The sequence below is a fragment of the Hyaena hyaena genome, unplaced genomic scaffold (genome assembly GCF_003009895.1).
Source record: "Hyaena hyaena isolate Hyena2069 unplaced genomic scaffold, ASM300989v1 scaffold_48, whole genome shotgun sequence".
Taxonomy (NCBI): Eukaryota; Metazoa; Chordata; class Mammalia; order Carnivora; family Hyaenidae; genus Hyaena; species Hyaena hyaena.
In genome coordinates, this window is record NW_024080680.1 from 2,936,118 (window position 1) to 3,007,603 (window position 71,486).

At 44.7% G+C, this 71,486-nt stretch overlaps 1 protein-coding gene across 2 annotated transcripts; it reads left to right on the forward strand.

Annotated features, from left to right (window-relative positions):
* The first annotated feature begins 14,059 nt into the window (after window positions 1-14,059).
* Window positions 14,060-53,418, forward strand: EIF4E3 (eukaryotic translation initiation factor 4E family member 3). Of its 2 annotated transcripts, none has more exons than XM_039230553.1 (7): window positions 14,060-14,202; window positions 30,646-30,718; window positions 40,769-40,863; window positions 42,530-42,590; window positions 45,126-45,192; window positions 48,606-48,761; window positions 53,150-53,418. In XM_039230553.1, exons 3-7 carry the CDS (start codon window positions 40,838-40,840, stop codon window positions 53,194-53,196), a joined length of 357 nt encoding a protein of 118 aa, XP_039086484.1. In that variant the 5' UTR covers window positions 14,060-14,202; window positions 30,646-30,718; window positions 40,769-40,837; the 3' UTR covers window positions 53,197-53,418. The 2 variants fall into 2 exon arrangements, with proteins under 2 accessions (XP_039086484.1, XP_039086483.1); XM_039230552.1 differs by lacking the exon at window positions 14,060-14,202 and adding an exon at window positions 17,325-17,488.
* Window positions 53,419-71,486: the final 18,068 nt, after the last annotated feature.

The following is a 71,486-nucleotide window of genomic DNA, read 5'->3' on the forward strand; positions in this document are numbered from 1 at the left end:
TAATTGTGTTAAGGTTTGACACATCTAAAAATGCCTTTCTTATACCTTCATCCTTCCATACTTTGGCTGGGAATAGAAGTGTACCAGCTTGGAAATAATGACCAATGACTTTGAGCAACTTCCCTGTACTGATCTGTCATCCACATATCTTCTTTTCTGATAAGTCCTTTCAAATTTTTACCCATATATTTTTTTTTATCGAGTCACGGATCATTACTGACTTTTGAGAGTTCTTTATGTATTCTGGTAGCAAGTTCTTTTTCAGGTATATGATTCCCAAATGTTTTTTCTTGGTCCATGGCTTGTCTTTTATTCTTTCAATAGTGTCTTTTGATAAGCTGAAGATCTTACTTTTCACCAAGCTCTGTGTATCAGTTTGGATTATTTTACAAATGTGCTTTCGGTGGCTTTATCTAAGCAGTTGTCACTTACAACGCAGTCCCAAAGATTTTCTCCTGTGGATTCTTCGAGAAGTTTTATTTTTTGAAGTTTTACATTTAGTTTTATGTTCCATATTAAGCTAATTCTTGTAAATGGTATGAGATATAGCTTGTAGTTTTTGTTTTATTTTTTGCACGTGGATTTCCACTTCTTCCAGCTCTCTTTGTTGGGATACTTACTATTCACACAGTTGCTTTTGCATCTTTGTCAAGGAGATCAGTTGTTCACATATGTGTATGTCTGTTTCTGGACCCCCCATTCTGTGCAGTTTACCTATATCTCTTGATGCCAGTGCCACACTTTATTGATGGCTTTTTAATAAGTTTTAAAATCAGGGAGTGTTATTTCTCCAGATTTGTTCTCCTTCTTCAAATTGTTCTCTCTGTTCTAAGTTGTTAGCCTTCACACATGGATCTTAGAATCGAGTTGTCAAATTCTACAAGAAGGCCTGTTGGAATTGTATATAGATCAATCTGGGGAGAATTGACATTTTAACAATGCTCCATCTTCCTGTACATGAGAAAGGCATATCTCTCCATTTATTTGTGTCTTTTTTAATTTCTCTCACTAATCTTCTGTCATTAGCATACAGTTATTTACATCTTTTGTCAGTTTTCCATAAGCATTTCATGTTTATGATACTGTTATCAATGGCATTTTAAACAATTTCAGTTTCTAATTGTTTATCACTAGTATGTAAATACATAATTTATTTTTGCATGTTTATCTCAGGTCCTGAAATTTTGCTAGTGCACTTATTCCAGTAGCTTTCTGGGGTAAATTCCATGAGGATTTTTTACAGTGATGATTGTGTTATTTATGAATAAAGACATTTTAGCCTTTTCTTTTCCAGTCTGGATGTTTTTCATTTCTTCTTGTCTTGCTGCTCTGGTTGGAGCCTCCAGTACAATGTTAAATAGAAGCGATGAGAGCAGACCTTACTGGTGTCTTTCCCCATATCAAAGGGAAGGCATTCAGTTCTCACCAGTAAGTCTGATATTAGCTGTAGGCTTTTAGAGATGCCTGTAGATGAAGTTCCCTTCTCTCCCTACTTTACTGAGATTGTTTTTTTAATAGAAAATGATTGTTTTTTGACAGATGACTTTTCTGCATTCTTTGAGATGATCATGTGGATTTCCTAGGATAGTCTGTTAAATGATGAATTGTAATTGATTGGCTTTTGAATGTTCAACCAACCTGTATTCCTGAGCGAAATCCCATTTGGTCCAGATGTATTATCCTTTTCATATATTCTTATTCTTATATTCTACTTGGTAAAATTTTGTTTAGAATTTTTCTATCTATGTTCACAAAAGTTATTGATACTTTTATAAGGTTTTTTTCGAAGAGTTTTTGTGCTTCGTATTATTTTTACTTAAGTGTTTGGTAGTGAAACAATTTGAGCAAGTTTTCTTTGTGGGAAGGTTTTTAACAACGTACTCAATTTCTTGTGTTGATATATGGCTATTTGAGTTATCTGTTTCTTGAGTACACTTCAGTAGTTAGTGTCTTTCAAGTTATTTGTCCAGCTCATCAGTGTTACCAGTTCATTGTCATAAAGTTGTTAATAACCTTCCCTCATCATTCTTAGAATTCCCTTGTTATCTATAGACTTTGTATTGCTATCCCCTCTCTCTTTCCTGATTTTGCCAATTTATTTCTTATCATTCCCCCCCCCGAACAGTCTGGCTAAAGATCTATCATTTTTGTTTTTCTAAATCTCAACCAACTATATTTTTGTTTCACTGATTTTTCTCTGCTTTCTATTTCATTGGGTTCTACTCTGATCTTTATTATTTCCTTTCTTGGGTCCATTTTGCTCTTCGTTTCTAGTTTCTTAACATGATTCAGTGATCATGTTCTTTGATTTGAGACGATTATTCAAACATTTGTAATACAAAATATTCCCTAGGGATGCCTGAGTGGCTCAGTTGGTTAAGCATCCAACTTCACCACAGGTCAGGATCTCATGGGTTCATGAGTTCGAGCCTGCATGGGGCTCTATACTGACAGCTTGGAGTCTGGAGCCTGCTTCCGATTCTATGTCTCCCTCTTCTCTTTACACCTTCCCAGCTCTCTCTTTTTCTCTCTCTCTCTTTCTCTCTCTCTCGTTCTGTCTCCCTAAAAAATAAATTAACATTAAAAAATTAATAATGTTTCCCAAAATTTGTATTATAAATTTTATTATAAATTTACTGCTTTAGCAGCATCCCACAAATATGATGTATGTGTTTTTAATATTTACTCATTTCAAAATACTTCTAATTTTTTTAAATTTCTTTGTTAAACAATGGCTTATAGAAGTGTTTTATTTAGTTTATAAAATTGGGGGGATTCCCAGAGATACTGCTGTTAATAATCTTTAGTTTAATTCCATTGTATTAGAGAACATCCTTGTATAACTTGAATTCTTTTAAATTTATTGAGAGTTGTTTTATGGCCCAGAGTATGGCCCAGAGTAATGCGAAACATTCCACATGCCTCTGAGAAGACTGTACATTGTGTGGTTGTTGGGTAGAATGTTCTGTGAATGACAGATCAGTTTGAATATTTGTACATCCAAATAAATTTAAAATAGTTTATATTCTTACTGATTTTCTATCTACCTGTTCTATCAGTTATTGAGAGAGAAGTGTTAAAATCTTGGATGAGAAGTGTGGATTCGTGTATTTCTCCTTGAGTTATAACAGTTTTTTCTTCTTGGATTTTAGAGCTGTGTTGTCAGGAGCAAAAATGTTTAGAATTGTTATGTCTTCTTGGTGAATTGACTCTTTTCTATTATTACTGGACCTTCTTTATTCCCCATAATATTCTTTGCTCTTAAAATTCACTTACCGTGATACTAATAGAGCTTTTCTCCAGCTTTCCTTTGATTAGAGATAGCACAGTTTATCTTTCCGCTCCTATTTGGTTATTTTAAAAATTATTTTATGGTAGGTTATGTTCATAAAATCCAGCTAAGGATCAAGCTAATTTACAATCGTGCCTAGAGTCAAAGGCTGGGATTTAGGGCTGTACACGTGTGTTTGAGCGTGTCTTCAGGTATATGGTTTTGAATGAATTACAATTCTTTTGTTTTTGTAATGGTTTTTCTCATCTATTCTTCGTTCATAGTACTCAGTAAATATTTGTTCAATTGGAAGTTTTCGTATACTACCTCAGGAAGGAAAACATTCTAATTCTTTTACTTTTCACCTGTCTCCATCTATATATTTAAAGTGTATTTCTCGCATAGAGCATTATTCTAGGTCTTGCCATTTTGTCCAATCTGACAATCCCTAACTTTTAACTAGGGTATTTAGACTGTTTATATTTAGTGTGAATATTAATGTGGTAAGATTTAAATGTATCATCTTGTTATTTGTTTTTTACTTGTCTCACTTGCTCTTTGTTCCCTTTTCCTTGTTTTTATACCTACTTTTGAATTAATTAAATGATTTTTATGATTTCTTTTTTATATCTTTTGTTGGATTATTTGCTTTAATTTTTTCCTTTGCCATTTCAGTGCTTTACTTAGGATTTATGGTGTAATCTTTGACTTGCCACAGTCTACAGGTGATACTGTGCTTCTTTACCTACAGTATACAAACTTACAAATACTGTACTTTCATTTTCTCAAACTATGCTATTGTCACATGCTTTTTCTTTCATGTTTTAAACTTCATGCTACCTTGTTACTAGTTTTGTTTAAACAGTCTACTGTCTTTTTTTTTTTAAAGATTTTATTTTTAAGTAATGTCTGTACCCACCATGAGGCTAGAACTCACCACCCTGAGATCAAAAGTTGAATGCTCCACCAACTGAACTAGCCAGGCACCACCCCATTGTCTTTTAAAAAGATTTTAAATATAAGAAACATTTTCATATATTTACCCATGTGATTGCCATTTCCGGTACTCTTGATTACCTTCTGTAGATATAAATTCCTTTCTGGTAGTATTTTCTTCTTCTTTTTCTTTTTTTAAAATTTTTCTTAACATTTATTTTTGGCAGACAGAGAGAGACAGAGCATGCGTGGGGGAGGGGCAGAGAGAGAGGGAAACACAGAATCTGAAGAAGGCCCCAGGCTCTGAGCTGTCAGCACAGGGCCTGACGCGGGGCTCAAAGCCACGAACCATGAGATCATGACATGAGCCGAAGTCAGATGCTTAACCAGCTGAGCCACCCAGACACCCTGACTTTTTTTTTTTAATGGTTTCTTTTTTTTTTTTTTTTTGAGGTGGGGGATGAGCAGGGGAGGGGCAGAGAGCAAGGGCGACAGAGGATTTGAAGTGGGCTCTGTACTGACAGCACAGAGCCTGATGCAGGGCTCAAATTCACTAACCGTGAGATCATGACACGAGACAAAGTCCAACACTTAACCCACTAAGCCACCCAGATGCCTACATTTCTCTTCTTCTTGAAGGGTTTTATGTGATTTTCTTTGTAGCATATGTCTGCTGGTGATCTATTTTTCAGCTTTTAGATGTCTGAAAACATCTTTATTTCTTCTTTTATTTTTCATTTTCATTATTTTCCCCCTGCTTTCAATTTCATTGATTTCTGCTCTTATTTTTAATGTTTCCCCCTCCTTCTTATTTCCTCTCCTCTTTATTTTCCTCTCCTCTTTCTAGTTTATTAATGTAGAAATTTATGTTATTGATTCCAGACTTTTCTAAAGTAAGTACTTCACACTGTAAAATTCCCTCTCAACAGTGTTTTAGCTGGCTCTGACATATTTTCATATGTTGTATTTTCATTTTTATTCAGTTCTATTATATTCAAATATTCTTTGAGACTTCCCTTTAGCTGATGGATTATTTATATGTGCACTGTTTAATTTTCATGTGTTTGGAAATTTTGCTCTTGTCTATTAGTGGTTTCTTTTAAATTTCTTAAGTGCCAGGGCACCTGGGTGGCTCAGTTTATTGGGTGTCCTACTTCAGCTCAGGTCATGATTGTAGTTGGTGAGTTTGGGCCCTGCGTCAGCTTTGGGCTGACCGCTCAGAGCCTGGAGCCTGCTTCAGATTCTATGTCTCTCTCTCTCTCTCTCTCAATGTGTCCCTCTCTCACTTACACTCTGTCTCTCTCTCAAAGATAAATAAACCTTAAAAATTTTTTTTTTCATTTCTTAAGTTTTGCTTTATGATCAGTATGTAATCTCTACTGGTGAATGTTCAGGAGCATTAAAAAAAAAAGCGTGTTCTGCTAAAGTGCAACATATGTCAGTTATATACTGTTGGCTAAATTTTGTTGTTCATTTCTTCTGGAACCTTATGCAACCTTTCTTGCTGATTTTCTATCCAGTATTTCTGTCCGTTGCTGAGAGTGGGGTATTCAAGTCCTGAACTGTAACCGCCTGTCTCCTTTCCACCCGCTCAGGGCCTGGTTTGTTGTATTTTGAGGTTTCCCTGTTTGGTGCACATGTATTTGGGCCATTATGTCTTCCTGAGTTGATTTGTTCATCATTAGGTCATACCTCTCTTCATCTCTAGTCAACTTTGCTTTGAAGTCTACTTTATCAGAAACCAATATAGGGGCGCCTGGGTGGCTTAGTCGGTTAAGCGTCCGACTTTCGCTTAGGTCATGATCTCGCGGTTCGTGGGTTCGAGCCCCGCGTCGGGCTCTGTGCTGACTGCCAGCTCAGAGCCTGGAGCCTGTTTCAGTCTGTGACTCCCTCTCTCTCTGACCCTCCCCTGCTCACACTGTCTCTCTCTCTCTCTCTCCTAGAAATATTTAAAAAAAAAAACATTAAAAAAATTAAAAAAAAAAAAGAAAAGAAACCAATATAGCCACGCTTAATTCTTTTCGATTAATGTTTACATTAATATCTTTTCCCATCTTTGTCCTTTCATCTCACCCTCACTGTGGGTTTGAAGTGAGTTTTTTGTAGATAGCGTATTATTGGGTCATGAGGGGTTTTTTTGTTTTTGTCATTGTCTCTTTGTTTCATCTGCTCTCCCTGGTGAAGGTAGGCTCCTCTCTGGGCCTTGATGGCTTGGGTAGGCGGTGAGATCATAGTTGTCCTGCTGTGTTTGGCTGGTGTACAGCAGCTGTGGTCTAACAGACCTCCTCCTTGGCAGGCTGCTCCTCTCCTTGCCCTTTGGCTGGAGAGAAAGCACACTTCTCTTGGGCTTCTTTCTGCCTCTGCTCATTGGCATTTCCATGATGCCAGCTTATCCGGCTGGCACCTTTGTTGACCAAAGTTACTGTAACAAACCTGGCTTGATTAAAAATAAAATTATAACATTTTTTTGGCAGAGATAAAATTGGCATATAAATTATATAAGTTTCAGGCATACGACATTGTAATCCGACATCCGTGTCAAGTACAAAGGGAGCACCACCCCAAGTCTAGCTACCACCTGTCACTGCTCCATTGACCCCCCTGCCCCTATTTTGTCCCCCAAAACTCCTTCCACATTGGACCAGTGCTTTTTAGGTGACATCACCAGAGTTTTCTTCCGATATCCTTCTTTTTTTTTTAAGTTTATGTATACTTTGTGAGAGAGCGCCCATGCGCAGGTGAGCAGGGGAGGGGCAGAGGAAGAAAGAGAGAGAATCCCAAGCAGGCTCTGTGCTGTCAGCAAAGAGCCCCATGCAGGGCCTGATCCCACGAACTGTGAGATCATGACCTGAGCCAAAATCAAGAGTTGGCCACTCACCCAACTGAGCCACCCAGGCATCTCATATACCATGTGTTTCTTAATAAGTGCCTGATTAAGTAGTAGGAACTGCCTCCTTGGCACAACATTGCCTTTCTTCTCTGTCTTCCATAGACATGTGTAGATTAACGAGGGCCTCGGCTCTAATCAGCAGTGGTGACAGTACACCCAGTAACACATCACCCCAACTTCCAGGGAACGGGTCTGGCCTAGCCATTCTATAAAAAATAGTCACTAATGCTGCTGAAGAAAAACATGTCCCATTGCAGGTGAAGGATGTATTCTATTATCTGATTTCCATTCTCCCACCCCTTCACTATGCGTCAGTAGATTTATATCCTGGGATTCATTTTCATTTTATGTCTTTTTATTTACGCACCAGCTCTTTTGCAAGTAATTTTAATGCTCCCTTTTATGAGAGTGAGGCTTTGTGTCTGTGTATTCCTATATAAAATAAAGGAAATGATTGTTTTTAATGCAGATTTGAAAGAAATATAATGGATATCAGCTACAACAATTTCTCCCCATTTAGAGGAGATGAACACCTAGTAAGATGAAGAACGTCATTTTTCTCGTATAATTTGAATACATCCTGTTTCCATGACAACTTGTACTTACTTACCAGCTTGCCTGGTAAAAGAGGTGTTTGAATTCTTTCTTTGATAAAAGATTTGACCAAACCCTGGGGTTCCAGGTTTGTTTGTTTGTTTGTTTTTAATTCCAATAATTTATTTCCAGTTTGGGGGTATTTCTCTTTCTAACATGAGATGCTTTTGAGGGAAAGAAACCCAAAACCCACTTAGGGGGTAACTCTATGTTCAAAACAAAAGGAGACGATTCACAGGCCAAATGCCACTGAGCAGAGGAAATGCTATTTTTGCAGGTCGTCCTCATTTTCTGATATCTTCCAGTTCAATCGAATCAACGCAGATGATGCCACAACTTATTAAGATGCTATTTGATTTGATAAAGCATGATTCGCTTATTCATTTCCATCTGGACACGCTCATCATCAGGCTGGTTTCCTCACTGCTGACTTACATCTTGCCTTTATGGGTGGTCTGTGCCCTCTCAGTGCTGAATTTTGATTCTTGCAAGGAGCATAGTTTTATTAATGATTTTGCCTCAGAATGAAAGATAGGGAATTATTTGCATCATTAACTATGCTTGTGCAAAACATGAGAAAGATGGCACCGTATTTTGTGGACAAGATGATGTGTTATGTAATATGAGGTATTTTAATCCATAAGGCAAGAAAACATGACCCTTGCACATTTTAGGAATGATAACTCCAAGTTAGGATCATTCAGAGTTTAGTGCTGAGGGATCTGGGAGGTTTTAGAAGGACAAAAGTGATGCTTAGCTATCTCCAAGATCATGCTCAATGATAATGAATATTTGTGACACAAAACGCATGTGCACAGTGGTTTGTGGGGTCCAAGGTTTATCATAACACCCATTAGAAACCACATTTTTTTTTAACAGATCCAGTATGAGCGATATGTGCATATTTCTTACTTCCTCAAAAAAGACCCCATCTTATCAGTAAGGCACTTTTATTTATTTTTATATTTATTTAAGTAATCTCTATACCCAATGTGGGGCTCGAGCCCATAACCTCAAGATCAAGGGTCACATGCTCTTTGGACTGAGCAGCCAGGTGCCACCAAAATGAAGGAACTTTTAAAGATATACCATAACATACCACTTGACCTTATGTGCATCATATTTAACAATTGCAAGTCAACGGGAAAGGAGAAGGAGAAAAATGACAGTATCATTCTCTATTGAGAGTATGAAGTTCGAGCATTTGGTAAAAGGAAAGAGATTGAGTAACCGCAGATATTTCTGTGGCCTAAAATTCTATTTGCAAGCATTTTCTTGATTCCTCATCCTTTACTCCGTAGTTGCAGTTCTGAAAGTTTTATGCAATTACAATTTTTTTTTGAAAACAAATAATGTGGCTTTATTCCAGACTTGCTTTATTTTCCTTTTCTAATTGCCCATCAATTGATAAGAGCTTCTCCGATTTTAGAGGATTCTGCTTTTAAGAAGTAAATGACATATAAAATATCTTAGTATATACTTTAGTGAATGTTCTAACCATTGGGGGATTCACTGTCCAGATATTTATTAATCATTCACTACATGAGCAGTCTTTAAAATATTCCAGGAGGAACACACAGAGGAGCTCTGTGGACGTGCTTCTGGCAGGGTCCACTGTCCCCCAGTGCCCAGGACTGAGGAGGGCTTTCCTAGGCCTTCTGCCCAAAGCCAGTCTCACACAAGCTGCATGGTGGGCTCTATACCCTCTTCTCTAAATCCCTAAATTGGGAAAGCATAGAGGATGTCAGGTTATGTCTGCCAGAAATTGTGACAAGGAAACAAGAACCAGTAATCGCCTGGCACTCTGTGGCTTATGCAAGGCCTCACCTCCAGCCCGCACCGTGAGCCACCGTGAGTAGTATGCTCACTTTTCAGTGAGAAACAAAGAGGCTCAAAGAAGTTGATTGTTTTGTCCCAAATCACACAGCTGTTAAGTGTGGGCTCAAACACACGTTTGGGGAATTGCCTCTGATCACATTGCCCTCTGCTGACCATCTCTTCCTCTCTTTAACAAATTTCCAAAGACCACTTTGAGGCCTGCTGGCCGTCCTTTTCGGGTCCATTTTCTGACCGGAGCCCCCTCACATCTTTGGTTGATTGATGAGCCAGGGGAGCATAAATAACTTCTCTTTGATGGGGAGCCAGTGATGTGCAGAATATAGTTATTGCAGGGTTGCACGTAATGGGGACGAGCCTTGGTGACAATCTGAATGCCAGAGCAGGAGTGAGTTACGTTAACCTTAAAAATAAAACCGCCAGTTACTTTACCAGCAAAAATAGGTTTATTCAGAGTAGCAGAGAATTGCAACGCAGCACAAGCAAGCTATGGCAAAACCTTGGGCACTTCCAGAGAACAAAGGTGAGGAATGCCCTTTTATAGAGGAGCGGGGAAGTTGGAAGGCTGTTAAAGACAAAAAACCCATTGGAGAAACTGGGAGTTCAGGGTCTAGAGACTTTCCATTGGCTGAGTCCTAACCGCATCTCATTGGCTGGGCTGTTGCGGTGGCAGGAGGCAAGACTTCCTGGTGCTGGGGTAGCAGTAAAGTAGTATTGATCTCTTCCGGTTAGATGTGAAGTTAACCGTAGTGGGAGTGCTGAGAGCTTCCCCTCTAGTCTCCAGGCTCCGTTTTAAATGAGGTTTCCCTTATTAATTCTCACAGTTATATGAGTCATTGATTGATCTTCCAACCAGTGAGATACTGGGTGTCCACAGCAAAGGTCCCTGAATGTGAATTCTTAGACGGGCCGCAGAACCAATGCTTATGAAGTCATTGGGACTGTTTTCTTAACCAAGGAAAGGCACGGTTACTTTCCAGTGTTCCTTTTACCAGGGTAAGCCGGCTGGGCACGTGCCCAGCCCTGGCTCCCGAGCCCTGATCTTGCCCCTCGTTGCAGTGTGTTTGGTGACTGATCGCCTGCTACAGAGCTGACATTGGCCCTTGAAGGACAGCTAGAAGATTTGGGTGGGCCGAGAAGAGAAGAAAAGGCTCAGGAAAAAGTGGGGGGTTGTGAGTACACACAGTAGGCTTACTGAGGGGGGAGCAGACAGATCTTAGAATCAGTAAAGTTGAATCTCCTCTATGCCAGACGCTGTCCTGGGAACCGGGGAGGCAGTGGTGGACCAGGGACTTGCAAGCTTGCCTTTGGGACCTCATGTTGTGATAAAGCTGAGTGTGCACCAAAAGAAAGAGGGTACATCCATATATATATGTATATATATACATATATACATATCTATCTATCTATCTACATCTTTCAAAATACATTTACTTGATATTTATATATTTCTAAGTATATGCAAATTTAGATATATATATATGGTCAAATATATTTGGAAATATACTTGCAGATGCATTTGGAGAAGTGGGTTGAGTGGGGAGGAATCCAAATGCTAGACTGGCGATCTCAGACCTCAGCCCACAGGAGACCGGCAGCCACGTAGGTTGAGCAAAGAAGTAGCAGAAAAAAAAAGGTGCTTTGGGGGAAGAGTAATACACCATCCTCAGAAAGGATGAACTGGCAGAGGAGAAAGACTAGAAATTAGGAAATGAATTCACGGCCTGTCCCTTTCAGTCAACAGCTCCTGTATACCCAGTTCTTTTCCTGCACAAATCTTGGTGGCCAGTCCTAGGTTGGGTACCAGGGGTACAGAGGGTCCTGGTTTTCTTGGCTCCGATGTTCTGGGGTGAGAGATGGGCAGTCGACCCGTGCAGCTGTGACCCGTGCATGAGGGAAATAATCGGTGGGGGAGAGGATCTGCTTCGGAGCTGGATGGTGGGGAATTTTGCCCAGGAAGGCTGAGTGGGAGAAGAACCCAGTCGTGCAGAGCAGAGACTGGTGGTTCGGTGGAGGAAACAGCATGTGCACGTGCCTGGGGGCTACCGAGACATTTTAAGGATGGGGCACGAGTGCAGCCATGCAGTTGGAAAGGCAGGAGCCGTGCAGAAGAGACTGAGCCCTGCTTGCAACCCGAAAGAGATCCTGAGAGCAATAGGAAGCTGGTGAAACACGTCAGGCATGATTGAGCCGGAGACAATTGCTGAGGCTACTGTCTGGCCCTGGGTTGGAGGGGCAAGTGCCGGAAGCAGGGAGGCTGTTCAGAAGGTTGTGTGATTGGCTGGCACTCAGGGGGTGAGGACTGGGGGGTGGGTGTTATTGGTGGGAATAAAGAAGGAAGACCAATGCAAAGGCTGCAGGAAGAACAAACCAGGGACTCGGGTTGATAGCTGGATGTAGAAGTGGAGGGTGGGTCAGGTGAACCCTGATGTCACATTTTCCAGGCTCAGTGGCTGGAAGGACTTCAGTCTCCTCCTTGCAGAAGGCTCAACAAGTGCTATTTCGTTTACCCCTTTCCCTTCCACCTGTAACTCTGAATCAGACCGTCAAGGGTCTTTTAGATTCTAAATAAGTAACATTGGTTGAGCTTTTCTCCGTGTGTGCAGCTTGCAAGGGGCTAAACCAGGCTTTCTCATTCATGCCTCCAAGCAGCCTTTGGAGGGAGCTCTCCTTATTATCTCCAGGTTCCGAATGAGGAATCTGACGTTCAGCAAGGTTAATGACTTACCAAGGTCACACAGCTTGCCTGCGGCAGGATCTTGGTTAAAGCAGAATTCAGGCTCCCTCAGGCAGTAACTCTTAAACCCCAACACCCTCAGTGTCCCAGAGGTGCTTCAAGTCTTTCCCCCTCGTCTAGGCGCCGCCTAGGACTGACCAACTGCAACACTTGCCTTTGCTGAAAAAGCTTGTGCAGGACCTGGGGCTCGCTGTCCCCTGAATCTAGAGAGACTGAGGTCTGCCATCTAGTGGCCACTGCCTTCCTTTTTTATTCTGAGCTGTTAAAAGAAAGGAAACGGGGAGTTCCCACATACAAGACAGGCCTGCATATTTATAGCATCACACCCTGTAAACAGGAAACTTCTCAGTCTTAGAGAAGGAGCCTGGTAACATAAACATAGCATATTGGCAATGAGTTCCTCCGCCCCTTCAACAAACATTTAAATATATATGTAATGCATATATATGTATTACATATATATTTAAGTGTTTGTGTTTATATATAGTCATTCATACACACACGTTCATTCCGCTGGAAAGTAGGTTCACTGAGACAGGGATTTCTTTTGTCTGTATTGCTCACTAATGAATTTCAGGAGCCTAGAACAGTGCCATTTGCATAGCAGACATGCAGTAAATATTTATCGAATGTAGAATAAATGAACACCTAGCATCGACTGCATCTTTACTAGACACCAGGCATTTGGCATGCTGTTGTCTCATTTACTCTTAACTCACAAGAGAGGGAATGTCAGGACGCCCATTTCTCGGATGTGGAGACTGATTCCTAGAGGGACAGGAAGCTTACCAGGTTTGGGGAGAGCTGGCCATTGTCTCAGTTTTCTGACTTCAGAGACAGCGCGTTTAACTACCGTGCACGATGCCTCTTGTCTGCTGTGTGCCGGGCCTTGTGTGCAACATTGTCACCATTGAGACTGGTGGTAGAAGTCCCTCCAGGGGACCACTAGCCATTCCCCTCCGTGTTTTGACATTATTGAGTGAAGTTTTCCATCCTACAGTACTATGCCAGAGGCATCCAGTGGAAGGAATTCAAGAAAAGCTGGCTGGCCACCAATGAGTCCGTGTCACTAGCTAGCTGTGTGGCTGCGTGACTTCGCACAGTGCCCCTGAACCTCGGTTTCCTCATTAGTCAAGGGAGGAGACTGAGTTAGGATCCCTCTTTCCCTTCCACCTCCAATATTCTACTATTCCTGTGACTCCCGGGGAGCTGGATGTGAGTGAAGGAAGAGGACCACTTGTTCCTAGGCAACCAGCACCCGCCTCACCCATGTTGCCATGGTGATGATGAAAGTTGGGCTGATGGGATTACCAGCTCCTGCTAATTGCACATGGGAGCTCAAGGTCTCAGTCTCTTTCTTGCTCGCTGGCTTGCTCTTACTTTCTCATTCCTCTAGCAACTGTGGAAGGGTCTCCTCTCCTCCGTCTTCAGTGCCCCCAGGGCAGCCATAGTGCAATGGAAAGCAACTGGAAACAGAGCCTAGCTGTGCCTTTGAGTAGCTGTGTGACCTTGGGCAGGTTACTCGGCTTCTCTGAGCCTCTCTTTCCCCATTTGGAAAATGAAGGTGTTGGAATAGGGACCCCTGTCTAAGGCTCTTCCCAGCTCTCAAATCCTCTGATGCCTAGGGAGCATGTCAAGGGAGCAGACCACATTGTTACTAGGCAACCAGCAGGCACCCTGCCCAAGTTGCCTTGGTGACTGGATACTGGAGGGGAGGGGAGTAGCTGCTGCAGCTAATTGCTTAATTATTTATGAGTGCCTCAAGTCCTTTTTGTTGTTTTCGTTGCTAGGGGCTGTGGGGTCACCTTTTCTTCCTCCCTCCTGCTACCCCAAGTCGTCTGAGGTGTGTGTTATGCAGTGGGAGAGCACGTTGGCTTGGATCTCGAGCTACTCACGTTCTGGCCCTGCCTCTGTCATTTCCTAGAGCTGTGGCTTCGGGTAAGTCACCTCACCTCTCCGGGCCTCAGTTTCCTCATTTGTAAAATGATGGGTTTGCTTAGATAATCTCCACGTTTCCCTTCTACCTTGAATTTCTAATTCCTGCTGTCCAGCTGCAAAATGGGGAAGGGGAGGGGGATTGTCCTAATTTTTTTTTATCTTCTAAGGATGAGTCGGAAGAGCAGGAACAAGAGTTAAGTCTCTTACACATTTCAAATAGGAAGGGAATGAAAATTATGCCCATTGTTCTCTGCTTGCCTCTCGCCTTAGCCATGTTGCGGTCTGTTTTTTTAATCTTAAGGTCCTTTAACTTTTTTGTTGTTGTTGTTGGTATATCACCTACTTCCAAAATAGATTTGAGGGGTTCACAGTACAAGATGCGTATGTGCAATTAGGTGATTAAAAGTAACAATAGGAGTAAATTAGTATAAAAATAGTGATGCTTCTTCATTGCTGATAATCAATGTTATGGTTAAAACACGAAATGTAATTCTGAGTATCCTGGAAGCCAAAGCGAAAAGAGAGGGAGGTATATAATTGTTACTCACTGAAGAAAAATTGCCAGAATGTTCTTAGTTCTAAATCCTAGAAGTAACTTATCATGTGGTGCTTACTCTCTTTTGGAAACCGCCGATGAAACTTTTAAATTAACCCTTTGTTGTTGACAGTACGTTGACCTTTTGCTGCTGGACAGAAGGAAGAAACTGGACCAGACAGTCTGATGAGCTCTAATCTAATTAGTAGCCAAAAAGCCCCCTTTCTAGCTTAGAACTTTATAAAGACAAGTATCACTTAACAAACATGACTTTAGAGGAAACCGTTATTTATAAATCAGCAAATTCGTGTAACTGCTTTGGACAGGAATTTAGCAATATGTGTCACATTTTTAAATGCAGGCCCAAATTCTACTTTGCAGAGCTTACTCTGAAACAAACTTATGCAGCTGAAGAAAGACACTGAATATAAAAATGCTTATGGTAGCATTATTCATAAAAGAAAGTGGCTATAAACCACATCAGTCTTGAGGGCTAGTGAATTAAATCATATTACTTCTTTACAGTGGTTTACTTTGCAGCCCTTGAAGTGGATGTATATATTTGATATGGGGAAAAAAATCTTCAAATATATCATGTTAAGTAGATAAGGAGGTACAGTAATGGTAGAAAACGCCTCTGTTTCTCTTATCAAAGGTATAGATAGGTATACAGTTTCAATGTCTAGATACACGCTTTTATGTGCCTACTTGCAGTTTTCCGGAAGGAAGCTGTTAGCAGTGGTTTTCTCTGGGCGGGAAGATTGATGGCCTTCAGAGGGAGTGAGACTTGACTATTCACTGCCTTATTTCTACTATGTGGACCTGTTCATTTTCCCGTCAGAGAGGCAATAGCGCCTGACAGTTCAAAGCCTAGATTCTGAAATCTGAACACCTGGGTTCAAATCCCAGCTCTATCACTTACTAGCTGTGTGCCCTTGGGATTAATTTAACTTTTTCATTTCTCACCTATAAAATGGATGAATCCATAAAACAGTACCTTCCTCATTGGATTGTTATGAGGATTAAATGAATTAATAAGTATAAAATGCTCAGAACAGCCGAAACAATATCACATACGTCTTTTCTTGGGGAAAAAAAAAAAAAAAGGAAAAATTAAACAAAAACCCCTTCATCCAACCAAAGGGAACCCTAGGATCTCAGAACTGGACAGATTTTATAAATATGTCACTGCTTTCAGCATCATATGTTGTATACAAATTATGTTTGAAGCAGGGGTCACAAAGCATTGGTCTTGTTTAGCTTGTCTTTTTATCTGAACTTAAATACCTTTCGGGGAAAGCACCTATCTTGGGGTGCATAGCAGGCATTTACAATGCCTGTGAAGTCCCTGAACCCATCTGGTTTTACAGTGCCTCCATCCCACTGAATGCTCAGGCTAAGTAAGAGAAGAACATATGCTGGACCAGGTAGAAAATCTGAGAAGATGGGCCTCTACATCCACAGCTGTTAAAGGCCAGAGAGGGACTAACCAACATTCAAGCTTCGAGAGGCCCTCCGTGCCCTTACCAGCTATGCGTGTGAGTTCACAGGCCCCTCTGCCTCCTCTTTTGAGGGAGAGTGACAGAAACCCGGCAAGGAGCTGTGCTGGGAGGATTGCTCTTATTGGGACCCAGGAACCTCATGGCCGCAAAGACATCCTATGTCTTCGAAGTTCAGAAAGCAGAGGGTGTGTTCAAGAAGTGCCTGTTTTCCTTCTTCGTTGGTGCTTTGGGCCAAATCTGGAGGATTCAGACCGACTCTGAGAACCTTCCTTCGAAGCTGGCCACACCTGGGGCCAGACTTGGTGCCTGGCCAGAGACATATGGTGGCCCCGGAGAAGGTGAACTGCGAGGTCTGTTCCTTAAAATCAGCGGAGCTGGGTAACGTGCTCGGCAGGAGGAACACAAAACGGACCGATTACACCCTCACGCCGCGGTGCGTGGCTCCTGACGTGGGTCTGCGGGGCCCTCCCTTCCTGCACTGTTGGGCATCCCAGTTTCTTCGTCCGCGTGGCCGGCGGTTCCCCTTGCCGTCTCTCTGTCACGTCCAACTGCGCTTCCATCTGCCCTCCCGTCGCTCCATCCTCCAGCCATCTGCTGGCTTTCCCACCCATCCCGCAGACTGCTGGTATTTCTGGGCGCCCCTCCTCGCCTCCCAGCGTGTGCGTCGGGAACCCTCCGCGGGGCCTTGCGTGCGTCCAGCCCTCCGTCTCTCCGGAGCCCAGCCACGCGTCTCTCCGGCCCCCTGCCGGGCTGCAGGGGGAGCCCCCTCTCGGACCGGCCCCCTGTTCCCCGACCCCCAGAGCCGGCTGATCCGCACCCGGCCTCAGCTCTGCCCTCCCGCAGGCGGGCCCTGCCGTCGGGCTCCCCCCGGCCCGCGCGCCCCCGCCGCCGGGTGCACGCGGCTGCCACAGGGGCTCCCAGGCCCCGGCGGGCGGCGGGCGGCGGCGGGCCCGGGGCGGGGCGGGGCGCGCGCGCGCGGGGCGGGGCCGGGCGGCCGCGGCGGGGCGGGCGGGGGCCGGGGTGACTCAGCCGCCGCTCGCCCCGCGGTCCGCGCGTCCGCCGGCCTCGCAGGCGGGGCGGAGAAAATGGCGATGCCCCCGGCCGCCGTGCCCCCCGCCCGGGCCCGGGAGCCGCCGGGGCCCCGCGCCGCCGCCGCCGCGCCGCCGCTCGGCCTGCAGCAGCTGTCGGCGCTGCGGCCCGAGCCGGGAGAGGTCCCGCTGCACTCGCCCTGGACCTTCTGGCTCGACAGGTGAGGGGGCGCGGGGCCCGCCGCGTCCCGCCCCGGCCCGGCGGCCGCCGCCGCTTTGTCTCGGCGCGGCCCCCGGCCCCGGCCCCGCTCCGCGGCCGCCCGCGCCCCCAGGACGCGCGCAGAGCCGGGGCGGGAGCCCGGGGCCGGGCCGGGGCGGGCGAGCGTTGGGCGGCCTCGCCTCCGCGCGGGAGGGCACCGGCGCAGCCCCAAAAGTTTCGGCAGCACTCTGCCCCTCTCCTCCCCTGAAAGGAAGCGTGCCGGCGGGCGGCTGCCCCGGCCGGGCCCCGACCTCCGCGGTGACAGCGCTCGGGAAAGCGGACCGGCCCCCCGGGAAGTGTGCGGTGGTGGCGCGGGTCGAGGCCCAGCGCTGGCCGCCACCCCGCGCCCCACCGAAACTGCCGCGGACACCTCTCTGCATTCTTTCTCGAACACTGGGCAGGTACTTCCTGACCCGCTGCTGTGCAGCCCCCGCGCCTTCTGGGCGCTGGGACTCGGCGAGCCATGCCTCACTTGTCAGTGACATGGGGACAATTATAGCTCTCTCAGGGGACAGCTCAGGTGCCATCTCAGAAACGGACTACGGTCTCCACATTAGCACACCCCAAATCTTGCAAGCATTCTGGGTTCCCCCTGCTTTCCCCTATTTTTCTCCGTAATGCTTAATGTTGCCCCGTAGTATTATGTATGAGGCATTCTATTTTCAGTCCCTCAGCCCCTCAGTCCTTTCTCCTCTGTTAAAAGCCGACGAACAGGGACTTTGTGTTTGACTTTTGCTGTCTTCCAGCAGCCAGAGCTGCACCTGGCACATAGGAGCTTAAGAAGTTTTCGACAAATGAATAAATGCACTCACGCAAAGCCCGTTTTGGTAAATCCGTCACCCAGTGGGTGCCGAACAACGACACCTCAAGGCTGTCTCCAGAGTTTATGGAAATTGTGATGGCACTGTTTGTGTGGTTAGGCATTAGGGAGAAAGGTATATTGCTGTTTTCTGTGAAATTTACCTAGGAGACCCAAATCTGGTCTTTAAAAGCCTTCCGTAAAATGCCTGCAAGATTTTTAAAAAGTGATAATGATCGTATGAAGGGAGGTAAGTTCGTTCCTTTTTGTTGCCATTAGCACCCCTGTCTGTAAGAATTGTAACTCAGAGCCACTGCCTTTTCCGGGGCCCCAAAGATGTTGGGGGTGGGGTAGAATCCGCGAGGCTCCTTATCTAAAACATTTTCACTTTCATTATGGGATGACATTTTCCTGTCATAATAGGAGTGGTTTCGGCAAACTTTAGCCCCGTGAAATCCTGTGTCTTTGGTTTCAGAGATGTGCTGTAACTCTCGTTCTTTCCTGGTAATCTGTTTTCAAGGCAAACCTGGACCTCAGGTTTTGAGGGGGTGCCTTTTTAAACAGGTCACAAACTAGCCTACTTAAAGGCACAGTGTTTTAAAGTATGGTCCAAGATTTTAAGACTACATAACAGTAAATAACTTTCTAAGAATATCTGGGATCTTTGAGGATCAGAATGTAGTGACTTCAATGAAGACACAAACTCCAGCTCTCCTCATCTGTATTGCTGCATTTTTGTGCTCTGAAAGCCAGCACTCGGATGAAATAGTGTCCACAGTGTCCCACATTTGTAATAGAAATAATTACATTAATTTAGAAAGTGTAATTACTTCCAGCATTGTTCATTTGAGTTCATTTGCCTGATCAGTCACCCCACAGCTTGTAGTGAGCTGCCCTCGCTTCTCTGGGCGTCCATTACACGTCTGTAGGTGGGTCTCCTTCCCTTTGGAATTGTGAACACCTTATGTTCTAGAACTTCATTTGTAACTGTTCCTCCCTAGAGAAACAGGATTCTAGAGAGAGTAGTAATGTTCTCAGGAGAGCCTTCCGAGGCAACATTCACCGCAGCATAGCTGATGTCTGCCATCGAGGCCATCAGTTTTGAGTTCCACGGCATCTAGAGGCCTCCTGCCACCTAAAGCAATCCTTTGGCACCTACTACCTACCTGTCCATTTTAGCCTACTGTGTGACCACAGACAAGATCTAGTCCCACAAAACCCCTAGTTTCATTGTTTGTAAAATGGGAATAATCATTGGCTCTGTCTCCTGGGGGCTGTTCTAAGGATTACTGGATGAACATAAAACACTAACGTGCGTGCCTGGCATAGAGAAAGTGTTTAATAAATGCTGACAACTAACACTGTTACCTGAAGCTCCCAAATTACCAGCTCTCCCCCACGACACACGCTAATAGTCCTTGGTGGACCCTGTCTGAGCTCAGTGTTAGGAAGCCAGCAACCTGAACTCATTCCCCCTCTCCATGGATGAGTCAGAGAGTCTCTTAGTAGAGTTACTTGCATTTTTAATAGTAATTTCCAACAAGTCGTTATTTGTTGTTGTTGTCTTAAATGTGATGGTATGGCTAAGAATTCGAGCATTCGGGGGTATAATTCTGGTTGGGGGTGTGAGATGAAGAGCTTTCCTCCCCTTTTCTGGATATTTCAAGCCCCATCGTGTCTTGATCTTAGAGGCCACTCTTGGTTGCATGTCTCTGAGTGCTTTGCTTTCATCTCGTGGGACCCCCTTTCCTCTGAGTGTTGTTCGTGAGACTCAGCGCACAGGCCTCCTGTGCCCGTCCACACCAGTGACGTCATTCAGTCACAAGGCTTTTAGTTCCATCAGTATGCTGGTGATTCCCACAATTTTACACTTGTGCGTCTGTCTCCTCTCTGTCTCCGTGTGGGTGTCTGATACACATCTGAAGTCAACACATGTCACATGGCAAACCCACCTCTTCACTTTCTCTCCCCAGTTTGCCTTCCTCCATGTGTCCCATCTCGGATAAGAGCAGTTGACAGTAACTCCATCCTTCCATGTGCTCAGCCCCCGACTCTTGGAGACCTCTGTGACTCTCTTCTTCCTTTCCTTCCCCCGTTCCTTCTCTCTCCCCTACATCCACTCTCAGCAGATGGTGTTGATTCTACCAGAATCCATTTCATTCTCTCCACCTGCATCCTAAACCCTGAGCCACACCACCTCTCTCACCGGGGCCATTGCAGGAGCATGCTCACTGCTTTCCTGGCTTCAACCCTGGCCCCCTCTACTCCCTTCCCATCCCAGCAGCTGAAGTGGTCTCTCTCCTACCTGAGTGAAGAAGGCCTTTCTCTTCTCTACTTTCCTTTTTATTCAGAGCAAAAGCCAAAATACTTACAATAGCCCTTGAGACTCTATAGCATTCCATGTTCCCACCCAGTATGCCTTTCTCCCTCTCTCTCCTACCCTTCTAGCTCTTTCTCTGTCATCTCAAGCATGAGCGTTTCCCACCAGCAGTCCCCCCTGCCCAGAATGCTCTTCGCTCATGCACCTGCTAGCACCGTGCTTTCCTCTCCTTCTGGTCTCTGCTCAAATGTCATCTTCTCCGCAAGGCCTTCCTTAACCACTGATACAAAATGGCGTGCTCATCCTGACACACCCTCCGCGCCCCTGACCCTGCTTTCTTTTCCCATAGAGTCTGCATTTGTATGTCTTTCTTGCTGGAATGTCCGCGTCCCTGGGGTTCTTTGCACACCATTCTGCCCTCGGCTCCTGGATCAGCAACTGGCACAAGGCATCCCACCCTGCATGGTTCGGGGTTGTGGACTTGGACCCCTACTGGCTTCCCCTTCATAGGAAGGGGTGGTTCATAGGACTCCTGGAGGTTCATAGGATGGACCTTCTGATGATCATTGTAAATGCACCTCCCTTGCCCTGACCTCCCTACTGAGTTCTGGACACCCTGTTTGCTACATGCTGCTTAGCATTTTTCAGAGCCGGAATTTCCATTTGTTCCTTGACTCCTCTTCTCTCCCCAGTACACGCCTCCATCCCTTCCTGTGTTTCAGGTGGCTGATCCACTGTTGGAAACCGGGTTCTGTGTCTATGCCATCCCCTCCCCTGCGTGTCCCTCCCTCTCCAGGCCCTGTGCCCTCTAGCCCCAGGTAGATGCCAGTCTGCCTGCCCCCCAGTTCCTCCCTTCTCCCAGCACCCCCAACCTGGGCTTCTGGGCTTAGCCTTCTACCCTGCACCGGAACCCCCTGCTTGTCATTGTGCCACAGCAGCGGCTTGTGACTCCGTCTCCCACCACCCTGGGGGCCTCTCTTGGGGGCGTTTGTGCTTCCGGCACATGGGATTCCGGCTCTCCATCCCTGCTTTGACCAGAGCAGCTCTGACTGGTTTTGGCGGTGGTGGTTTGTTTTAGGAACGAGCCACTCTAATTTGAAAAAAGCATCCCGCAGCTCTAAAACAGAAACACAACCTAAAACCTGTAGATTACAGGGTATAAACTTCTGTATTGCTGTTTGTAACCTGAAGCCCACCTTGTTTTTAGCCTCATCCCCGATATCTGCCCAGCTCCAAAATACCACTCACTGTGTGTCTCACTGGCTTCAGCATGTCCAGTCTCTCTGGTGACCGTGGACTTTTCCCGCATCAACCATGGACTTGACATGCTCTCATCTTTGCCTCATGGTGTTCCTTCGGGTTGAGACTCCTCTCTCCCCCATGCATCCTTTAAGGCCTTGCAGAGATGCTAACTCTGTGATTGTCCATAAATAGCCCTTGGCCCAGGCAGGATGAAGCCCCCCTCCTTTGTGCTCCTCAGCATTTTTTATAGGCCACTCTTTGTATTAAAGATTATTGATTGCTTCTCTGTCCCTGCCTCTTGACCACAAGACTTGGACTGCCTCATGTCCGACTCCCCAGGGGTGGATATTGCAGTGCCCATAGTAGGTGCTTAGGGAGTATTTGTGTGCTTGTGTCCTTAGTCGCAAAGGTAAGCCAATCACATATGTCCCCCACCAAGGCACCCCATTGGGGTTTACCTCCCCCCAACCAGTGTTTTCCAAAATGTCATCCCTCTCCACTTACAGCTGAACCTCCCGGCAGTGCCGCTGAAAATACAGGCTCCCGACCCTGCCCAGGACCTGCTCTGTCAGACCTGTGAGGTGCCATGCACATTTGGAACAAATGCCTCGTGCTTCACAACTGACGAACTACTGCTCTGTTTATGGATGGGGCTAATTGCGCCTGAGTCTGTTGCCCATGACTTTGTCAGGGTTAAGAGTACATGCCCAATGCATCACGGTTCTGCGCCTCCCAGCAGGGATGTCTCTTGTAGTGCGTGCTTCCATAGCATCAGGAGAGATTTCCAGGAGGCTCCAGAGGGACCCCCCCCCCAACACACACACACACACACACACACACACACACACACACACACAGTGTGGTGCTGTCACATGCATTCCAGTGGTGTGCTCCGCCGTGACAGATCTGATAGGGCACGGGGCCAGGCTTGTGGGAGAGGATCCCCGAACCATCCTTATTCATAGAGTGGCCTTTTGGGACCAGGTGAGGGTAGAAGGCCGCATGGAAGGCCATGGCTGACTGGAGGAGAGTGGCTGGCATCCCGACTCTTCCTGTTCTGTTTTCCTCATTTTTGCCTTTCTCAGCCCGCAGCCTCTCTTACTGGCCCAGGATTTTATTTTCTGGAAGGGGTCAAGGGTCTCCAGGGAGCTCAGGCAGGGAAGGGCACCGACCAAGGGTATCATAACCTCGGTCTTTGGGTCATTGGTTCCTTCACACAGGTAAACCCTAAACATTCTCACTCAGAGAAGTGGCCAGCCCTCCCCTGGCAGTAGCTGCTCAAATTGTGTATTGTCCTTCTTTCTTCTTTAAAACATTTTTTTTTTATGTTTATTTTTGAGAGAGACAGAGCATGAGCAGGGGAGGGGCAGAGAGAGACGGACACACAGAATCCAAAGCAGGCTCCAGGCTCTGGGCTGTCAGCAGAGAGCCCGATGCAGGGCTCAAACTCACGAACTGTAAGATCATGACCTGAGCCGAAGTCAGACGCTTAACTGACTGAGCCACCCCGGCTGAGGGACTCATTAGATGCCAAGAGGAAGAGAGGTCCAGTTGCTGGTGTCTGGGAGCGTAGAGGCCAGGAATGAAAATAGATGGAAGCCTAGAAAAATAAAAATAAAATAAACATGCAAAAATAAAGCATTTAGACTACGAAGGGTGTTTCAATAGATGCGTTATTCAATGCTCCTCATAGGCCCTGGACCATTTTTGTCTGTGACTCTCAAACAGGAAGCTGTTGTGGCCACAAGCCACAGGTCTATCTAAAAGTGACTAAAATGATATCAGCTTTAATGAGTGAAGGCTGTACCAGGGGTGCTCTCCACCACAGAGCTGAGCCTGTGAAGATGTTCTCTCTGACGGCTGAGCTGGATGTTAGTAAATTCAACGAGACTGGCATTTAGGAGACCTCTTCCTGGCCGTAAAGCCTCCCTCTCTCAGGTGGTTCCCTTGGCTCAAATGAGATGGTCGCTCATACGAGGGGGAATATTGTCAGTGTTCATTTCTTTTACCAACCGTTGATCATGTGCTTGGACATTGGGTGTGTGTATGTGTTATGCGGATATATTGTACTGTACGTAAGCTTTCATGTCTTTTTCCACTTGAGCCTGTCAGTATTAACTCCCCTATACTTCATGGTGCTAGGTGCTACCCTGGCTGCTATACATAATCACCCACAAGGTTCTCACAATATTGAAGTAAGATGTGTCAGCAACATTTTACAGATGAGAAAATTGGGGCCCAGAGAAGCAATTTGACTAAGGTCACCCAGGTAACACAAAGTGGAAACAGGATTTGAACTAAGGTCTGTGTGACCCCAAGCACTGGTGTGTTGAACACCACTTCCCTATGAATATGAAGAGTGAATGGGACATAGTTCTCCCACATCTCATATCCTGAAATAAGGAAGCTAGATGGAACTTGAGAGGTAGTCTGGTCTTCCCACTTAATTTCACAAACGAAAAAACAGCTCCTGTTTCATGGGGAAAAAATTAAGCCGAGGACTCCCCACTCTAAAATTTGCAATGAAGAGACCCTTGCCTGAAGTCCATATTTAAGAGCTTGTGTAGGATTGTCCTTCACATTTAACGGTATTCCCATCTCTTTGGGTGATGACAAAAAATGCATCTGTGAGAAGAGTGATGTTTATGTGTTTTTGATGATGCTATCCATAGTTCATTAGCTTTTACTTCCCAAGTTGTTAGCATTTCTTACAGTGCCTTGATTTAGATGACACAGGCCAGCACATCTCAAACTTCAATATGTATACACATCCCATACAATCCAGCAGGTGTCCAGTGGGCGTAGAGATGCTCCCAAGTGATGCTACCAGTTGACTGCCCACAATTTGGCAAGGATGCAGGCAGGCTTTGGCGAATCCTTTCCAGCATCTTGTCTTCCTAAGAAGCATCTCCAGGTATCCAGGTCATTGGTAAGCGGCGCAGTGGCCTGCTAAGAGCTAGCCAGGTGACAGTAAAGATTATTTCCTGAAGTACTTGCGAGGGTCCTGTCTCCATGAGTTATGCATGAGCCTCACCTTTAGCAACCATGTCTTGAAGGGCAGGGTTGAATGGAGGAGGTACATTTGTATTGCAGGGAAGTCACTTGAGGACTGCAAGCTGCAGGAGGATTGAGAATGCTTGGTGCAGAGTTGTAGTCACGGCCCCAAGCAGAGGCTGGGTCAGGTAGTAAGTGGTCCATCTAAGCTCGTGAGGAAGAGCAAGCTTGCCAGCCACGCATGGTTCAAGTCCCAGCTCTGCCACTAGCCGACTCTGGCTTTGGCCAAGTTCCCACCCTCACACTTAGTTTGCTTTTCTGCAGGGTGGGTTTGCAACCATTGTGTACTCCTGGTGTCTTAATGAGGATGAAATGAGGTCATGCATGCGTGTAACACAGGACACATAGCCTTTTCAGGTATTGGGGGCTCAGGAAGCGTTTCTGGAATAAGAGAGGGGATAAAATGCTTTGAAGCCTTTCAGACTTTAATTGAGCTAAAGAGTTCTGTCTTTCGAAATTCTCAGGGACCTGCCTTAATGAATCAGTAAAGATGATTTGTAAGTAACACATTAACTTTTTGCATATAAATGTTGCTTAGGTGCCTGGAAACCATTTTAAGTAGAACAGTTGGTCCAGACTTATGGGGCTTCCTGCCTTCTCCTAACTCCCCAAATGAAAAGAAATTTAAGCAGTTTTACATGAAGAGTCTTAAGTTGCATTTCCTGTTATTCTGTTAGGCATTTGAAGACACACAGTAGTCATATAAAGCTAGATTTGCGAGTTTGGGGAGTAAGTAACAATAATTCCCCTGACATCTTTACACAAATCATCTCTACTTGGCGGACCTCAAAGGACGCCCTCTCTCTTCTGCCCTAAACCATCACAGCTTCTGGATCAGCCAAGTCAGAGTGGGAACAGCCCTCGGGGTAGCTGTGGCCCGAAGCCCAGAGACACTAGCACCTGGAAGGCTTTCTTTTCTGAAGAAGGACTGCAGGAGCTTCTCAGCTCTGTGAGTAAGTCTCACAGACTTGGGGTTCTAAATGGCTGCCCCACAGATGAGAAAATGTTCTCAGTATCTCTTAGCTCTAATTGCACGCTCATCGGTTCCTGTTTCTCTGACCCTGATGGTGACGATGTTGATGGTGATGTTAGCCACAATTGCATAGTAAATGCCAGGTGCTGGGTAAATAGAATTTAAATAGAATTCGGTCATGTCCTCTAAGTGGCAAAGCAGTGTGTGATAGAGACCATCTTCCCAGAAAGGGGAAGTGAGGGTCAAAGAGGGTCGGGCTTGTCACCCAGCTGGAAGGTGGCTGAGCTGGGCCTTGAACTCAAATCCGTTGATTCCAGAGGTCATCCGCTTAACCCCTCTGCTTCCCTGCCTTCCTGTTCCAGCCCTTTGTGTCTCGTTTGGTAAAGTATCTTCTTCACATGTCCAGCCCTGGGAAATGATGACCTGTACCTGTGTTCTTCCCAAAACCATGTTTGGGATATCGTTATTGCCAGGGCTTCTGGTAGCATCCATCCCAGCCCTGTGTCTCCACATCTGCCCCCCTGCCAACAGTGTGGCGAGGTGGATGGTGGTCGGGGAATGACGGGCCAGAGCAGGTGGTGGGTCCAAGGAGGAGGTGTAAAAGTATAAAAAGAGACGAGAGACGGACAAGAGGCTGTGTGTGACCACCCATGATGGCAGTGACTGGTTTTTACTGGGAGCCATCCTTGTCTAAGAGGAAGATCTTCGGCATCAGAGCTAGACAGAGCCTGGAAAGAACCAGACTGGCTACTTAAAAAGACTCACTGAGCCTCAATTTTCTAATTAGTAAAATAGGGATGATGACACCAACCTGACATCGTTGCTAAGGATTAGAGATAGGAGAAGCCAGACCCTCTCGTGTAACACATGCTCAATAAAAGGAGGCCGTTACTACATTAATATCATTAAATCAAAGGGAAACTCCTGGTGAACACTTCAGACCCCTTCCTCTGATCCACACGGGGAGCATTTATTGTTCTGCTCATGTCCTCAGCTGCGGCTATGTGCCTGGAAAAGGGGCTATAGAATTCAGAGAATGTGAAAGTAAGTCCTGATTCCCTGCGTCCGTGATTTCCTGCCCCTCTGGCCGTGTGTCCTTCTAGGAAGCGTCATCGGGTCGATAAGTGTATTCTTCTCATGGCTTTCTCTCCCACCTCATCCCTGCAAAGAAAAGGGGATCCTATCAGAATTTCTTTGCCTTCAGGAATCTCGAGAATTCAGAAAGCAGGGTGCCATTTCTAGAATGGAAACTTGATGAGGACAGGGCTTTGTCTAGAGTGATCACAGCTGTATCCCCATCAACTAAAAGAGATGTGCAGTGATTCCTTGTTGATTAAATCCTAACTCCTCTGAGGCTGTTTGTTTCGTGTCTCTGATGGGAGGTTCTCAGCACGGACTTGTTGACATTTGGGACTAGATAATGCCTTGTTGCGGGGAGTGGGGAGGGGGGGCCTGTCCCGTGCCCTCTGGGAGGCTCCACAACTGCCCTGGCTCCTACCTACTAGATGCCAGCAGCATCCCCCCAGCTGTGACAGCTGGAAATGTCTCCACATAGTGCCATGTGTCCCGGGGTGGGGGAAGCAACATCATGCCCAGCTGAGTACCTGCGGTCTGCAGAGTAGGGACTTGGTGAGAGGGTTCTGTTGAGAGCTTTGGGTTTGTCACATGAGTGAACTAAAAAGGTTTTTTAAAGATAGGAGAATATACTGTATATGTGAGATAAGTAAAAGTGTTTCTTTCATTGAAATCCATGGCAGACATTGATTTTCCAGGCAGCACAAGGCTCTTTCAGAGTAACCAGGAGGAGGGGGTGAGGGGCGGTCCTTTGCCAGGCCCCAGCTCTGCCCCAGCAGCCCACATTTCTACTTTAGGAAACAGTAACAGTAGACGGTACAGCTTCTGGTTCACCTTTGAACCAGCAGTCCAGTACAGTCTGACCTGTTTACAGGACAGATTATTTTAAAATCTCGCCTTGCTTACCCTTTTAAAATGGATTCTATGGATGTGGTGCAGTTTTGCTTGTTAGAGATGTCCCCGATCAGGCAGGAGGGTTAGGCATAGTGGTGTTTTCCAGTCACCGTCGCCATCAGATTTGGCTCACAGAAGAACCTGGATATTCGTAAAACTGTCCTGGATACTCGTACAACTGTCCCGCAGCTGGAAGAATCCTTGAAGATCGCGGAATCCACCCCTCTCCATTGAGAAATTAGGAAACCAAGCTTCCATAGAAGCTGACATTTTGCCTCGGAATGCCACTACATCAGTCGGCATCACGAAATGTTGATCAGAATAGACCTGCCATTGAAGGCGGTCCTGTTGGCTCGAGGGAGAACCTTCTCTACTCTGCTCTACCGAAAGGGCTGTTGTCACAAAGCTGGGTGGCAGGGAGTCGGCGCTGTGAGGGAGAGAGAAGGGGCAGCGCGCTGGCTCGGAATGCACCCCTCGCACACCCGCTCCTGATACTGTAGTCTGACACCGACGGCGCTGCCCTTTCTGGGACCCTGGACACCAGATTTTTTATGAGATGCGGACAGTGAAACTGAGGGGCCCTAAGTGATTGTGTATGGTTGTCTCCTCCTCTGGAATACAATAAAAAGCCCACAGTGTGAACACAGAGGCGTTTAAAAAGAGACATATAAAGGAAATATTCCTCAGTGACTTTTCCCAGGTTAAATGGTATTATCCTCACCTTGTATGCAGTTGACGTAATGCTGTGTGAGGTGAACATACGAGTTATACTCATTCTGCACAGTTGGAAAATTGAAGTGTGACTTTAAGAAATAGTAAAAATTTGAAATATATAGTTTTTAAAATGAAGGAAAGACAAAGTACATTTCCTTCCTTTGGATCCTAACATGCCTCCCACTGGGTTAGAGAAGGAACCCTGTGTATATGCACCTGTGTGCTTTGGGTGACCCAGGGATATATCGTGCGGGGCATATTGGGTGGAGAGGTCAGCTAAACTTTTCAAGTTTAGCCAGTAGAATTTCATGTAAAAGTAATGGATTTTTCATGTGAAAATGTATCCAGAAAAGGTTCAAGGTCTCTCTTAGGTTTTTTTTTTGTGTGTGATCTTTTTATAATTTAAGCCAAAAGCAGCATAAAAAGCTGCATTAAATAGTAAATTAGTATTTATCCAAGTCCAGGCAGTCTCTGCGGGCTGATGAGTGATTGATCTGGGGCCCGGGCACTGTCAAGAGCTGGGTGCTGATTGAATACCTCACTGTTCACCACACTCTTCAACACAGTTATTTTAGGCTTCAAGTCTGGCAAGAAAATGCAGTCATGCTGGTTATTGCTTTAAAAAAAAAAAGTCCAGCGTATTTATAAACAATTAGAAAAGAGTTGTAAACCCTTGGAGGAGATTTATTTATCAGATTTCACCTACTTAACACGGTCCTTTGTTTGCGCTCAAACTAGTCCATAATTATTCTTCCTTAGTGACCTTCAAGCAAGGGAATTGTATTCAGAAATAATTTTTTTTTCTATTCCAGTTAAATAGCAGGGAGCATTTACTGGCCCACAGTTCCAGAGTTACAGTGTGTAGGGCCCTGTCACTCCTCTGTCATGCCCACCCTGCGCCTGGCCATGACCTGCTCTTTGCTGGCCTCTCTGCCCCTGTGCTCTGTGAGTTTTGTGCGTATCTCTGGTGTGCACTGGTTTAACAACTCGCCAGAAAGTGCAGTGCCTTGAGGTTGCGTGGGAGCTGAGTCTCTGTAAGTCAGTGGCCAGTAAAGATCGTTTCTTAGAGATGCCAGAGCCTAGTGGGTCAGCCGTGAGCTCGCACATTCTCCTCTCAGCAAACCTAGCGCTCGCCTCCCTACCAGACCTGGGGCTTTCAAGCGTGATTCAAGGGGTGAATTTCCACCTTTGGACTGACTACCTGGATCCCAACAGTCTGGAGCAAGAACTGGTAATTCAGCGTAGGGAGAAAGAAAAGGTGGCAGGAACTGAGAGTCCGAACTTCTAAGGACTGAGGAGACGGAGTCAAGGAGTCACGGAGTCACGGAGTCACGTTGCCCCCAATCCCAGGAAATGGTGCCGGATTTTTCTGGTGAATAAACCTGTAGTATGTTGCCATCTAGTGGAACATACGGCAAACTAAAGATTAATGTATTCTGACCACAGACTTCCCCAAAGCTAATTAAGTCAGCCTGAGAAAGTAACCGAAAGAATTTTTCTAGAAGCAAGTGTTTTGGAAATGTATGCAAATTTCGAGTGAAACTACAGTTGACTTTTAGTAATCGTCTTTTCTTAAAGTTGCCAAGAGGTTACTTGGTTTCTTAAGAGTCGTGAATATTTACCACCAGGGAACTAACGCGTTTTTCAAACCTGTGTCCCAGCCAGGATCCTGCAATATACCTGTCACCTACCTGCACAATAGGCGTAGTTTCTTATCCTCAGTCCTAGCAAAAGGCTTGGTTATGACAAGGCTATTTTAGTGTCTTTTAAAACGTGTTGTTTTTAAGTTTCTGATATCTTTCTTAAATACATTCCCTTTTTAAAAAAAATTTTTTTTATTAAATTTCCTCAGAATCAACATGCTTACTCTTAGGAGAAGCAGACACATGATGTCACAAAGTAGCAATTTGGGAATTCTAAAGAACATCCCAGACAATGCCCGATTCTGTGGTTTCGGACCTAATTTGTGTGAAGACCCACAGACTTCCTTCAGGAACATTGACTCCTTGTTTCTCTTGTTTCTCTGCTCTTTGGCTTCTGTTTGCTCAGATCCCTGCCTGGTGCCACAGCAGCTGAGTGTGCCTCAAACCTGAAGAAAATCTACACGGTGCAGACAGTACAGGTAAGATCGGGAAGTGGACCGATGAACGCAGAGTGTGCTGGACCTCTAATCCCCCAGCCTGAAACGGCCTCCATGCTGGCTGTCCCCACCCAGGGTTCTGAGCTCTGTTGTCGGCCCTCAGGGCCATTGTGGTAGAGCTGCGCTCAGCGCCATGTAGCCCAGAGGCTGACCGAGCACGCGTCCAGGTGACCTGCTCTTCTCTTGGTGACCTGCCGAAACTTGCTGACTACCTAAGTCTCTCAGAGACCCTCCGTAGCAGGGAGGAAGTGTGGTGCGTCGCCACGTGGACGTGTGTCCCCATTCAAATACCGGCCTGGCCACTCCCTCTCTGAGCTCTGTTACCCTTCTCCCAGGGGCCAAATCATCTCCCTGCAGGGTCATCTAAGATTATAGGTCACCTAGGAAGAGCAGGCAGGTGTTGAGCATGGAAGTGGATAGTCTCAAGCCAGTTTCCTGCTTCCTTTGTCCTAAATTGGGCAAGTATCAACCCTTTTGACTTCTGCACAGATTGGTATAATGAGAGCACCTATCTCTGGGTTGGATAAGGTTTATACCGTGCTTAGCAGAATACCTGATACGTGGTAGGTTGTCAACACATCCAAGCTCTTATATCTTGTTAGTTCTTTCTCTAGCCAACTCCTACGAAGAGAATTTCTGAAAAACCTGATTTATTTAGTTGATCATATTTCCATTTTCTTCAAAAGCAAGGTCTATCAAGTTTATACCCCTTTTCGAGGTTAATACACTGTTTTAGACAGAATAAGGATTTTAAGCCTGCTTTATTCTTGCAATGACCAGATGTTTTGAATTTTCTAGAAGGGCCAGCTTTAAAGTTTTCCTGTGAGCCTTTAAAAATGTATCAGCATTTCCATTAGACAGGCATCAAGATTGTGTGCCTTAGGTAGTTTCTGACACTTTGTTTTTCAGACACTTTTCCCAATATCTGGTTCAGAAAATTTGATGTTCTAGTTATGTGGTCCCAGGAATCTGATTGTAAGGTGTCATGCCTGGTCACTGAGCCGGGTAATAAAAACACAGCCCAGACCATAGGCCATTTATGGCCGACTTGGGAAAATGACGTTAAGCACATGGAAAGCAAAAGAACAGAGCTGCTGTCAAGTAATCAGGCAGTGCCAAGTACAGGCAGTGTCACAAGGCAGCACGTGGGCCCCTGTCCAGAGGGATAAATGCTCTCAGATTCCGGGAAAGGCTTCCCCTCGCTTCTTCCCTGTGGTGACATTGTGGACTTCTGTTACCTCCTCCCCAGTCACTGTATGAACCTTAGAGCACTCGATTTTGAAGCCTGTCTCCACAGTGAAGTTCGTAGATCGCTCTGACCTTTCCCACCCCATGATGACATTGGGTCATCAGAGCTCCGCCTGGGATTCCAGGACAGATGTTGATAAAGTCAGATCATGGGGTCCTTCTCTTTCCCTGACCCTGCATGGCCAGAGAGTGTGGGGTTGAGCCATGGTGTCCGGCTGGGAGGTAGAGCCTTCAGGGACCAGTTTCAAGTACCTAGGCTGGTGCATGCTGGGAATTACTTTCTTGAACACTCTATTAGGAGATAATTTATATTCAGCAAATGTAGATTTCACAAGTGTGCAGTTTGATAGGTTTTGACAAAGGTATGCAGACACGTAACCATAACCCAGATCAAGATGAAAAGATGTGCATCGTTAGAAAGTTCCTCTGTGCCCTTCCATTCAGTCTTTCTCTTCTAGAGGCAACCACTGTTCACATTTCTGTCACCCTGTGTTTGTTTTGTCTTTTATTGAATGTCATGGAAATGCAATAACACGGTACCATATTCCATTGTGTCTGGTTCCTTTCCCTCAGTAAATACGGAAGGACTGACTGAATGAATGAATGAGAATTTAATAAATGAACCACTCTCCTGAATCACAACTGACTGCTTGAATAAGGATCCTTTAAGCCATAGATCATGTTCTCACTGGGGGCAAAAATTGATCCTTGGTGGGGTAAAAAAATCCCATTCTTTTTATAAATAAAGCACAGATACACATACAGTACATAAACCAACATACAGCTATGCTGTGGTATTAGCATTTCACAAGGGAGTACTTAGCAAAAAGCACAATTTTGGGGTGGGCCGGAGGGGTGTGCTAGTGAAACATGGCTCTAAGTGGTCAGGAACTTCTTTCCTATCTCTGTTGCCCTGTCACCCTGTTTCCTCATCTGTAAGACTGAGATCATTGCAGGGCCTACCTCCCTAAGGTGGAGTGAGGGTTTAATGAGATTGTGTACGGTTCTTAGTAGTGCTTGGCACTAGTAAGCCCTCAGATGTTGGCAGCTTTTACTAAAGTGGTGTTGGATGCTACCCCTTGGCCTCATCCATTGCCTGACAAGGATGTGGGTGAGGGTATAGAGCAGTCAAACTGCTTGGGTTTGTATCCCATATCTGTCACTTACGAAGTTGGGCAGGTTGCCTAACTTCTCCTCTGCACCTGCTTACTCATCTTGAAAATGGGGATAATCTTGATACTGATGGTATCACGAGGCCCTGATAATAAAATGGCATAAAGAGGCAAAAAACACATAGTAAATATCCAATAATGATAATAATATATTAGTATTATTTATTATTATTATTATTTATTATTATCATAAGCCCACCTGCCATTATTCACCTACTTCTGTTGAAACATCTCTTTGTATTTTTGTCGGTCATGTTTTTTGTCAGAAAACCACATACCACTACTTGTAAATTATTTATTTCAAGCAGTTATTCCCCAGATTAGGCCCTTGCTGACACTTCTACTCATAAAAGATATTTAGCCTATCAGTAACTTTGAGGACCCCAGTCTGTGAGTGTCCTGAACATGTGACTAGTCCTTAGTATTTAACAACTAGCTTTGGTGCCAATTTTAATTCATTTGAGGAGGTGTGTTGGGTCCCCTGTACTTTTGTTCCGGGATTATACATTGATTCTTGGACCTTCCCTTTCTCAGCACTACAAAACTGCGTTCCTAATTGTGTCCTTGACTTTTCTCCATCCTTCTTTGGATAAAACGTGAGAATCGTGTGTTATTAATGACTGTTTCATATATAAGGACATACATATATATGTCTTTTTGTACTTCGAGGCCCTTTAGCAAATCGGAGCCATTGATGGGGGTGGGGGAGGAATGGTTATTCCCATTTATTAGCTGGAGACTGATGCTGAGAGGTAAGTGCTCTGAAACATCCAGTGGAAACAGCCCATCGTGCCACGTCTCAGGACTAGAACTCCCGCCCCTTCGAGTTGAGTTCTTTGTCTTTCCCTCTGCCCTGACTGAGGAGGTTGGGGAGGCGTGCGCCTCCAGACGGCCCCCTGACCTTGGCTCAGGACACTCTCACTGGAGCCAACAATAATTCCCTTTGCTTGGAGTTAAATTTATTTCATACTTTCCTGCCTTTCTTGGAAAATTCCATTTATCGTCTAGCTGTGTTTTCCAGATGCTTATTGATTCCTTTTACTCTTTTGTAAACATATCCAAATGTTCCACATTTCTCTTGTGTTTTTATGTCCTCAATGGATGTGGTGCAGAACAGGACACAGCTTCTGAACAAGCCTGTGAGAGAACGAATATGATTTGCAAAGGAGGGCCCTTGTCCCCTCCTCTCTTTCAGCCTTGCTGCCACAAAGCCAGCACTTCTACCCCTGAAAACCCTTTGCTCTACAACACTGTGTCCCGTGTTGGTCATTTGCGTTATCCCCTTCGTCATCTGGCCACGCTGCATCCCACCCGTGCCATGTTCTACCTAGGATTTCCCATAGATTGGCTGTAACTTAAATTTATGGAAGGCAAAAACTTCATGTTTCTTTTGTGGATGGATATCCAGCATTGTTGATCATAAACACAAAGTCTTCATCTGAAATACATGCAGTCTGTTGAAATCAAGAGTGTCCCTTCTGTACTCCAGTGGTAATCAGAGCACCACCCCTCCCCAGAAGGTGTGGGTGGCTGTGCTCTCACACCTCATTAGGTTAGGACGACAGATTGCTTCCACATCACTGGCAAGTGAGGGCTGTCGCTTCCAGAAAGAGAGGTTTGGGGCACCTCTGTGGCTCAGTTGGTTAAGTGTCTAACTCTTGATTTCGACTCAGGTCAGGTGAGCACCCCCCGACACACACACACTGCGTCCGCCTCTATGCTGACATTGTGGGCCCTGCTTGCCATTCTCTCTCTCCCTCTCTCTGCTCCTCCCCTACTTGTGCTCTTGCTGTCTCTCTCATAAACTTAAAATAAAAAAAAAAAGGAGAGGTTTATAGGTCAGTACTGATAATGAAGAATGATGTGAAGATTGAGTAAAATTTTGGACACAGAAGGGCAGCCTGCAGTGGGTGGCATCCCACAGTGGAATGACCTGGAACGAACCATTTGGCTGAAGGGAAGGGACCGAGGTGAGAGAGAGAGAGACACTAGGTATCTCCGTATTGATGAGACAGACCAAACGTCCTACAGCCAGGACTGCTTCGTGGGTCTGAGGAGCACAGATGTAATTTTGAGTTAAGGCAGGATTCTGCATCATCTAATTTACTCATTATGCGTATAATGAGATCAACATTTATAGTAACTGTCCGTTTGTGCGGAAATAGAACCGCAGTCAGGTTACCCATGATCCTCTCTCTCTGCTGGGGGCCCTCGTATGGGTGGGGCTGAAGGGGCAAATTCAGTCTTGCAAAGTAAAATTAATTCAGTCACTTCAGATGTAAAGCCTGGTCTCTCAAGGGGGTCAGAATATGCCACCCCAAAAAATGCCACTTTAGCATAAGGATTATTTTGAGCTGAAGGCAGTTGAGTAACAGCTGAAACAAGAGGGGCCCTCTACCCTCCTGTCTGCCTCACGTCGGGGCATAACTTTCCCTTCTAAGGTGGCATAAACTTCCACGTGTAAAGCCATCCCCCTTTCTTGTCGCTTGAGTCTGCACAGCGAACCTTCCTCAACACCCATCTCTATCTCTATCCTGTATGTCCTTGTCAGCTCCCCACCATTTACCACCTCTCAGGAGCCCCAAGCCCCTCTTCCTTTGTCCAGTTACTTTTCCAAGTGTATCGCCCTTTGTTATCATGGTATATAAGCTCTTGAGTCCAGCCGCTTTCTTCGGGCTTTCACTTCTGTTCTGTGAAGCCCCTGTGTACTTGAAAGTCTTAACGTTAATAAAGACACATATACCTGTGGGCCTGATTCAGGAAGCAGGAGGCACACTGCTCCGATGTCTTTCCTCAGGCTTTTCTGGGTGCTCTTTCCCCTCAAAGTTTGAATTCCACTTAGCTCCCCAATCCGGACTTCGCATTTTATTCAGTGACTTGCTGTGTGGTGAGAGACAGCTCTGACGCTCTATCCTTTATTTTATCTGTGTGGTGAGCAGACCTCCAAACTTTGATTCTCTCAGGAATTCCGTTTTAGAATTCAAGGCAAAACCTATTTCTCTCTTGAGTACTCAGCTCTCGCCAGTCAGAAGCACTTGGCTTTCAGCCTGTTGAATCTGCTGTCAGTTAAAACTATTCTTTAAGTTCTTCAGTTGCCTTCTTTGTTCTGGATTCTTTGTGCCTTTGTCACAAATATCATTGATCCGGTTGGTGGGAAGCAAGCTCCAGACAACTAGAAATTTGTTCCTAATGAAGGAAAATATTTGCTTATTATTAAAAAAAAATACTCTTCTGGGGCACCTGGGTGGCTTAGTTGGTTAAGTGTCCAACTCCTGATTTTGGCTCAGGTCCTGATCTCGGGGTCCTGACTTCATACCCTGTGCTGGTGGCATGGAGCCTGCTTGAGATTCTCTCTCTGCCTCTCCTTCTGCCCCTCCCTCCCCTTGAAGTAAGTAAATGGACCTAAAAAAATACTTTCCTACGCTATGACCCTTAACAGAAATTCTGCATTTTGTTTTTTTAGGGGGGAGTATAATTTGCTGGGTGTTTTTGTTTTATTTTACACCTGGCTGCCTGTCACAGCATGGCATTTTTTTCTTCTCTAGTGTTTTCAAGTATGTTGTCTTTTTCTTTTCTTCAGAACATTCTAGAAGAAGCTTGAGGAGGAAATGTGTCAGTTTTTCTGGTAATGAATGCTGATCTCTGGCAGAAGACTATCAGGTGGGGCACAATTGCCCCAATCAGAACTAGAGGATTAGGGATTTGTCAGGTGATCACTACTGTCCAGTGAGCCTAACCACATCTTGCTGCCTTACTTTAGGCAGGTGACAAACGTTCACTTCACCTTGAATCATTAAATTATCCAATGAAATGACTGTTATCTACTTGTTACGTAGAGGCGGAGATTGGGTTCCAGGGGCCCCGTGAACTGTGAAGGTGACCCTAAGCACCACGGCCCTGAATCCAGGTAGACTTGCTTGGACTTACACCTCCTCTTGCCAGCCTGCCTGGATTCAAGGAAGGTGCCAGAATGATGCCTGAGAACTTACCCACCAAGGCGCAGGCTCCATGGGCACGGCCGGCCCTCACACATTCAGTTCTGTTCCTCCAAGGACTTGTCACAGTGCCCTGCCCCTCACTGGTGTCTGTATATGTCGAGCAAATGAATGAAGCCCGACCCCTATACGTGTCTTCATCCTTGAGTGATCATTCCGGCTTTTGGAAGAAGCATGTAAGCATTATATAGAAACATTGTGCTTACCTCTGCTTCAACCTACCGCTGGCAGAGCACTTAGAATTAATGACAAGAATTGTAAGGATCCTAAAAGCCATTTGCTTTTTTGAAATCTATTTGCAAGCTTCTGTCTGTAGTAAAATTTAGGTGCTTGAACAAAAATAACAGTATGTTACAGAGACTGTCGTCATGAACCCTCAAGCTTCCAGCGAAACAGCCCTTTTACTTCCGCAGGATAGGAGGGGGTCTCGGGACCTGGGGCAGTGCCGGGTCCCTCCCTCACGCAGTGTCACCATCATTATGCACTCGTCTCCCCTTGTCCAGCAGGGAGACCTTGCGTGACCTCCAGTGGACGCCTGTGACACTGCACAGTCCTGAAGGCTGCAGGTCCCGGGTGCTTCCTGTGCGTATATACCTGTGACACAGTTCAGCTGAGAAGTCAGGCACAGGAAGAGATTAACAGCAATGATGGAAAAGAACAGTTGAAACTATACACTCTAGTGAAAGTACATGAATGTGGTCTCTCTCTCTCTCTCAGAATATTGTACGGTAGCCACCCCTCCTGTGACGATGTGAGATGAGATGCCCACGTGGTGAGGGGAATGACGTAGGCCTGCAGCATGGCCGTTAAGCTACTGTAGAGACCCTCAGCCCTTATGTCAGCGGGAGGGCCATCTACTCCGGGCCACGCTTCACCACGGATAACTGAACACATATCCCGCACATCGGATCAGGTTCACAAGGAAACAGACTGACTTAGTGCTGCAGACTTTTCAATGCACCTCTTCTCAATGCCGTCACCAGATATTTTGCTCCTGTTTTGTGTTCACACACAAACGTGTACAAATGTGCCTTGACAAGTACCTTACGTCAGAATTCAGTCTATTGCTGTGTCTTCTTGGCCTGTAATCTCTTGTCAGATTTGCCAAGGCTAAAAAAATCAGCTGTCTGGTTTAAAGAGAAACTTTTAAAAAAGCTACAAACCTTAGCACGATCCTTAGAGTGTTTTCTTTCTGGATGAGGAGACTGTTGTGTTGTTCTTTTCAAAGTGCTTCAGGCCCTCAGTGAAGTGCCTGGGTACGGGGACGTTGGGAGTGGGGGCGAGGGCAGGCGCTCTGGTTTGGGTGTCCCGTCAGGAGGCTTCAAGTTTCACAGCACCAAAGTCCTCCTCAGTAAAGCAGGGATTCTCATTCTAGCGTAACTTTATCCCTACACTCTACACAGCGCACTGCCACCTCATCGCCCAAGCCCCAGACGAGAGCTAACCACACACTCTATGTGGCTCGGCGTCTCCTGGCACAGGGATATCTTAGCAGGCATCCCTCATTCTGTGACTCCCTGACCTGGTCCCCAGCTTCCCAGGTTGGAGAAGGATGTGCCTAAAACATATAGTAATATTTTCAAAGGAAATAGCATAGTATTTAAGAGCACACATTTTGGGGCCACTGGGTGGCTCGGTCGGTTAAGTCTCCGACTTCGGCTCAGGTCACAATCTCACGGTTCCTGTGAGTTTCGAGCCCCGCGTCGGGCTCTGTGCCGACAGATCAGATCCTGGATCCTCCTTCAGATTCTGTGTCTCCCTCTCTCTCTCTGCCCCTCCCCCACTCATTCTCTCTCTCTTTCTCTCTCAAATATAAATATTAAAATATTCTTTAAAAAAACAGACATGTTTTGGAATCTAACTGCTTGGTTTCAAATTCCGCTTCTATCTGTTCACTCTCACACCCCAGACAAACACTGGAGTGATGTTATCATTTGCACTAGTAGCAAACCATTACAGGTTAAATACCTCCGTAAGGACAGATACCTGTTTGAGGGCCTGCTGTTACTACTGACCTGTTTTCAGCTCTTCCCTAATAGCACCATTTTCATATAAGGGATCAAGGTATTCCTAATCAATCTACTGTGAAGTCGTTTTCTTTTCTCTTTTTTTGTCAGGTGGTTTTCTGACTTATATTTTATCTTACATTTCGTTGCTTCTGCATTTGCAATTAATTTGGCTTTAACTTTTACACTGACAGGCTTGGACAACTCGTGAGGAATATCATCCAGCCTACATAAACTTTCATTTCACCGATATTACTCCATTGAGAAGGCCCTAGGATTTATCTTTCTAGTTGTTCTGTTACTGTGCTGTTTTCCTCAGACCTACTAGGAGAGCCAGAGAATCCCCCTTTACTGACTTCACGGTACAGAGTGGTAACTCTTGCTTGCGTAGGAGTTCTCTGTGTAAAGTGGATAATGTAGTGGTTCTGTGGCCTGTTCCAGACAGTCTGGGAGGGGTTCTCTTATTTTAAGCTCACTCCTCATCCTAATCCTAGCGGCCATACCAAACAGTGCCTCTGGAACAGCTTAGTCTCTGTGCCTGCTTTTCCCTCCGTGTAAAACAGGAATGGTAATTGGGGCCCTTAATGAGGTTTTCAGGAGGCTAGATTACACGCATATATAAAAGATCATGGACCAGACCTTGGCGCTGTCACTGCTACTCTTACGACTGTTACTAGTATTCTGTTATATGTATATAATCTGTTTCGGTCTACCAGCTGCCCCGTGTCTTAGTTCTGGCTACTCTAATAGAATACTATGGGCAGTTTGGCTTAAACAGTAGATATTGATTTAACTCAGTTCTCAAGGCTAGAAGTCCCAGATCGGGGCGCCTGTGTGGTTGAGTTCTGGTGAAGGCCATCTTCCTGGTTTACAGCCAGCCATTTTCTCCGTGTATCTTCACATGATTGAAAGCGGGCTTGTTTTTCTTGCCGGGACACTAATCTCATGTCGGGACCTCCGTCCTTCTGACCTAATTACCTCCCAAGGACCACACTTCCTAATGCCATCTCATTGGAGGTTAGGTTTTCCATATATGATTTCAGGGAGGACACCAACATGGAGTTCTGTAATTTGGCCGACTTTTTGCTTTAGTACCTGAGCTGTTTCCTGTTCCTTCTGGGAGGGGAAAGGAAAGGAGAGAGTGCGTAAGGTGATCCCTCTCTGAGTCCTCCTCTATAGCTATCCCCTAATCTAGAGTGGAACAGTCTGCTTTTGGGCTTAGAAAGAAGGCAGGCCTGTGTTATAAAGAAATATGATTTAGCACACGTATTCAGCACTACCGTCTTTATTAGATGCCATTGACCTAGCAGAAAAGTCATTAACAAGGTCCTTGCCTAGTTTTATGTGGAGATACATTGCATAGGAATGTTTGCTTAATAACCATAGCTTCCTGAAGCAGAGAACTTGGCCCAACATCAGCAAGGAACATTCTTTAATGTTGTGTTACATTTCCTAGCATGGAACTAGAAAGAATACTGAAAAGAAAATCTATTTTGAATGGCTAAGATTTAATGAGAATCTGATTTTTTTTCTTTAATGCATTAGTTTTATAATCTAGTGGCATTATCAATCAATACTGGGTATATTAAACAAAGTGTTTTTCTTTTGAAGATATTCTGGAGTGTGTATAATAATATCCCTCCTGTGACTAGCCTGCCTTTGAGATGTAGTTATCACTTAATGAGAGGAGAGAGGCGACCACTTTGGTAAGTGTCTCACTTGTAATTTGAGGTTAAGGTGGGTGGAAAATGTCCGTGAACCTCATAAAATATTTACCTCATGCCAAATTGGAATGCCAAAGTCATTTTCTCCTGGTAATGATGGAGAGTAATTTTAGCTATTACTTAATTATGAAGGAAGCCGCTGCTCACTTTCTCCTTCACCTTGGGCTCCAGGCTGATGAGTAGATTTCTCAGTGTTCTCCACTGCACACCCCATTGTGGTCTCACCCAAAATAGGTCATGATTAGCACGCTGACGTGAGGGTGCAGCTCATTAATGACCTGGACAGTGGAATGAAAAAGCGTATAGGCTTTCGGGAGATGAGAGGAACAGATGGAGTATCCACGTTTGTTGTACGGTTGCCCTCAGAGACGTCTCTCAGGTGGAACACATAAAGAGTGTGTGGTCCAGGCCATGACCCAGGGTCTAGAGGAGGGTATCCTTCTTTAGTAGCTTGGTGTCATGATGAGGGTGGCAGACAATAAGCCAGTTTGCTTATGCTGGAGTCCTGGTTAGTAATAAATTCTTATATCATGTCCCTCAACTGTTCTAAGTTATTTACTCGTTAATCACATAGAAATATGTCTTGGCTCATTTGATAGCCAATGACAGAAGCCTAACATGGGCCCATGTGGGTGGGTGGGTGGGTGGATGGATGGATGGATGGATGGATAGATAGGTAGGTAGATAGATAGATAGATAGATAGATAGATAGATAGATAGATAGGATGGACAGAGAGATACCATTTGTTTTTGTCCCTGTAACTGAGCTGTCCACTGATAGGGCTGATTTCTGGCATATCTAGGTGCTCAAATGTTATTAGGAATCTGATGCTGTCCATCAGGTTGACTTGCTCTCCTCTGGGTTGGTTTCATTTTTAGGCACAGCCTCCCATTTGTGGTGCAAAATGGCATTCCCGAGCTCCAGGCTTACCCTCTACCTGTTTAATCACTGCCAACCTTCACCAGACCCAATAAGATGGCAGGGCTGGCTCTCATTGGCTCACCATGGGCCCTCTTTTACATCCCTGGCCAGTGACTGGGAATAGGAAGGGGCAATATTCTTCTAAGCAGACCTGGATCGTAAGCCCACTTTTGAGGCTAGGATGTGCGATCAACCCTATTGGAGTGGGTCTGATATAAAAGTAGGGGACAAGTAGCTCCTTAAACAAGAATTGGGGTACTCTTCCCTGGAGAGCAAGCATATACTAAACAGGAAAACACAGTAGATGCCCGCCATGGGGGCCAAGTGTCCCATTAGGCATACGGTACAGGGTTGGTATGAGAATCTGATAAGGCAGCGTCATGAATGTTGCCCTGAAACATAAAGGCGTTCACACATGGAAAGCCTCATATTAATTGGTCCATCCCCAGATAGTATAGGGAACCCTCTCTGCCTCCTTCAGGGTGAGAAATAGGTGTCCCATGACCTCCCTTGCCCTGGTGGCCACTGAATCCCACTTTCTTCCCTCCCTGTCTCCACCCTGTTCTTTTTTCTTTCATCTGCTTCCTTTGCCAGTGAAAGGACAGAGGGAGAATTTATTGAAGAATGTTCCATTATTTGTTGTCTTTAATGTCACCTGTTGTTGAACTAAATGCATGTAATCACTTAATCCTTGAGTCTAAATTTAAATGTTGGTCTCTGATCCAGGGAAGAGGAGAGTAATGCCAAGGGTGGCGTCTGGAAGATGAAAGTCCCCAAGGACAGCACGGTAAGTTTGTTCGGACCCTTTTCTAGAACCAGCTACAGTTGGGGTTGTTGTTGACTGTGTATGGTGAGCCCCTTGGGCTTTTTAGACAGTCCACCTGGTGGTGTCAGAATGGGACTGGGGGCGAGTAAGTCCATTCTGACCTTGGTGAGTTTCTGCCTCACAGTGTCACCTTGAAAATGCAGTATCGTGTTTCTCTGTAGGGACAATGTGGTAGTGAGACCGTGCCATAAATTCCGAAGGGCCCCATACTTAGAGACCTCACAGAAAGGTTGATGGTGGCTGTCATTTCCTCACCAGCCATAACTAAAGTGTGGAAGTTGGTAGATATAGTGAGAAGCTGAATCCCACCCACCAAAAGCCCTTCCTCCCCTGACGTTGGTGCGGAGATGGGATGCTTGGGAGGCTGTGCATCATGCCATTCTCTGGGGGTTTGTGAGAGGCTGTGCCCCACCTCACAGAGGGGCCGAGGAAAGCCTGGTTGGTGGGACACCGGTGTCTAGTGGCCAAGCCCCGGAAACTGGGATTTTCTAGGAATAGGCTCCAGTTCATCACACAGGCTGAAAATGAACATTCAAACCTATCCTTAAGCTTTGGGAAACCAAAACACGTCTTTGAAAATGGATGAAAGGGCAGAAGCTACCCATGTCACCTTTTCATGGTTTCTTTTATGTGGATAAGCTCAAAGGACTGCAGCGTCCCTAGAGACCGAGTCATTTCCCTAGAAGCACAAACCTAAAGATGTGACCAGATCTATGTGTGAATGATGTGAGTCGTCGTCAAGATGCGCAGCTCCAGGATTTGCCTGTTACTTGGCTTTCCTGAAAGATGTCAGCGGAGCCGACAACCAGGCCAGGCCTGTGAATCTCCCCTTGCCCCGCTTTCAAAGGAGAGAATGCAGAGATTGTCAGAGAATGAGAGAGCATAACTTGTGTTTCATTTCGGCAAGAACGCCTTCTCCTTCTCAGGCTCTTGATTTACTCTCACCAGGCCTGGAGTTCCAGTAGAAACAGTCGTGATGTCACCGTGTGGTGCACAGTAGCTGAGGGGCACACTGGCCCTTCCTCTCCTTAGCCTTGTGCAGTCACAGATAACAACACGTTCATCTCTGTACAAGTGTCCTCACCTCAAGAACTGCACGCCCTTTGAATCGTGAAGGAGTAGGCGTTCGGTGGGCCAGCCTTGGCTGACGTGCCAGTGAGGGCAGGGGACCTCCCCTTGCCTCTAGCTTCCTCGCGACACCCTCCCCTTCATCACAAATGGTGTAAGACACCGCCAATGCGACAGATGGAGCATGGAGAAGATGATTTCGAGAAGGGAGACAAGCAGAGCAAAAGGGAGCATCTAGGAGAGAGAAAATAAAATCCTTGACAGTGAAAGGTCTCAGTGCTGAATTGCTATCCTCTTGGTTAAAAATTCAGCCAGGCTGCTTTCAGCTTCTTAGCACATAGTCATAAACACTATTATTAATAGTTAATATGTAGCGAGCAGCTGGCGTAGAGCACACCTGCAGCTATTTGTGGAATGGATCTTAACTGTTAGGTTCTGTCGCTGCAGTCACAATGCTAAGCCCTTTGAATGCATTTGTTGACTAATTTCACGGTCACAACAGCCCCGGAAGGCCAGCCCGTTGTTATTCCCTGCTCACCTAAGGAAATTGAGGCTCCGGGTTTGGCGGGGGGTGGGGGAGAGGGTTCTAACTTTCCCAGTCACAGACTACGCAGCCTATAAGGATTCAGACCCAGCTCTGGGAGAGTTCAGGGCCTGTGAACTCTGGCAAGGGAGGCACATAGGACCAAGAACTTTTCAAAGGGGAATAACCAGAAACACTTAGAGGCGTCCAGTTCCCCGTGTGTGCACGCGGGCTGTTGACTGGATGGCCCTAGTACATCTTGGGTAGAAGGGGCTCCAGGTTTGTCACTTGCAGGAGGTGGGCAGGAACGCGTAGTGATCCTTCCAGGCAGATGCATACACACATCCAGTCCTCGCCCGAAGCACAGTCGGTCTCGACTGTGGCTGGAAATCTGCACACCTCTAGTGTTCACTAAACCACCAGTTTCCTGAAGGGCTCATCACTTGGGTAACTTTCTAAGTACTTTATAAAGCGCAAGAAAAACAGAGAGAAGGATGGGTTTGGGAGAGAAGGATTTTACTGGTAGCATTCAACTATAATCAGTTGATACACTTTGAAAGGTAAAGAAATCGGAACATTATACATTGGAAAGCATTCTTCCCCCGCCCCACCCCCCATTCTTTTGAACTTCATCTGGGTTTTACTAGAGATGGGCTTTGTGGCTTTGGACCCAAAGTTACCCGTAGAACAGTGCAGTTTATGTCACTCCTGGGACTCTTGACACGCGTGATATGGGGGTGTCTGCGGGCTCCGAATATGGGCATGAAAAGTGCATACGAAGCTGAAGAAAAATGTGACTTGTATAGCTCCTGAAGATACTTGTCTAAAAATATATATGTGTTGTTATTGGTTTTTTTTTTTTTTTTTGGTTTTGTTTGTTGTTTTTTATTCTTTTCCCACGCCAGTCCACAGTTTGGAAAGAATTGTTGTTAGCGACAATCGGGGAACAGTTCACAGACTGTGCTGCTGCAGGTAAAGAAGCCCATGCCGCCGGTCACCCGCTCACGTGTGCGTGCTTGGCTTGTGCTTGTCCCTCGGAGAGGTTTGTTTTTGTGTGTTTGGCTTTTGACACGTTTTGACATTTCCTTTGTATCTGTGAAGTTATTTGGGTTTTTTTCATGCGATCATGGCATTTCATGTTGCGCGTGTGTGTGTGCGCACATGTGCATCTTGACACATGTGTTATAGGTATATATATGTGTGTATATGCGTATATTTTTCCCCACATAGCTCATCTAAATAGTGTCCATGAACATCTGTCCAAAATAAATAGGAAGAAAAGAAAATTTGCTGTCGTTTAGCTCTTAACACAATTTGGGGGAGGTTTCTGGTTCCAGCAGTTCTTCTAGTGGGCAAAGTGCCTTTGATGTCTAGCGGAGTTCGTTGTGAGGCAGGCACAGCCCTTTCTGACCTCTTCAGTTTTTTCTTCCTTCCTCCTGTCCCTCTCTTAGTCTCCTGCTCGAAGAGACTCCCTAAGGCCAGGCAGGGATGTGCCCACCATTATTACAACTGAAGCTAAAATAGAAGGTCTTCACACATTTTCAAATACTGGGTGAATTTCTCCAAGCCTCCGTAAGCCCATTTTTATTTTGCCTTTTTTTTTTTTTTTTTTTTTAAATCATGAAACCACTTAAAGAGAATTGAATTGCTAGTTTTCAAGTTGTGTTTTCTTCCTGGCTAGTTCCTTCAGAACGCTTCTGAGGTTACATTGGGAATAACGCTTGACCTGTTCAGCTTTCCTTTAAAAAAAAAAGTTTTCTTAGGTAAATTAGTACTGGCTAATCAGTCTTCAGATGTCTTAGATGATACTCTTTGCCCCCACCTCCCCAGGCCACACCAGTTCTGTGTTAAGTTTCAGATTCATTGCCCTGCTGTCTCAATAATTCTCCTTTTGTTTTGCTTCCTTATTACACTAGTTTTCATTCCTTTAAGACAAAACCTGGGTTAAGATAAAATTGTCTTACAAGTACAGATTCCTTCTGTTTTAACAAGAAGTCGTTAGCAACTTCACAATATGGAGCCAAAAATGCATCCTAAGTATAATTATAAACACATAAATCCCTGGGAGAGGAAATTTCCTGTGCGAATTATTCCTGTTTCCAGAACCAGGGAAAATAGTCTAAGTAATAATAAACAGACAGGATTGAGTAAAGAAGGCCTCTTGTGCGTGGTTGAGTTAGGAAGCAAGTCCACTCTTAACTGTCCATTAACCATTAGCTCTTCCCTTAACCTGGCTCTGCCCCCTCAAGCAAGTCAGCCAGGCTCTCTGGGCCCACCTCGCCCACTTTAACCAGGGGCTCCTCCTCGCTGTTGTGGTGCCGGCACCCTAAAATAATTAGGGTTTTGCTGGTTGGTTCAACTTATGAATATTACACGTCCCCTGATGGATCTGCCTTTGTGTAAGAGTTGCAGCCTTTTCCTGGGCCGCTTCTGAAAGTGCTATGCCAGGAGGATCCGCCTAGCTGCCGAAAGCCAAGCCAAGCCGAAATCCTGACGGCTCAGCGGAATGAGCATCCACCAGGCACAGCACCCTCGGGCCAACAGTGTAGAAGTAGGTCCTGCCCGAAGGCCAGACGGCGCTGATGTTTCCCTGAGCAGCTGGTCTGGTGTCCCTGTGGCCCTTCTTGAAACTGGTCAGCTACATGTAGGGCTTCTCTCTTTCCTTGGTGATTTTCTGTTCACATAGAAGTTTTGCTAGTGAGTTTTATCAAGGATATGTTGAAGGTGTAAATTTTTTTAAAAATGAGAAACCTGAACTAAAACAGCATTTTTGATGCAATAATAAGTTTCTCTTGGCCAAGGAATAGCCATGATCAGGTCCTGTCTATTTTTTTGGAAATTTTGGGTTAAAGGTGACATATATACAACAAAATACACAAATTGTAATATGCACGGCTTCATCAATGTTCACAAAGTAAATAGGTCCCTGAAACTGCATTCAGATCAGGGAGCTAGCAGAGCGTTACACCCCCTTGCGCCCCTCCCCCCAGAATCCTTCTTTGCCCTCCCTTCCCCCAAAGGTGGCCACCCAGTCTGGCTTTTGAGACCAGAGCTGATTTTGCCTATTTTCAAACACTTATATAAATGGCATCATTTGGTGTGAAATCATATACACTTAGCCAGGATCAACCCAGGGAGGGGAAAGAAGTAGGGAACAAAGGAATTATTTTACTAGAGATGAACCCCTCTAGTAAATTGGACATGCCCTCTTTTAAATTGTATCAAAGTACTGGAATGTTTTAACCCCCAGAAGACAATTGGAAAAATTGATGGCATAAATATTTAGATATAGGGATTTAGAGCAAATTAAGCTAATTAGACAAAGCATATTATCTAAGGCAAAATTTCCTAAGTTTGATAATGCTCATCTTTCACATTTTACTTATAGATGCTGAGCATGCAAATAGAGAGAGCTGACCGTGTTTCTTTAATATGCCATACTCATGCAAACCAGGAGTCAAAACTCTTTACTCCTGTCATTTGGCTGCAAATTAATATATACAGAGTGGCTGCAAGCATTCATATGATGGTACGACAAAGCCTTACTTCTCCAGCTACCATGCTCAAATATCCACAGAATGGCCCCCAATCCAGAATTTAGTAAAAAATAAATAAAAGATCTACATTAATCAGTGTAGATGAGTGCTCTAGTGTCCATTTATGGAAGCCCCAGAACAGCAGAGCCATACTCCGAAAATATCTGCTCTTACTTTATATACAGTGCTAAAAGATGGTCATTGGTTCCCTGGCCCGAAGTTCTAAATGCCAAAACCCGAAGGGAGGTGGCCAGAGAAAACCATTGGAGAGCAGAAAGAATGAAAAGCAAAGAAACAGACAAGCAAACCACAAAAAATAGAATGAGCCCACTTGGAACACACAGTTTGGGTCCAGCTAGTATTGGGGCAAATAGCACCATTCGCCCCACGATCTCTGAATGCTTGGCAGGCAGTCAGGAGAAAGGCTCGCTGTTTTTAACAAAGACAGTCAAGCATCGAGGAAAAGTTCATTTGAGTTCACTTGGCTTTCATAGGACAGAGCATTATGCAACCCGTTTTAGAAAAAGTCTCATCAAAACAGACAAAGAAATCAGTCCAAAAGCTTTGGTAACATGTTAAAAAGGATAAATTACTTATCTGGAAAATTCGCTTGGCTGGAACGTGATGTTTATCTAAGTTCCTGGGTAAATGTGATGCGACTGTTACAGCTTTTGCCCACTAACTCGCTTTTGTCCATCGGTTCCCCTTTAGAAACAGTATTATGAGTTCTCTTGTGTCACCTTTTTATTACTGAGTCCATAATTTGCAGCCAAAATGACAAGTGCTTAAAAAACAATGCAGACAGACGTGACGTGATCACTCACTTCTTCTTTCCCTGCCTTCCCTCAGATGACGAAGTGATAGGAGTCAGTGTCAGTGTTCGAGACCGGGAAGATGTCGTCCAAGTCTGGAATGTAAACGCGTCTGTAGTGGGCGAAGCGACCGTTTTAGAAAAGATCTATGAACTTCTGCCCCACATATCTTTTAAAGCAGTATTTTATAAACGTAAGTGCTTCATTTTCAGTTATTACTTCCTAGCTTGTTCCGTCATACTTGTAAAGATAGAGACTGTGTTGCCAACGAGGCAGAGGCAGAATCACTCAAAATTCTATAATCCAGAAAATGATTCGATAAAATACGTGTGTTTAAAAAAAGCAGTGTAGTCTCAGAAATTAAAATGAGATTTTATCATCACCTAAACACACGAATCAGAAAAGGTGATACATATCGTATCTGTTATTTCAGAAATTTAGACCTGATCTTAAATTTGTCATTCTCAGGAAAAAAATTACCTTCTATTTGGAGCAACAATAACAAAAATGTTATTATATGAGCTGGCAGGTAGATATTCAATCATCCCTTCATAAACAGGAATTTATAATGTATAACATCTGTATTTGTGGAGGAGCTTGTTCCGAGCACAGAGGTGATTGAATGTTCTACTGAAATGCTGATACTTCCTCATTACGGAAGACTGTGACACAGAACGAAAGAGAATTCACGCACAGTGGTGAAATGTTAACAGTATGAATAGGTGTGTGGACCCATTGTTTCCATCATGATTCATGTTCATTGCTTTTGTGTGCTCTTTTGAAAAAGTCATCTTTTTCACAATGAAAACAGCCTAGTTCTTGTTAAACCAATGTTTGGTAGATCAAACCGCAGGTTACACTTTTAACAATGAGTTAGAGAAAAGTAGTGACAGCCCTACACATACAAATGGTAGATTCCTATTTCCCAAACTATTCCAAGAGTCAATAACCCAATTTTTTAATTGGTATTTATGGTATTTCATTGACTCTCAGATACCCTTGATGATAAGGATCACTTTACTATTACTAAGAAGGAAAAATAAAAGGCTCCCAATAAAATAATGACATAGTATTGATTCCAGGGGTCTTAAAATGTGGGGTGAGGAGTGGGGAGTGCATCTCAGTCTTGCTGAAATACACTCCCTTCCTGTTTCCCAACCCCTTACCAAAAACGAGAAAAAAATCAGATATTCTTTGAGGATTGTCTTAGTATGATAGAGGTTATTAAAATGAAGACTTCCCTCGAAGGAATCATACGTTCACAGGCCAAATGATTTAGATTTTAAGCAAAAGGACTGATCTGTTCCTGCCAGTAATTCAGTAGGTGCTTAGCTTCTGAATTTTAAATGAAAGTTTAAATAAAAGAGACAGAAAGATGGCCCTGCAGAGGTTGATTCTTGGCTATTCAGCATGGAAATTGCACATTTGTCGATGCAATTTTCAGTCCTTAGGGAATATTAATTGTATTTTCAACCCAGATAATAATTGAAAGGTCACCAGGGGTCTTTTCTTGTTTTTCTCCCTCACAAGACTAACTCTCTGGAAAAAAGTGTGTTCCATGGCCACTTATGAATGGGGCTACAACGTTCTTTACCACCTTTGAACCAATTCCACACTTGCCTCAGAAGAGTTGAAGAAGCAGTTTGCAATCCTTAAGTCAGGCACTCTGAATTTTCGTCCCCCTTCAATGGTGTGACCTTGAGCAAGTCACACCTTCCCATCTTCTCACTTTCTCACCAAAATATCGAGGAGGTTCGTCTTAAATGATCTCCAAGGTTCCTTCTACTTCAAAATTCTCTCATTAAATTTCCAAGTAACACGGTTAGCAGGTCCAAGATGATAGGAGTATTTCATTAGAAAATTAAGCCACAGAGTGGTTAGGCTAGTTTTTAGAGCAGTGGTAATAATCAGGTAAGACTGAAGAAGGATGAGTCACAGCTTAGTTGTGATGGCTTGAGGGGCGGGGGAGCGGAAGCCGAATCGGGAGGGAGAGTTGCAGCCCGGCCAGTTGAATCAAGCTGAATAGATGCCCTAAAGATAGATGCCATTGGGAAGTTTGTGAGTAATGCAGAACTGGCTAGGGTCTCTGTAGAAATCCATATTTTAATGGCATAAATTAACATTTAAAGACTCAAAGATTATTCAAATAAAACTCTGAATTGGAAAAAACAAGCAATTCTCTTTATTTTATGTAAAGCAGGCAGTCCTTTACTCGGTAGGGTTATTACGTACCACGTGCTACAGAATTGATTTGGAAAAATGAGGTCTGGGCAGAAATCTTATTCACAGCATGATGGAGAGCAGTCGTAGGGTGAGCTGAGTTAGAAATGGCCAACTCTCTGCTTTTATTCTGTCTTGTTAATAGGACCCTGGTGTAACTATTCACAAGTGTACAGAAGCCAGGTGACATGGCGGGTTTTCCTTGTAGAAAGAGCCCAGGCATATCTGGTCAAGACCTCCGGCAGGGGAGGTGAGAACTGGGCTATTGTTAAGTCGTACATGATTTGGATACAGAATAATTCTTTGACTGAGAAACTCACGGTGCACAGAGACCCTTCCCCCACCCACCCCTGCCTCACCTCCCACCCCAGTTCGACCCTCTCCCCACACCAGTTCGGTTAGGTTCTTTAGGGCAGATGAATGACATCTGTTTGATGTAAGAATTATTTAGAGCAGAGGTTGGCAAACTATGAACCTTATGCCAAATCTGCCCCCCTCCCTGCCTCCTTTTTTGTAAGGGCTGCAGCTAAGAATGGTTTTCACATTTTTACATGGTTGGAAAAAATTAAAAGAAAAACGACATTCTGTAACACAAGAAAACTGCATGAAATTCAAATTGCGGTGTCCGTATATATAGATGGAGTGTACTGGCACCTCGAAGGGCCCGTTTGTGCACATGTCTGTGGCTGCTCCAGTGTTAGCCGTGGCACAGTCAGCCAGTGGGACAGACACCGGATGGCCTGCAGAGCATAAATTGTGTATATTCTCTGCCCCTTTCCGCAACAAATTTTCTGACTCCTGATTTCAAGAATTCTATAGTCTCTTTCCACCAAGGCTAACTTCAGGCTGAAAGAACTTGAGTCTCACAGAACTCACCTAGTTCTGAATGCTCCATTCTGCTATCTCCATAGCCCATCACAATTGTATCATTTCCGTATCTCAGCTATACCCACCCCAGTGCTGTCCCTCCCACTCGGTGGAGTCAGAATCTCCAGACAGTCAGTAGCCCTTGATTTGTCACTTGGAGCCCAGCATCCCTAGGAGGTGTTGGCTTCTTCACTTGAACCAGCATCACTGTATATTTTAGCGCAAAACAGACCCTGTTTGCTTCGGTACCGGCCCTTAAACTCTGTTTTAAAAAGAAAAAAAAAAAATCACAAAAAGTGAACTATTTGTAAAGATTTACATGTGAGAAGTATTCAGTTAAGTCATTTCCAGTTGGAGGCTCTCATTAGGAATTTGGCCAACCCACAGTAACCTGGGGAGCTATAAGCGTGCTGGCCCCGCAAGGTTTTATCCGAAGAACAGGTTGGTGTAAACATCCATGATGGTCCTGAAGGGAGAATGGTCCCTTTGCCGACCCTGTCACCCCTTTAGACACTAGTCTGAAGAATTGAGTCTGTACCTAAAACAAAGAATTGGGAGGGGCTTAACAGGGGAAATGGGCCAGCTCACCATTCACTGCCCGTGGGGGTAGGGGTGGGGGAACCAGAAGACAAAGCACAGAGAATTCTGTGTTGCCTTTGGTTTATTAGATCTAAGCCACAGTGGCTTTTCCCCTTGAGAGAAGAGGACCTGCCCTTGCTTTATGATGATGGTTAACCGGAATCAGGAAGTGGATTTCCACCCTTGGCCCTTTTTGCCTTGGACAAGATGTTTTGAGTTTCATGAATGTCTCATTTCTGACTTCTCCTTTACAAAATAGTTATGTCTTTGGAAAAATACTTCAGGCCGCACAATTTTTTATTCTAGAGTTCCTACTTGTAATTAGTGATTTCATAAGCCAGGCAATAGGACTGGGGGGAAGATTTTTTTAAAAATTAAAAAAAAAAAAAAACATGATTGGAAAAAATAAAAGACCCATCAGTTTTATGAAACTTCATTTCCCACAGAGGGTGCTCAGAGGTGGGGGGGACGTAAAACGATTGCTACCCACTTGTGTTGTTCTTTGTTTTGCTTTATTTTTGTTTTATTTTATTTCTAAAGATAGGTCTGTGAAGGGCCCTGGCGTGGATAAGATGGGGTCCCCCACTCCACGCATTCCATGGGGCACATTTTCCCCTGTAGCATGGGAGGCCCTGTGAATTTCTCTTCATCAGCTCGTGGGGATTACTCATTCTCTCGGCACAGCAAGAAGAAACAGGCAGCATGCCCATTGCTTGTTTATTCCTTGTTTTAATTTTCATTATTACGTTTCTCAGGAAATGCACGCCTTAGCTAACAGTTACTGGCACAAAAAGGTATTTGCATTCTTGCCAACATTTGGGGAAACTGAATGAGATGCCTTAGAGAAGGGTTGCCCCATCCTTTGCTTAAAGTTTTCTTTCCTTTTTTTCTTTTTTGTTTTTTTCTGTCCTTTAGCCCATGAAGAGCATCATGCTTTTGAAGGTGGACGTGGAAAACACTAATTGCACTCTGTAAAGAATTCTTTGTCCTTTGCTGATTGGTTTTGGAAACGGTCTTAACAGGAGGGAGAGTGAAGAGAAGACTTGCCGAAGCCCGATGCTGGTTCATTTAGAGTGGGTTTCTGCCCTTGCAGATTGGGCAATTAGGGCTCAAAGTGGCAGGTGGGGTGGGGGGAGACTGTGTGGGTTTCTACCGTCACATTATCTGCTTTTTTTTTTTTTTTTTTTTTTGCTTTTAAAATTCTCTGTTCTTTTCACTCTGGGCTTTTTTTTTTTTTGTCCTTTTAAATTTCCTTATTCAGACTAATTATTGTTTTCTACACTCCCCTTTCATTGAGGCACAAGAAATCGGTTTCCCTTTAAGTAGCTCTGCTGTACCTAGTTAATGAGAATATGCATAATCGTGACAATACTGCTTTTGAAAACCACACTGTACTTGGAGGAATACTAGCTTGGTGAGACCTGTCTTGATTATTTGTTGTGACACATTCCTACACACTGTGCCCTGGGCATTGTTTTTCTTCTGTCCCAGGAAAGAGAAAAACCATACTTAATCTGATTTTGCACTGACAGCACACACATCTTTTTCTTTTTCTTTTTTTTTTTAACTTTTTTGTTTTTCTTATCAATAAAAGGAAAATAATAGTTGGGTTGCCTAACATGAAAACTTAGCATCACAGTTGAGTATCAGGCTATAAATCACACTCTAGGTCTTCAGGCCCTCTGTGGAAGTATTTCTAACCAGAATTTCAATTCGGCCATTTCAAAGAATAGGCATAGTGTGGTAGCAAGGGTTTTCTCCTGGTAGGAAACCTTGTATTTCTGATTTAAAGAGGAAGTGATATTTTAATTGTTTGAATTAAAGCTGCTTCTGAATTTGGGGTATGTGTACCCGCCCACTTAGGGCTTTCCAAATCCATTTGAAAACACTTTGGTCAGTTATCCCTTTTTCCTGCTCACACTGTATGTCATTTCCAAGAATGAATAGTCCTCCGGCCTGGGCAGCTGTCTCCTGCCTTTTTCCTTTAGGGGCAGCAAGGCAGGTCTCATTTCCAGGAGGAATGTGGACATTGACGAAGTGGAACTCTGAGTGCATTCTGTTGATAACTTATTTTTGGAATCGCTGATATATATTGTATTATGTTACCAAAGAAGTACTGCTTTTAGTAGAAGGAAATGGCCGCACTCCGGAACCCTGAGACTCTTTCTCAAAAATGTGCCCCTTCCCCTCTCTTGACTCCGCCAAGCCTCCTACTGCTCTCACCTGAGCGAGGGGGGCCTCGGAAGATGCTTGCTCCTGCTGGCTTTTTCTGGAGTCCCGGAAGCCGGTGCGTGCTTACACATTTCACAGAAGGGCCCAGGCCTCACAACTTCTCCCCAGGATCTTTAACCCCTCTTTCAGTATTGACCAGCAGAGAGAGGTGGGGCTACTTCAAGCCTCCAACCTGTGTCTGTAAATAAAATTCTCCGTTCAGAAACGTAAAAAAAAAAATCCCGCAATATCTGCTTACAAAAGTTGTGCCCTTTACATTGCATCGCTAACCGCATCAACCATGATCACAGCGACTGTAGTTTTAAAATGACCCTTTGTTTCTAAACTGACTTTCTTCAGTGGTTTCGGGATGAGTTCTAAGGATATCAGACCCATTTTTCAAAAGCCTGGAACGTGCTTCTCTACACATTGTATTGACATCCAGCTTCTTTTTAGATTATTCGCTCAAGGATTTAAAAAAAAATTATTCTGAACCTGAATTTAAATTCTTTTTTATAATATAAATATTTTTCTGATAGATTAGGAAAAAGGATGAGTGACCTGTCTTCATTATAAGTGTCATATATATTTCCATAAGTAAATGGATCTTGGATCATTTTTATTTTTTGAACTTTATTTAAAGCATTGTGATGACATGTTCAACTTCTGCATGTATGTAGCCTTTGAAGAAAAATTAAATAAAATAAATAGGAATGTTAGGCTCATACTCATGTTTTCTAGTTTCTGTTGTTTATAATCACGGCATATGGGTTAACACACAAAGTTCATTTTTGTCCCAGAGAACTTCTGCACCTATTTCTGACCCTGCGGAAAATACCAGCTGTGAGAAGGATTTAATTTGCCAAATGTTAAGAACCTATTATCTAAATTACTTTAAGAGTGGATTTTTGTCAGATTTTGCTTTAGAAATTGTTTTAATTGAATATGTAGTTCCTAATAGACTTTGTATGAACTAAGCTGATTTAATCAGTCTGAAAACCTCTCATTACCTTCTTGGATTAAGGAAGCTAATACTCTTTGGAGATACAAGAAAATGCCTCGCGGGGCATGTGACTTCTGTTTGGGGCAGTGGGCCCACGCTGGGGGAAGTGTCAGTCGGGTCCTTACAGATGCGGCCTGCTCTCTGCGGAGAGTCACGTGGAAGTCACAGCGCTGACTTGCTCACTTTTGTCATCCCTTAGCCCTGAGTGCAGATCCGTCGTCTCTGATGGAAACCAGTGTGCATTTTTCTTCTCCTACTATCCCACACCAGATTGTTAGGTTGCAGTCACTTGCCTCCAATGGGGAAAGTACACCCATTTAATAAGGACGGATAATGCCAACTTAAAGGAACTTGTCTACATCTCCCCTTTTCTTCTGTAAGCACTTCCCGACGCGTTGATTTACCCCATTTAAACATTCCCTGCCCGACTTCTCCACATTTTCTGAAACTAGGAGATAGTTTACAGCGAACAGATACATTTCATATAATGTGGCTATTAAATCCATGGTAAAATAGAGCGAAAAACACGAAAAGAAAAACACAACTCCAGTAAACTTTAAATAGTCTACCTTGATTCCTTCTCAACTTTCTTCTGAACTTTAGCTCATGCCTGCATATACACAGTCACAAGCCTTGATAGTTGAACGAAACTTGGCGTATCACTGAGTAGTAGACACAATGTACAGAGTCTAACAGTCTTGACCGAACCTGTCCCTTGTGAAAGGACATGGGGTAGCAAGCGACAGAGCTGGGCATTAAAGTCTGTAGGCTACAGTCCAAGCTTCCTGGACGTGAGAACACTCAAAAGTCTGTCAACCTAACGACAAAGCAGCTCACCTCGATCAAGCACACTGTATCTAATCTAATCTGGCCATCCAGATGCCTGGACATGATCAGATGTCCGCGTTATAAACAGTTCTCATTTTCTCTCTCTGACTTGCAGTGACTAAAGCCATGCTGCAGGCTGGTATTTGCAAATAACCTTATTGTGACAGGAGGTGGCACTCGCCATGAGAAGCCCAGCTCATAGAGGGTCCCATCTCTTGTACTTGAACAAAAGTGACAACATTTGGAGCGATCACATGGTGGCGCTGCCTTCCAGCCAACAGTTCTGGCTCAGCCGTATAATTTATCCAGTTAGGTTTGTGTAATTATTTTAAGATTTGAGTGCATTTTGCTCTTCTGATTTTATAAAAACTTGATTAGATATTACTCATAAAAGTTCAGCTCTCCTATACCTCGTAAAAAAACGTGTACAAGATGCAATTCTCTGGACATGCTTTAAAAAGCTCAAATCTTAGGCTCTCCATGGGCCTCTAAGCAGTCACAAAGAGAAAGAACGAAATAAACTAACATATAGGAAATACCAGAAATATGTCATCAAATATTATGGCCGAGGGAGAAGTAAAATTAGGGTTTGATTTTTGTTTTTATTTTTTTAGGGCTTTCTAAATATGGAACTCCCCTTTAAAAATGGACGTCTGCTGTTCACCTCTCCTGTACTGTATGTTTCTGTAAGATTTCACTCATTGCAAAGGAAAGTAGAGGACTGCCTGTAGGTAGTTTATTTTTGAAAAGAGTATATACAGACCAATTAAAAATTTGAGTTTGGCGACTCGGGATTGTAAGAGCCTGGATCATTGCCTTACCAGCTGAGAGGGGTCGGAAGGTGGAGAGGAAAAAGATGGAGACAGAGATGCAGTGAAGAGCCCTTTGAACCTATGATCCTGCGTGGCATTTAGAGTGTGTTCTCACACTCGTGCTCTCATGCAGAAGAGAGCTCACGTAGGTTCTTTACACATCCAATTATGCTGTTCGGTTTCTGTTTTCTATATGCATCCAGATCCGCGAGCGCTTCTTACTTAGGTTAGCTCATTCAGGCCAAAAGTCCCTTCCTCTTGTGTTGTAGAGATACTCTCATCTTGCTGATGCTACTCCGTTTTTTAAAAGAAAACTCACAAGAGTTTTTGAATTTTAGAGTGGAAGGGACCTTCGAGATCATCTACCAGCCCTTTTCGCCCCTTAGCATGCAGAAGAACCTCAGGGCGCTTACTCAATACCCACATTTCTTGGCCCCAACCCTAGAGGTTCTGATTCCGTAGGTTCGGAAGGCCTACGTATCTGCCTTTTTAGCAAAAGCCCCAGTAATTCTAATGTAGGTGGCCCTCAGACCTGACTCTGAGAACCCCTGTTCATATCCAGCAACCCAGTGACAAATGAGGAAAGCATCCTCCTCCCCCCAAGCTCTCAGGTGACCTGATTGGAATGCATAATACCAACAACCCCAGGAAGGTTGGAGAAAACCATTATCAGGAAGACTTGAGAAAATGATGCTCGTAAATAAAAGCTTTATGGCTAGGACCACAGCAATAATATGTAGCCTGTCTCTGGGAGTCCAGGTATAAAATCTTTAATACAGAGTGGTGGCTTTTCTCTTTTCTAAATACCATTTCAGCATGTTAAGAGAAAAGAAATTAATGTTCAGAAGAAGTAGTTACTCCGTATGTGCAGTAACTACTTTTCTATAATATCTTATGGCATCTGGGTTCAGCATCATTGAACAAGATTAAATGAATGTTATAGAGCTATAAAATTGCATGTAAAATAACGCAAAACTGTTCAAATGGCTATCAAAGTAGCCTGGGAATGAATTTCCACTAAAATTGTCAGTCCTAGACGTAGCTTAGAAGTTGTTGCTGAAGTGGAGGGATTCTTTAATACAAAGAAGTATCCAAAAACTCAAGTAAGTATGCCCTCAACCATGTGAATGATAAACAAAAATCATTGTGAAGTCAATATTTTTTTGTTCATCATTGCTGCTAAAATTTAGACTCCCATTGTATATGTGTGTGTCGAATGTACCAACTAGAATATCCAACAAAAGAGCCTTTTGGATATTCTATGCTTTTCGTGTCCTTCAGAAATCATGAGGTTGGAGAAGTCAATGTTCAATGTTTGAGTTGCTGCCTTAAAAAAGTCATCAACTCATTTAATGAAATGCATGAGTTCTTGGTGAAAATTTCAACTTCCGATGCTGCCGTGAGAGAATTTTTCCTAAGCTTTTATTTTGGAACAAGTGTTTGAGCTTTCTACGACTGTCAACTTTGTATTAGAGAAGCAAGCATGAAGTAAATAGTGTTTCTGGGTTTTCTCTGGAAAATCAATGGTACCTTTCGTCTTTTTACGCATGAAAGTGGAAAGAGGTAAAATTTTTAATTTTAGCACTCTTACCTTATATGATGAATAGGGACTTAAACATTTTAATAAAACTTGTAGGGTTTCTGTTTTCAAATAGAGCTATTATTGTGAGCATGCATTAAGTTCCTCCCAAATTTCTCTTATCTTCATCAGGCAATATGGTGGTGGTGGTGGTGGTTTTGGTTTTGGTTTGTTTTTTAAGTTTTAACTACTCAGGTATCATCTAATACCAAGTTCCTTTGCATGTATCCTCTCTGAGATTTTAGTTTCACTTAAATTATGGTAACAGGGATTTTGGAGCTTAATCCAGTGAGCCCACTTTAGCTTGGGACATCTAGCACAAGTTACCCCCAGTTTAAAGTATTACTGGTTGCCTTCAAAATCATTCATCCTTTCACACTGCCTTACCTGTGTGTAAGCCGAATCAGGTTTATTTGCCTTATGTTTTGGATCTCCCGGTGGCCCCCTCCTCTCCGCTGTATACCATCTGCGCCCTGTGCAGTTGGGGCCTTTCCACATATGGCTACAAGCTGGTGTAATGCCCTTCCTTTTGATCTGGCTTCATCTAGTGATTTGCTCAGTATTTTTAAGGTCAGACTGAAAACTTTTCTGTTCTAGTTATTTTTGATTTTATATTGTGTGTTGTGTTTGATGTTCAGATACATGTGAAAGTTGCTTCTATGAGTCAGTAATTTTTATTCCAGCCCTTTGCAGCAATAAGGTAAGACTAGCCTGTACTTTTTCTTCCTTGAAAATGTAGTGATTTATGTGTTTTGGGTGAATGTTTAGGCTTTTCATGTCAAAGCTCTGGCTGTTTTCTAATTTGGGACTTTACTGCTCTGAATTTGTGCTCCTTATTTCAAGTTGTAACTTTGTGGGGTTTGAGTGTCCATTAGTTTGTAGAACTTTTGACTGAGATTTTTTTTTTCTCATCTGTTGCCACTAATTCTCACTCCGTATTTGGATTCTCTGCTATGGAAACGTCATTCTCCTCCCTCAGGTTTAAAATTTCATGTCATTTTATTACCCACATTGCTTCATCTTCACTGGGTTCTGAGTCTGTGTGTGGTGATGCTCATAACGCTCTTTATTCCAGGACGTATTGAAACTTTCTTTCCAACTAGCACAATGTGTGTATAGCCTCTAGCATCGTGTATGACACGTAGTAGGTAGTCTTGGTGCTCAGATAGGAAGTGGCCATTTTTCCTACACTCCTGTTGAACATATTTGGTGAGAGGGCTCCTCTTCGGCTCTTCGAAACCACATCTCCCTTATTTTAACACTTTTTCTTTAATTTTTGCTAAGACTGCTCTCATTTTAGATAAGTCATTTCCTCTTGTGTCTCTCTTGCCCTCCCATTTGCCGGTAACATTCAGCTGTCCTGTATTTAGCCAAGTGAAGTGAACGTACTCTTCCTTTCTGGCTGTCTGACACACCCCTTTAAAAATAAGAAGTTATCGGCAAACTCAGATTTCTCCCATTTATCTGCAGACTGTCCTGTCTCCTACTGCAGAAGCCAGCAATTCAAGACTGTAGATGTGGTGCCCAGTTATCTTGAACACAGCAGATTTTAGTGAAATCTGCAGGCGTGAAGATTTCCTAAGACCTCCTTCTCATATTTGAGTCTAATTACTGCTGCCGTGTATTCTGTTTGTACTTTATCATTTAGTGGTTATAATGCACTTTTAGGAGACCGTGTTCTTGGTTATAGGCCTTGCCTTCTGATTTAAGATACAGTTTTTAGAGGCCACCCCCGGTGATTCTTTTGGCTGTGGCACCCACTGTTCCAGAACTTCTAACTGCTTTCACTCATGAATGTATATCTAAAAATCTCTGGAACCCTACAGGAAGATAGGTCTTTTGTTCTAGGAAGAAAAGAAAACAGTAGCATTTACGGGGCTCATCAAGTTAAAAGGTGTATCATTGAGATATGTGTCTATTTCCCATCATCTGGCTAAGCTGTGGTGCAGACTAGCTTCTTTCTTGCCAGAGAAAATAATTTTAAATCATAAGCATATTTAACTAGCAAGCATAAATCATAAGCCCTTCTAATCATAAGCATGTTGAACTCTGGTCCCATTTGCACAGATGGTATGGTTAAATGTGTGTGCTCCTCCCAGCCTCAAAGATGTGGACAAGCTCTTACTTCCCAATTTCCTCTTTCACTCAGGGCGCTTAAATCATTTGTTGTTTGGACATACAGAATTCTAGAAAGTACGGGACCTAGAGAGAGATTTCAGGTCTTCGGCAAGTTTTGGGTTTTGTGACCCACCCTGACTGGAGAATGGTGGAAATACGGGATAAATATTAAAGCAGGGGTCCCTTTTTAAGACAAAAATAATTGGTGTTTCATGAAGACAGGCAAGTTACAAACGACAAGACTTTGATTTTCAGAATGCATCTTTTTTTAAAAAACAAACAAACGTCATGGAAACATAAATAACATTTTAACCGAAGCCTGTTGGCTTGCAAAAAAAAAAAAAAAATGCTCCTCACGTGGTTGCTTCTACAGAAATACTTTTAGATACTGCAAACAGAGCTCCTGTTGTAAAGTATATTTTAAAAAGTATTTTTAAAGAGCGTAGTAACACAATAGCACATCCATACTGACTTGCGTTGCAAGGCAAATTGTTAACATTTTGGAAGCCAGTAGGCATAATTTACATACTCATTGATTTTGTTTTATGAAACACCACTGTTTAGAAACTTTTTATTGTAAAATAAAACAAAGATACAGAAAACCACCCAAAACAGGTGTGTAACTTAGTCACGTGTTGTATGGAGAGCACTTCAGTAGAGCACCCGGGTTGAGAAACAACTTTGCCAATCACCCCAGGAACCCGCTTTATTAGTTTCCTCCCAATTCTGCCCTGTTTCCTCCACTAAAATTACCCTTATGCTGACTTAGAGTAAGCTATGCGTTGCATTTGTTATGCAGCTCGCCTAGCAAAGGAGTCAATATGCCATACAAATGCATATCACTCGAGTGATAATGACTTTTATCTTTTTTCTGTAGAAGCTCCTCTGCTTATAAAGTTGAGTTCAGAAAAGATATTTATAAGCTCTTTAGATGATAAGTGCAGAATGACAGTGTAAGCACTTGCTACCCCCACTAAGTCAGTGAGTGGATGGAGTTCGGCATGCTTCTCCTCTGTGGCTGTGCTCATCGCATTAAACCAGTAACAATAATAACTCATGTGTATCGAGTCCCATGACATCTAAGCATATAGATTCATTTACTTCTGCCCAAGACGCTGGGAGGTACTGTCATTAGTGTTCTTCCCATTTTTTATACGTGGAAACTAAGGTTCAGAGAGGCGAAGTAACTTGCCCACGGTCACACAGGTAGTCTGTCAGAGAACCAGGGGGCATCTAAGGTGGACTGTGGTCCCGATGCTAGGCTTGATGGAAGATTCCACTGTGCGAGGATTTTGAGACGGCTTATACGAGCTTATCGAGGAAAGGATCTACAGCTTTAAGAGAAAGATTGAAAAATTGCTGGCCTAGTTCAACCTTTTCATTTTACAGATGAAGAAATGACCCAGAAAGCATCTAGAATCTGCTTAAGGTCGCACAAGCAGTTGGTGGCAGAGTTGCAGCCAGCTCCCCCAATCTCCTGGCTGTTGAAATCGATGATCTTTCCTTCATGCCATACCTTATGTGGAAAAAATACACATTTTCTAATCCGCTTCTTTGCATCAGTTCCACATGAGCAGATTTGACTCGCAACCAACGTACAACTAGGATACACCATCTCCTTGCTGACTTGCTCAGGGTTTTAGCTGGGAATTAACAAACTTCTATTTGAAGTTTGTTCTTCTCTAGATGCACATGCCTAACACTCTCCTCCAAAGAAGGTATAAGAATAACACATTTGACTTGTGTGGATGGCAGGTGAAAAAGAATTACTGGTGTAGTGTAGGCCCTTCGGTGTATTCACGGCCAATTCTGGATTATCCCAGCACAGATGGATCCTGCAGAATCCCTCTTCTCCTTCTTACTGGTGACCTTTAACTATTTGTGTTTGCGAATGCTTCTACCAGCCCTGGGAAAGGAGAAGGGCAGAGAAGATGGAATTTGGTTTCTTGACCCGTGTTAGGTGTCCTAGTACATGGTTTTAGGGGCTTTCATGGGAGTCTGTGGGATTCTTTCTGGGTTGAGCCACTCTGGGATTCCCAGACTTTGGGATGTCAACAATCAGAAGGGAAGCAACCTGGCACAGTGCCAAGTAGCTTAGCTTGGAATTTGTTTGATTGGGTCAAATTCCCATTAGCTTGTGCCTCGAGCAAGTTACTCATCCTCCCTGAGCCCCAGTTTCCTCATCTACAGAAGGGAAGAAGACAGAGCTTCTCCAAAGCCAGTAACATATTTAAGCACCCAGCTCAGCACTTGGCTCATGTAGAGAGCTATTAAATGGCACTTCTATTAGTTGACTGTATATATTCAAACGTCCATGTGGGAAAGAGAATGAACTGACCCAATGAAGGAAGCTTGAGCACTCTCTTCTTGATGTTATCAACCCAGCTTGAGTTGTTTGAAGTCCTGCAACTTGGTGGCAACACCAGCCCAAACCTACTCATCCCATGAATGTTTGTTTTCTGATCTCTCTACCTTCTTCCACCGTAAGCAGGACACACAAATCTGCCTTCTTCACTGGAGCTCTGTGGACCTGACTTCTGGGTTGTTTGCTGTGAACTCATTAAAAACCTGAATGAATCTCCCCATTAATTACTTTCTAAGGACATTACTGCCATTGTTATTCAGGAATACTTAGGAAGGAAGTTCAGCTAATGAAAATGTTTTCCAGTCTGGACAACTGATTGTTGAAACTTGAGTTCCATGTTATGCTCTGTGAACTGTAGGCACTCAGACTTCTCATTGGATGAGGTCGGGAGGAGGCTTCCTGCAGTTCCTTGTATTACACGCATATTCTTTTCATGCTGGAGGCCTTGAGAAAGTTGGTGGGCATCAGTAGAGCTGAGATAAGGATTGTATGGCATATTGACTCATTCGCTCAAGCGAGTATTTATTGAACAACTATGATGTGCTGCTAGGCACTGGGGATACAGAAGTACACAGACAAGACATCGTCTGTTCTTCGTGGAGCGTGTGGTTGAGTGGATTGGTAAATATCATTAAAACTTCGCAAGTACTAGACCTTAAGAAAGGCAGGAAGTGGATCTCAAATGTACGGACACAACACTACGAACTTTCTGGACTGGAGGAACCCTTGAGTGTCGCCCTAAGCAGAGGTGGTTTTTGTTTTTAAGTCAAAATACCCTTAGCTTTCTAAAGCTGCAAGCTTTAACCAATCTCGTTTTGTTTTAAAATTCTCTAATAATAGTTTTGACACCAAATTTAGTAACCACAAAGGCTGTTTATAATTTGTTGGTGCTTTTCAAACACCTTTCAAAGCCAAGCAAGCCCTTGACTCTCGCTTGGTTAAGCCACTGTGTCTTTATGTAGCTACCTGAGGGGTAACCATTGTAAAAAGTCCTATGCACCAACATGTCCAAGATGGGGATTCTTATACTGTGGAATGTCTCAGGATTGCTTACTCTGTAATTTTTAAAAGCCCTGTAATTCCTTGTAAAGCATATATAGCATCTGAACAAGAAATATGACACTAAGTCTTGGATTAAATAATATCTTGGGGCCACTGCCTTCTGCATTTTCAGCAGTCCGGGAACTCCACTAAGTGCAGGTTAACAAGACTGGAGCATCGTAAATGAGCATCTGTACCGTGACCCAGTTGGAGACCCCTTCCGATTATTCATTCCAGAAGCACGTGCTGACACCGAGTTCAGCCCTCTTGAGTCTCCCACTCGAAGTGGTCTTTTAAGATTGGCAGGAGGTCAAAATCTTCCACCACCCCCCGCCCCCCCCACGCTTTGTGCTGTGGCTAAATGTTGTCCGGGCCTTCCTCGCCCTGGATAGCTCTATTTTCAGAAGTAAAGTAAACAAGGGGAGACGTTGGACGGGGAGCCGTCCAACTCGGAACACTTGTGCAGCGAAGGGTTTTATTGTTGTTGTTGTTTTAGAGTGTCTTAAATGAGAGCAGGCAGCCGGACACAGAAGAAGTTGTTCGATCCGGCACTGCCACTGGTGCGCCCACCGACCTGGGTTTTTGCAGGTCTTGTGCAGCCTTTCCACTTCAAAGGCCTGGCTCTGAGTGGATCACACATTTTCCTTGATGACAAATTAATCAAACTTGATTTCTTGGACGCGATGGATACAAAAGAACTACAATTCCCCAAGGCCTGAAAGTCAATACGGCCCTTCTGGCTCTGATTACAGCAACAAAAGAATGTCTGAGAGCCATCTTCCTCCCTGCGCAGGCTGCGGGCCGGGCTGAAAGCAGCCGGCTTGTAAAGGAGAAAGGCCTTATGAAAACACATTTCAGCTGCGACCAAGTGCTCGGCGAGCCCTCCTGACAGAGAAAATTACTTTTTAGTAGATGCTCACCTTCTTCTCAAGAGCAAAGTTTCCTCTTAGAAGAATAAGAAGAGGTAGTATATTAACAGTCTGAAATGTTTATAGATCTCCCTTTTATGTTTCTGTTGGGAAGGTGAGGTTTAAAAAAAGAAAGAAAGAAATCGGCCTATGATATCTGGCAACCGTTAGGGACAGGAGGGGTTTCGGTAAGGAAATTGACTTGTACCTGGTTAGAAAGCAAGTTCCCAGTTCCGGGAGAATTGGGTACCTTTCTTTTTTTAAAAAAATGTTTATTTATCTTTGAGAGGGAGAGACAGAGCATGAGCGGGGGAGGGGCAGAGAGAGGAAGACAGAATCCGAAGCAGGCTCCAGGCTCCGAGCTGTCAGCGCAGAACCCCACACGGGGCTCGAACCCACAAACCATGAGATCACGATCCCAGCCCGCAGTCAGACACTTAACGGATGGAGCCACCCAGGCGCCCCTGGAATTGTGTACCTTTAAGGCAGGCCTAGGACAAGGCAAAGAATGGGATTCAAAATGCAACCGCCGTGGGTCTGCTCCGGCAACCCACTCATGCGAGAGAGCGAAATAAGCCTTCTGCTAAATCGGGGAGCGCAGGATTTCGATGCAAACCTTCTTAGCAGCTTTATCATCCGCCTGTTCTGTGGAGCATCCAAGGACACGGCTCGCATCCCTCTTGTGATCGCTGTGCCTTCTATATTTAGAAGAATTGCTATTGCACAAAATATGGTCCCTTGACTGTCCTGGGCGTGTTTTACGCCTTTCCCAAAAAGACTTAAAAAAAAAAAAAGAAAGGTTCATACCTTTATATTACAAATTTGGAAAGAACCAAAAGGTTGGCTTTTTTTTTCTCCTTTAATATGGAGGCACAACACACAAATCCACATATTTCCTATTTTATTTGTAGGCTCTCCTTCCACACAGCCGCGCCACTGCCATCCGGTGATAAACATGTGCGCGGTGAAGTGGGGTCACACAGGCTCATCTCTCATTTCTGACACTTGGTTTGAAGCTCTTTCCTCCAAGTATCTGTGTGATCCTGACAGGCAGTTTTCAGAAGTTTGTGGCATTCCAGGACCCTTAATAATTTAAAGCTGTATTTTAGATTCCGGACGGGAGCAAAATATACCACGGTTCTGCCCCTGGCCCCCCACCCCCCGCGCGGTCTCCTGTGTGACCCCACTGCTCCCTGACGCGTGTGCACCAAGCTGCGGCCAGCCAAGCCCCTTGTGTCCCCGGCCTCCCGGCTCCATCCCTGCCTGCTCGCCCCTTCCCAGGCTCTGAGCCTGCGCCAAGGCCCCCTCCTCCAGGAAGCCAGTCCCGAGCTTTCAAACCAGAGAGGAGCCTCGTTCTTGCGATATAGGAGGCCCTAAAACTTCCTCTCAGCCTCTCTGTGGCACTTGGCACTCTGTCCTGTGTGTTCGTTAGGAGGACTGCTCCTTGTGGAATAAGGAGCCGCACTGCCATAAGCCCATCAGAGACGCTTTTCAGGGGGCCGCTTTTCAGGGGGCCAGGGAACTGTTGTGGTTGGGAAGAGCATTGCAATTTGAGAGGCCGAGCCCCTGCACCCTCCACCCCCGCCGCCCTCCAGCCAGCCCACTGCTTTCCTGACCCCGCCTGCAGCCGCCTGACTTTTCTGAGCTTTACTTTCTTCATCTGGGTGACACAGTGAATGCTCCCCAAACTGGGTGTAAAGATGCAATGAGAAAATATGTGTTAAGGCCCTTTGCAGCTGCTAGGTTCCGTCCCTGTGTAGGTCTGGGTAGTCATACCTGGTGGTACCGCAGTGTTCTGGTCGAGGTAGGCCTGGTTTGTGTGCTTTTAGATACATGGCACTTGTAGATACATGGCACGTTGTTTTATTAATGTTTTTTTTATTTTTTTTTATTTCTAAGAGAGAGAGAGAGAGACAGCGTGAGCAGGGGAGGGTCAGAGAGAGAGGGAGTCACAGACTGAAACAGGCTCCAGGCTTTGGGCGGGCAGTCAGCACAGAGCCCGACGCGGGGCTCGAACCCACGAACCGCGAGATCATGACCTAAGCGAAAGTCGGACACTTAATCGACTAAGCCACCCAGGCCCCCCATGGCATGTTGTTTTAAAATCACATTTTTTTCTCTCCCTCTCTCTCAAAAATAAACCAACATTTAAAAAGGTGGGGGTGCCTGGGTGGCTCAGTCGGTAAAGTGTCCGATTTCAGCTCAAGTCATGATCTCGTGGTTTGTGAGTTCGATCCCTGCGTCGGGCACTCTGCTGACAGTTCAGAGCCCGGAGCCTGCTTTGGATTCCGTGCCTCTCTCTCTCTCTCTTTTTCAAAAATAAATAAACAAACAAAAAAGTCACATTCTAGGGACCCCTGGGTGGCTCAATCAGTTAAGGACCTGACTCTTGATATCAGTTCAGGTCTTGATCTCAGGGTTGTGAGTTCAAGCCCTGAGCTAGGCATGACACCTATTTAAAAAAAAAAAACAAAAACCTTCTAGAGTGCAGAAACATTTTATGTTTATGAAAATCCTTTTTTTAGGATAAAAGTGATATTTATTTTAACAAATGCAAATAATAATAGCTAGCCCGTCCCCCCCAAACCATCCCCCACCCCCTGCTGCTGCCACAAACTTCTTTTATTCTGAAATGACACCAGTGGGAAATAACAGTGTTCATGGATATCTGAAGATAGGCAAGAAGGCAGGGCTGCTCAGGGCCACACAGGCAAGCCTGGGAGAGATGCCACACAAGAGATGTCAAGGCAGTGAGGAGACACGAAATAGGAAAAAGGAGAGAGTTAGAGAACGGTGAGCCTTGCGAAGAAGCGTGGCCGCAGGCAGGTGCTACTACAAAAGTAATTTATCAGCCTCAGCTGTCTCCTCCCCACATGGGAGATCCTTTAAAGGAAAAAAGCCATTAAGCTTCATTTGTGTGGGTCCAACACCTGTCGGACCTTGTTAACTCTGCACCTGGAAGTGAGGTCTGAGGGCGGATGAAACTCACCAGAGCCCACGCGGACTTTCTAGAGTGCAGACGTGCCCCGTAGGTAACTAGGTAGGCACTCACCTGGACCAACAAGCATGTATTTTCTCTTCACACCAAGACACAGAGACTGTTCATCCTGGAGAAACTTCTTTGAAGGTTTGTGGTCTTAAATCTGTGATTTTTTTTTTTTTTTTGGTCGGTGTTATATCTCGTTCTCAAGAATGGTTTATGCCCCTTGTGTTTATGTAGCTGAATTATAGTCCCCATGACAGAGTTGGGCACTGTTAATAGTTTTCTACTGGACGTTTTGCTGGTATTCGAGTATGTGTCCAATCCCAAAAGCATACAAGTGGGAGTTACTTTGGTCTTCTTTTTTGTTCCGCTGAAAAAGTCTGTTACGGCTCCTGGTTCTCATGGAACTCCCTGGTAGGGTAGTCCTAGGGTGTCACTCACATAAGATATAAGACGGGAGAGGTTGGAGTCGTGCTAGGACTTAGGGGGAGCAGGTTCCCCGGCGTTACCTGGCAGAGGAGTTCATTTCTGCCTTGCGAGAGGGGTCGGTGCCTGCCGGTTGTAACATTACGTTGTTCTAACCAATCTCGATAGCCATTTCACACACCCAGTTGTACGTTTCACGTTTTACAACACAGAATTACAATCTCACATGTTGCAGACAAAGACACGTAATTGCTTCATAGATTGAGTTGTGGGAGAACAAAGTGTGTTTATCTGTGACAGGGTAGAGGTTTTAAAAGGAGGATGTATTAAAAATCTGTTACGGTGATAGGCTTCTTATCTCCGATTCTTGTAGATGCTTTCTTCACTGTAGAACATTCAGAGTAGCTGAAAAGTGTCTGTTTTTTTCAAAGTTGTAAAAATTCTAAGGTTTACTTGTAGCCGAAGAGGTAAATAAAGCACCCGGCCCATCAGATTGTTTGAACGTCACTACCCAGTGCACTACGTATGTGCAACCTGCCAGCGACAACCTTTATAAACAGCTGGTGTGGTTCTTCACTGAACCCTGTGGGCCGCCTTTCAGGTCACTGGCTGGTGTCATCAAACAGTGAGACCAGCTGCACCTCGGCGACTCATCCTAAGGGTTTGCTGGAGGGAGGCTCCGTGACAGCAGAGAGCAAACTGGAGAAATCCCCTCTGTCAGTTGGCTGGGTGGTGGGATGGTCTTGTGTCTTGAGCACAGACTCAAGCCAGACTGGAAACCCTCTCCCAGGGCTGACACTTGAGATTTCCAAGACCCAGGACAAGTTGGTTTCTCTGGGGTTGGTCAGCTACACAATCCGCTTTCCCGAACACACGCCCAATAATGAGCCTTTCTCCCTGCACTTGCCAGAAACAAACAGGGGTGAACTTCAAGATAACCCTCCATCTATGTTTGGATATGAATCGATGTCCTAAATCTGTATGAGTCATCTTTTGATGATTCAAAAGCAGCCTAAGAAGCAGCCACCGAGCTGAGGAGTTGGGGTTCCTTCTAATGATCTCCCTTATTTCATGGCTTTGATGCTCAGAGGGGAAAGGTTCCTGGCCCAAGGTCACAGGACTGGTGAGCTGTGGTGCAGCATCTGTGCTTCTGGACCTCAGTTTCCCTAACTCTGCATCCAGTTTCCTTTTCCCATGTAACAGTAATTTTACAGTTGTTTAAATACTGCTTCCCTGTGCTCTTCTACTCTGTCTTGAAACATAGCTCAGTTTATTCCATGATCAACATTTTCACTCAGATAATTTTCTTAAGTGTCTTAGGACATTAGAAAAACACCAAAGCAATTTGGGCAGCATATACCATTAGGGGTACAGTAAGGGACTCACCATAAGTCCCGTTGCATTAGGGCTATTTGATTGCAAGTGACAGAAAGACCAACTGAGAATATGGTGACTCCCCTAAGTGAAGAGTTGTGGAGTATTGTGGCTTCACTCCCTGGCTCTAAACCTACATCCTCCCAGTTTTAAGAGGAAGACCAGGCCTCTCTTTTCCTCTGTCTCTCAGAATTCCCAGGAAGTCCCCATACTGTGTGCCACTGCTCTCATTTTTATTCCTGAGCTAGTGATTATGGCCAGGGGACGGCAGTGCTTGGCCAGGCCAGGCTAAGTCCTATACCCATCTCTACAGTTCCAGTGAAATCGTGGAGCTGGGTCCCCAGAAAAGGGGGGTGTTGATACTGATCAACAAACTCAAGAAACCTCTACTGCGGTATCGAATCCCAGTAGCTAGATGACCTACAGCAAAGTACCTCCCTGCCATTGCGCAGTTTTTTCAGCTGTAGACTGGAGATGATGCTGTTCTCCTCTTGGGTAGTGTCCTGACGTTTGTTTGTAGTCAGGTTCAATAAATGTTTAGCATGAGCCGAGAAGCCGGTGGTGATCCTGTGGTTCACGTTTGCCCTTGGATCATGCCCTGAGTTTCCAGTCTTTCCTCCATTTGCTCCCATTCCTTCCTGCCCCTCCCTGGAGGCAAGTGACCTCGCCAGGGTGCCATCGCAGTCCACTCCTCCTTGCCTCTCCCCGCCTGAGAGTGCCCTCCTCTGTTCCCGCTGGGGGCCTGACCCTGTCCGAGTGTAGCAGAAGCACACTGGGTTGTGACAGCCTGTCTGCCCTTTCCACTAGAGTCGGTGAGGACAGACACCATGATTATCACTCAGGAGGCCACTGCACCTGGCTGATAGCAGGCATGCAAAGGCTCTGTGGTGCATAAATCAACCAGGGATGGATGATAGGTGGCCAGGGTGTCTCCCAGGTGAGTGCCTGGTTGCCCATGTGTGTTTGGTGCTCCAGTGGATGAGGGAACTTCACTCTGACCATGTAGCTGTTGTCATCACCTCCAAACCCAGGCCGCTGCCTTGGCAGAGCATCTTGCTGAGTGCACTGCACCCCCGCCAGAGGCACCATCCCCACCATTGGAAAACCCTCAAGGCCCTGCTGGATAGTGTGGGAGCAGTTGCTTTGCTGACTGCGCAGGCTCTTTTTTAATGTTTATTTCTTTGGAGAGAGAGACAGAGCACAAGTGGGGGAGTGACACACAGAATTCAAAGCAGGCTCCAGGCTCTGAGCTGTCAGCACAGAGCCCGACGTGGGGCTCGAACCCACAGACTGTGATATCATGACCTGAGCTGAAGTTGGACGCTTACCGCCTGAGCCGCCCAGGCGCCCCTGATTCCGCAGACTGGTAACGCTCCTTGTCTGAATCGTAGACAACGTTGTAGGCTTGTAATTAATTTTTCTTTTTAAAGGATGAAGTGCTTCTCGGTTCAAAAAGCAGATTTTGATCCACAAAAGAACTTTGCTCTATGTAAAGATGTGCTTTGTGGGTTAAGACTTTAGAGCTCCTCAAAATCAAAATGTCCCGGACTACATGTTAAGGGAAACTTGCTTGGGGAGACTCAAAAGAAACACACACTTGGAAA

Excerpts from the sequence above, each read along its gene's own strand:
- EIF4E3 (XM_039230552.1), top strand. The coding sequence starts at position 17,325 with ATGGCGATGCCCCCGGCCGCCGTGCCCCCCGCCCGGGCCCGGGAGCCG. Across the intron at positions 17,489-30,645 it reads TGGACCTTCTGGCTCGACAG|ATCCCTGCCTGGTGCCACAG; the intron begins GTGAGGGGGCGC and ends CTGTTTGCTCAG. Across the intron at positions 48,762-53,149 it reads TAAAGCAGTATTTTATAAAC|CCCATGAAGAGCATCATGCT; the intron begins GTAAGTGCTTCA and ends TCTGTCCTTTAG.